Here is a 72,089-nt window from a genome sequence, read left to right as displayed (position 1 = left end):
CCACCCAAGATGGAGCCAAGATGGATCCGAGTCACCAGTTCTCACACTTGCATCACTTTGGCTCCATTTCCATCTTGGCTTCACTGTCCAATCCCAGCTCCAGCTCCTGCACTCCCATCCTCCCACATTCTCTCCTCCATTGCTGCTGCTTGCACTTTTTGGGGCTGAAGCTGCAGCTTCAGGTGTCCTTGGTTGTGGGGCTGGAAAAGGATTGTTTTGTGTGCCTGAGCTGGGAGGAGAACTTGTGACACTTTGTGTGGAGTTCAGAGTCACACACCAATGCACTGCAGAATCTGGAAAATATAAAAACTAAAACTTAAGGTATCAAGTGCTACTGTCACTTTTCTCTCCACGTGGTGCTGAGGGCATCACTAACATATTAAATCTGGCCTCTGTTCAAGACTAAACCCCAGCCCAGCACAGGTAGGTTCAGACATTGAGTTTGTTTCCTGCTCCAACAGACAAGCAGGGGAGAAAGTGGGCTCTGAGCTGAGGAGGAGCTTTGCCAGCTCTGCATGCTGCAGCAGCAGGCTCTGCCTTTGCTGCACCCCCTCCAAATCTGTGAGCTGATAAGAGAGAGGATAAAGGATAAGGGAAGGATAAAGGGAAATGAGCATGGAGGAAAGTGAGGAGAGGGAAAGCAGAGGTGCCCCAGGATGGATGCTCTCCTGTCCCTCTAACGGGGAGCGAGTGCCTTGGAACAGTGATTTGAGAAGGATGGGATTTCTGCACTCACCCTCTCTTCCCTTCTCTGAGGGTGTGTTGGGTGGGGTTTCAGTGCTGGGGGCATGGAGAGCACTGGGATGGCTCTCTGGAGGCACTGGCACTTGTCCTGCAAACCCCAGAGGTCCCAGGGCAGCAGGAGGGAGCTGCTGACACCTGATGGAGTTGGTGGCTCCTGGCTGGGCAGGGTCAAGCTGCCCTGCCAGGGGGAACATCTGCCACCCTCCTGCTGCTTAAACCCACCCCTGACCAGGATGGACTGCAGGAGGGAGGAGAGCAGTGTCAGCTCACATGGGAGAAACCAGATCTTTAGAGGCTGGAATAGGGACACCTGGTGCTGCACACAGGGCTTTGGGACTCTCCATCCCACAGCTCCTGGGCAGCCCAGGCAGGGCAACGTGGGTCACAGGAGTCCCTGCAGATCACCAGACACAGCACAGCAATGTCACTTCCAGGTGGCACTGAGCATCTGTGCACAGCCCCAGCCTGCTCACTCCAGTGTGCCCCATGCAGGAACAGCATTAACCTGGGCTGTTCAAGCATCCTCTGCCCCTGCCCAGCTTCCCAGTCCTCAAAAGCTGAATTTCTGCATGATAAAATCCTCAGACATCCAAGTTCTCAGCAGCAAACATAAGCCAAAGTGTGCAGGTTTGGAAGGCAAGGCCAGGTCAGGCCAACGCCCACCTGCACAGAATTTTCATGTGACAAATCCCCCCCAGAGAAAGCCCTGAAGGCAGTGACTGCCCTGTAAGCTCAGGGTGTCAGCCCTGCTCCAAGTCCCTCACTCCTGGTGCAAGGCACAGCAAGAGGAGCAGCCAAGGGGCAGGGAGAGCAGCACAGACACTGCATCATCCCAGCACACAGTACTCTGGGCTTACATCCCTTTGGGGACAGAGCAGAGGCTGTAGGGTTATGTGGAGCAGAACTGGAGCTTTTGCAACTCAGACTATCCCAGAATAAACCAGCAGGAACCAGCCAGGAATCTCCAACCACAGCAGGACTGCCTTTGTGAAACCAAGCATTAGCCCAGCAGTCATTTCTCAGCTGGTTCTTGCTTTGCAGAGCCTTTTACAACAGAAGCAAGAAATTCAGAGCCACAGGTAGGGTGTGAATCCACCCAGGCACGAGGACAGCAGTGGTGCTCACTTAGAGCTGGAAGCCCACAGCAAAAGATCTAGTCCCTGGCAATACCTTCTAGAAACCCATCTCTCATCATCATGGTGTTAAGCAGCCACAGTCAATAACATCCTGGCATCTTGGAGAATATTCATCTGCACCTGGCTTTCTAGTGAGTTAGAAAATTTCTGCCTCACAGGACCCTGGCCATTTTTTGTGCCAGTTCTCCCTTCAATTTCACACTTAATTAAGTCCCCAGATCAAGTCTCAGGATGGATTGCTCTCTAGACCAGCAGCCAGAATTGATGTCATGTCTAACTGATGGGACCTGAGGACCAGAAAAAAAAAAAAAAAAAAAAAGAGAGAGCAGGAGTGATAATAAGAGAGGGAGAACAAGAAAGCTGATTTTATTCCAGGGTTAAAAGCTTAATCTTCTACTAAAATGGCATCACATGAGAGGAAAAGAGTCTCTTATCCATGTGATGCTGCTGACCCAGGCTTGGTTTAGAAGCTGTAATATCACTCCAAGAGAAAATTATGTCGGCAAGTAAGTATTCTTCAGAGACAGCTAAAAGGAAGCAGCAGTGAGAGAGAAGACAGCCTGGGATGGGAAAGGGGGCTGAGCAGTGCTCCTCTGTGGAGGAGACATGCTGAAGCTCTGATGAGGAGCAGTGAAAAACCAGACAGAGGTAATGGGAAAGCCTACAAGGGCTCAGTGTGATGAAGTGCTCAAAAGCTTGGGTGTTTCCTCTGAACTTTCTCCAAACTCCCCAATTTAGGCTGAAAACCTCATCAGCCAAACCCTTCTCAGGAGATTTCTGGAAGTTCCTGTTCTTTTTGGAAGCATCACAAGATTTTTATTGCTGCACTTGGCATTGCAGCTTGCAGTATGGTCAAACCCAGGGAGGCTGAAGCAATGGAGAAGCAGAGCTGGCACTTTTGGGTGCTGTGAAGGACTGAACCCAGGCCATCAGCCCAGGTCAGTCTTATTCTGGGCACACACAAGCAGCTCTTCATGACAAGCAGACTGCATCCTCTCTTTAGAGGGATTCAAACAAACATGAGGCACATTGCAGTGTATCTCAGAGACCCTGGCAGGCTGCTGAGGAAACAAGAGAGGGCTGCAGGGGTTTCCACAGCTCTCTGTGGTCCTGTGTACAATGCTGTACCCATGCACTGCCTGTCTGGCACAATTAAAAACCAGGTCATTGACCATATTCAAGTTTGCTGAACAAATTACCACAGCAGCTGACTGAACAACTCACAACCCCTTTCTCCAATTCATTATTGACTCAACTCCCCACCAGCACACCAGATAACCTGTGATAACACATGCTAGGTGCTGCAGACCCTACTCACCATCCCTCACACATCACCTGCTTTTCCTTCACATTTTCTTCATCTACTGAAATGTCACAAGAGGGAATTTAGAATTCTTTGGCCCAAACATTTTGCTGATTGAAGCACATTCCTGGCCTCAAAGTAAGGCTACAGACTCTGGTACTAACCACCTGTCCAGAAAAGTGAAAAAGTCTTATTCATTAAAAGTAATTAGGTGGATTTAAGCTGGCCACTTGCCCCACAGCAATAAAGGGGCTTTCAGTTTGGTATTTCTGAATTAACAAGCAGAGAAAGAGAGACCCATTAGAAACAGTTAATGATAAATGTGGTCCTTCCAACAGGTTTTGCTATCAAGCCTCTGCAGAGGCATCTTTACTACCTGGTCCCATTTTTAGCCACAGAGAGGTGATACCTCAGCATCCATGGAAGGTTAAGCCATGACCTTACCAAGGTGCCCACCATGAAATTCACCTTCCATCCTGAAACTCCCAGAAATCTGCAGGTGCCAGGCTGAGCAGATTTCCAATACAGGAACACTGCAAAGTGTTAACAGCAAAGTAACTAAATTCAACCCAGAAAAAATCACAGTATCTGGCAGGGCTGGGAAAAGCCATGAAAACTCACCCATAATTCCCTCAGGAATTACAGGTTTGTTTTCTTGGTTTTGAAACAGCTACAGTGACAAATTTAATGCCTCAAGCATGTTTGTCATAATCCACTTGTTCAATGCAAATTCTGTTAATTCCAGGGAATTTTATTCCATTCTTCCCCAAACCAAGGTGAAGGATGGGATGGACTGAAGTGGCCAGAATGGTGTGGCTGGTCAGGGTTATCCAGATCTGCCTGCTCCTAGAGGAAGGGGGAAGCTGCCCTGCAAGCCATCACCTTTTTCCTGCCATTTACATTTTGTGGGAGCAATTTTGGATTGAGCCTTGAGCAATGATTCTCTCCATTCTGCTCACTCTTTTGTCTCCTTGGACACACTGGCAGATTTGCTTCAAGCTAAAGCAGGAATCTAGCAGGGTATGGAGCAGCAGTTAGTGCAGGGGGATGGAAATCAGCAGTGTGTCACTGTTTTTAATTGTTCCTGCTGTCAGAAAACAGAGTATAGTAGCTCATGTTATTTCCTGCACAAAATCCTATTCATTGCCTGCATGGGACCCATCCCCTGGCAAAGCAAAGACTTTCCAAAATTCTATGTTAGATTGAAATAAGCATCCACTAGACTCTGCCTTGTGCCTCCTGCCTGCATGGAAAGGTTTCACTCAGCCTCTGTGCCCTGTGCTCCTATCAGGGGTTCACACCTCATATCAACCTGCACACAGAAAAAGAACATCTTTAAGACCCCAAATATGGTTTTTTATTGTTTTTAGACTGTAAAACTTTGCACTGCCATAACAATGCTGACCACAAGAGCAGCTACTTCACACTCCAATTTGTACATCACATTTTCAATGTAAATCACTGCAAGGACACCAACCTACATCCTTGGGTACCTCATCCCCCCCTCTCCTTACAAACCTAAATTTAAGAACAGATAAATAAGTCTTTTGACATTTTCTGCAAAACTTGGACTCAGTGCAGGAACCTAAACTCTGTAGTGACAGAATTGCCCCAGCTATGACAAGATGGGCTTTAATCCTCCCTGGTGCAGAAATGGACAGAACAGACCTCCCCAAACTCCACAGACACAGGGGGAGAGGAAATGTGCCTCAACAGGCAGCACTGGAGGCAGAAATCTCTGCTGAACCTAAACCTGAGCAGATTACAGGGGTCACATTGGGTATATTATTCCAGTTGGTATTTTGAGAACTGAAAATCTGAGAAGAACAAAGTATACCCACCAGAATCAATCACAGCCATAAATCCAAGTATTTGAACTTATAACTTTATTGTGTGTTCATAAATCAAGCAGGGAGAAGTAAAATCTTTGAAGATTTTCAGAGAAAATGTTATTATGAGTTTAGAAAAAAAAAATAGAGAGCAAATTTCGTGGCTAGAGTTGCACTTTTTGAACATAGACTGAATGTGAATGATGGCAGCAATTTTTTAGTCTTTATTATTTTTCACAGAAAATAGTCATTTCACAGAACACAGAAGGAGAACACAGAAGATGAATTCTGAGCCCTGAGGAATGAAGAACCATGGAATGGTTAGAAGGAGGATTCTCCTTAGCACAGTCTGGGAAATGGTCACATCCAGCCTGACACCCACAGGGAGATGCTTGTCCTTGAATTTCTGGGGAGGCACCTCCTGTTCTCCACCCAGAGCCTCATTCCCTGCAGATGGCAACAAAGCTAACATGGAAATTGATTCCATATTTCAAAATACATTCACTTCTCTCCAGCAAGAAAAGACAACATCCTGAGGTTTGCTCCAACACCTTGAGAGAAGTGATTCAATTCCCTATATTTTCATGCTAATAGACTTTTTTTGCTTCAAAAACGTCAATCTATTTAAAAGGTCACTTTCATTTTAAAAAATTCTTCATGAAGGGTTTCAGAGTACCTTTGACACTGGATTACATCATGCTTCCTCTGACACCTGAGTCACAAAATGCTCAGAGCAGGATTTCCAAGGCTTCCTTTTATTTTGTGTTCCCATGAATTCTGCTCCCAGCACAATCAACAGGATTGCTGCCACAGGATTGAACAGGAGAGGGGCTGGCAAATTCTGAACATATTTGAAGGGCCAGATCTCAAAGTTAACATTTTCCAGTCCAGAAAACAGCACTTTGGTTATCAATATGTCAAATATGAGGCTCATTATGAACGAAACAGAATGGTAACAGGCCAAAAGAAAACAATAGTAGTAGTAGTAGTAGTAGTAGTAGTAGTAGTAGTAATAATAATAATAATAATAATACATACATACATACATACATACATACATACAGTCTATGGCAGCTCACTGTGATGGATTTGAGGTGGTTTAAGTGCCAGTTTAGTGAATCAAGAATTAAAGAAGTGTCACTGAGTATCTCCATAATAATAATAATAATAATAATAATAATAATAATAATAATAATAATAGTGCCAGCCTACAGCCTATGGCAGCTCACTGTGATGGATTTGAGGTGGTTTAAGGTGCCAGTTTAGTGAATCAAGAATCAAAGCAGTGTCACTGAGTATCTCCAGGAGGGTGGAAAGGATGCCATGAGGCTCTTACTGTCCTTCCTGCACCCCAAAGCAGGACCAGCCCTGCCCATGTCCCTGCTCCACCTTTCCCAAGCAGCTCTAAACCAATTTCAGCTGCTCCAAACCCCTCCAGAGCTCTGCTGCCTCCATGGCTGCACACTCCTCTCCTCCCAGCCACAGCCCCTCCTGTAATGCAAACCTGGGGCAGCACAGTCCAGAAGTTCCCCCAATCCTCTTCCCAGCAGCTTTTGCACTCACAAAGCCTCCTTCTCCTGTCCCCTCACCCCAAATTAAAACACCAGAATTTCTCCTCTTTACAGGTCACACTTTCCCAGTCTGTAAGTACTCACCTGCAGACTCTCCTGGAGGATTCTGAATCCTTGACTCCATCCCTCCAGTGTCCAAAGCCAACAAACTCCTCATCTCCCCTGATTTTCAGAGTCCAGCCCAACCTCTCAGCTCAAATCTCAGCACAACCATTCTCACAGCAAGCCCACAGCTTTCTCCTCCAGCTTTGATCACAACATCACATCTACCCTTCGACCTGTTTCAAGGAAGGGATTGCTTAGAGCAGTGCCTGCAGTTTCACAATTGTCACCTCTACAATAGCAGGGACATTTCTGATGCAGTCTAGACATGGTTCCATAAAAGTTGTGGCCAGCACAAAACCAGCCTGGGTCAGTGCTCCTGCAGCCTAAAGCCCAGTGCTGCTCCTGGAGTGGGAGATTCTTTCAGAGCAGTGTTAAGGTTTAGGACTCATAACTGAAGTGCTCTAATCCTTCCCAGTGGAGGCCAATGGTGCATGTAAGAGTGTTAAGCTTGAGATATGTTAAATCCTAAACATTTCCAAGCTGCAAGCAGAAATAGATCACAATCAAAGCCTGCAATTCAAAGATGCTTAAGAGAATGAGCTCAAACCCAGGCTCTGATTTTGGGAGAGCTCTTCTCCAGACACTGTGTGTGCCAGATCTGGGTGAAGATATTAAAAAGCTGTTTCAGTCCTTATCTTTAGCCCATCTGAAGATCAAAGAGAATTGGAAACAAAAGCATTCCAAGGCATTTGTAATGAGTTTCTCCTATTATTCCACACGCTTGAGATTCTTTTTTTTTTTTTTTTTTTTTTTTGGGGAGGGGGGAAGGAAGGCAATTTTGGCAGCCTGTTAAGAAGCGAGGATGGAAACACATCTTAACACATTTTACTACTAATTTTCTTCCCTCTTCTCCTATTTTTCCTCAATAAAACCACTGAAGAGATCCATGAAATTACAGGAGATACAAATCCTTTATCCACAGTTTGCAGGTGTTGACATGCAAGACCCTTAATATGTAAATAAATTGGGCTTTTTTTTTTTTCTCTTGCCAAACCAGCATTGGTCAGCAGATAAACAGCAACAATGCAGCCTGTGGGATGGCCCAAATAATTAATTCCTATAACCAGGAATCCTCTTGAAGCATTTCTTCAAGTCTAACTCTGATGGGGAGAGTGCTCCAAGTGAAACAGTGACAGGACTGAGAAGGAAATTCAGCTCTAAATCAGCTGCTGCTTTGAAATTCATACCTCTTGCCCATGAATTAGTGTTGAGGCAGATGATGAGGGATGAAGTAAGGAATGAATGAGTGAAAGAGAGCAGAAAGAGAGAGAAAGAAGCACAGAGATTCTCCAGAGGCTTTTGAGAATCGTGCACAGAAACCATCTCCTTCTGAAAGGAGGCGTTTTGCCAAAAAAATAAAAAAAGACCCTGATCCCTAGAAATGTTCCTGTCTGCTGGCTCCTAGAGATAAGGCAGTGATATTTCACAGTCTGACACTAATCATATTTGGGCATACTAAGTAAGGATGGTCCAGGGGCTTTCTTTGCAGCATGCATATTCCAAGTTCAAAGCAAAAGCTCGTTACTGTGCCTAAAAAATCCTCTTAACTCAGAAACACGAGGAAAAAAGGGAAGAGAAAAAAGAAAGTGAGGGAGGTGCTTGGAGGGGGGGAGGAGAAGTGTCCTTATCTTTGTATTGTTGTCTCTAGCCAGCCCCATCAGTGATGTCTGCTGCAATATTTGATCATGGGGGGAGGATGCTCCCCTCTTTCCGCCCCTCCATCCATGAAAATGTAGCAGGGGGCTTAGTAATGAAATATTTCATGGCTGAGATTTACACATCCCAGTCTTCACTCCATCTCAAGGCAGAACAGCAACAGCACCATGGAGCCAGTTCCTGGGGTGAAATCAGTGGAATTTTCCCCACTGGAGACCCAGCTGGCCCTGTTTGCTCCTGCAGCAGGAAATTGCTCACCTGGCTCAGCTGCTCCCTGTGAGCAGAGGTCACTGTCTGCCTCCCTGCTCTGGGCTCCTCATTCCAGCCAAACCCACCAGAAAACAACAAATCCTTCACTAAAGCTGTGCTATGAGCTGGAGCCCACAGCACAGCTAACCACAGGAAGAGAAGAGAGAAGAGAGAAGAGAGAAGAGAGAAGAGAGAAGAGAGAAGAGAGAAGAGAGAAGAGAGAAGAGAGAAGAGAAGAGAAGAGAAGAGAAGAGAAGAGATTTGTTCCACAATTGACAATTTCCAGTATTTTTTATTCTTCCCTGAAAGCCAAAATAAAACCCAGACTGCTGCTCATAGCATGAGCATGGAGCTATCACAAGACAGTGGCTTGCCAGAAGTATTTCTCATCCCTCCCAAGCTCTTGTGAACACCTCAGACTAAGTCCTGCAGACTGATCCAATTGTGAAATATCTCTGGTCAACCTGGAATCGTTCAAAGAACCTCTTGGTTTCACTGAGACTAAACAGCTACAACTGACCTTTTCAGGAGCAGCATCCCTGCTCTGGAGTTGCCAAACAGGGGATTATTAAAGAGAAGAAAACTGATTAAGATTTAGCCAAGCACAAACCCCACTGGTCCCTGAGGAGCTGTACAGGGGAATGGTGGGAGATGGATTAATTTTTTTATTTCAATTACTATCTTGGAGGCATTCACATGACAGCACTATTGCAGTGTCTGCAGAAGAAGCAGAGTTTGTTTCCACATGCTAAACTTCGTGGGGGTTTCTCCTGAGCTGGCTCTGCTCACCAGGGCACATTTGTGCCTCAGCCTCCACCCCACTCCTCAGTGAAATGACTTGGACACGAGCAAACAAACATCAGGATTTGAAATATTCCCTGCTCACACCGAGGCTAATCCAGCAGCACAACATCCTCCCTGGAGCCCACACTGCCCATTCCATAAATCTGGGTGTGACTGAAGCACTCTGAAAGGTACAACTTACATTTTTTTCCCAATGGGGAGCACACCCCTCCCTCCAGGCTAATTAAATTGTGCCTTGCCACTCACATGCTGATCCCTCTCATTCCAAAGGTCAGCGTTGCTTACACCAGCTCCCCCCACTCCAAAGACCTCAGGAGCTGGAAATGTTCAGGTTAGGGATGAACACAGTTTTGTGTGTTTGCTTCCCAGAGAAAAAGCCCTGTGCTTAACCATCCTGAAATAAAATCACCTTCTAGAGTCCTGTTCCTCTACACAATTCCTGCCCTCAGCTGCCTGCTGGCCAGTCCAGAGGCTGTAGGGGCAACAGGAGCATTCCTAAACCCAGTGGGGAATTTCACATGGCCACATCCCAGGGGCTACCAGTGGCCCCTCAGAAAACACTGCTGCTGTTTCTTCCTGTTTAAAACAGCAGGAGGTTAACTCCCTAGCAAGGCAAGGCTGGACACAGCCACTGCTGAGCCCTGGGGCTGCACCACAGCTGGCCCTGGGCTGTCCCTGCTCCTTGTCTCCTCCTGTCCATGCAGAGAACGTGCCCTGCCCCACAGTGAGCTGGGAGCACTCCCCAGCTCCCTTAGAACTCTGACCATCAGCTGGAAAACCAGTTTGAGTGGAGCCCAGCCTTCCAGGCACACGGAATGCAAGGAATGGTGTTCAGAGGGATTCCGTGCTCCTGGCAAGCAGTGAGGTTTGATAGCTCAGACAGGCATTGCCTTCACACACCCTGCACTTTGTTTGGGCAGGCAGCACCCCCAGCCCCTGCAGTGGGAAGGTTTCAGGGATAAGCCATGTGCCACACAATTAGGATTCCATTTCTGCTTATTGTTCCTGCAATTTGGAATGGTCTTTTGGAAGTTTGCAGGATTTCTCTGTCTCTCCAGGCAAGACTGGATGTTCAGTAGTAAACATCCCAGAGGGGAGAAGAAAGCCTTAAATCTGAGTAGAATGGATACAAGCTTCCCTCTAGTTTAAGCAGGGAAATTTTAGAATTAAGCTATCCATTACTGTAACAGAGTTCCACACAAAGGCAATTCACAGGGCTCAGATCCTCTCAAAAATGGGACACAGGCTTTTTGTTCAGACTCTCTGGTCATTTTGGATTGAGTGTTTCTCTCTAATGCAACAGGACCCATGTGGTTAGTAAATATAACCAGTTGTACCAATACAGTGCATGTATTTTATGGGATGTCAGAGGAACAGGTCTTTTTCAGAAAGCTGTTCCAGTGACTCTTATTTGAGCAGAGACTTCAGGAACCCACAGCCAGCATCCCCTGACACCACCAAGGCACCTGCATGACTGACTGCTCCACACCAGTGAAACTTCCTGAAACACAGGCAAATACACGAGCCCTGAGTGGACCTGATCCCAACACTGCTCTGCAGCTGATCTTCCTCTTAATCCAGGGGTCTAGCTGGAACCAATGCCTCTGCTCTCCAGCTGGGGATGCACCAGTTTCCCACCTCACTGCTGAAAACTGTGTCTCATTTCCTGGAGACACATGGCCAACATGTATATTCTGTGCCCCAAAAGGGGAAATGTCCCTTTTTAAAGGGATGTCTGCAGTAGCAGAAGCAGCAGCCTGGAAGTGTCACCTCCTCAAAAAGGGTATCTGTGCATCCCAAGCATCCCACATCCCCCTTCTGGAGTTATCCCCACCACACTGAGACATCCAATCCATCCCCACCTCTTCTTCCTCCCCTTCAGCAGCCAAAGGCTGGAAAGGTACAAATCTTGCAATGGATGGATTGACACAATCAGAAATAATTTAATTCATGATTAATCTGCAGCTAATGACTGCAGGTTCTCTCCAGCTCTTGGTCCCCTTCCAATTTTTCCCCAGTAAATCGCCAGTTTGCAGTTGGAGCTCTTCACAGTAGATTAGTTAACATTGTGTTTTTATTAAAGCTGAAGTTAATATCCTTGTTCTCTGAAGGAGACCACTGGGCTTGTTGGAATTATTTTTTCCCCTTCAGATTTTTACTAAGAACCTTCTCTGCTGAGTTAAAAACTGAGCCTGCAGACCCCCAGCTGAAAGCTTAAGGGAGCCCCAAACAGTTACCTCTTAAATGATTATTTACATTGGAATATAAAAATCAGTCTGTTGGATCAGAGCAGGGGTTTGTCTACCCAGTATCCTGTCTCTGATGGTGCCCAGCTGCTCTACAGCAGGGCTGGTCATCAATTTTATGGCAAAGCTTTACTGATAGATATTTTTTTTTTAAGTATATAACATTTTTCACCCAAAAAAAGGAAGCTACTGCCTTCAGAAATTGTGATTTCACAACAACAAAAAAACAATAATAGAGCTCTTTAACATGAAGGATTCTGTAATTTGGACATTAAGTTTTCCATTTCCAAAGATAACTGCTTTTCAGTGAAGAGTCAGAATTTTCTGAAAAAAAGATGATCTATGAAATTATGCCCATATTCATCAGTATTTTCCATTGAAACAGCTCCATCTTATAAAATAATGAAAATTTTCTTTTCAAAATATTTTCAGCTCTGACCTAAAGAAATCCTTGCAAAGTGTCAGAGAGAAAGTTATAGTACAAGTTCCTCCATGGAACTAAATCCCACAAAGCCACCAAAGGCACCAAATAATAATGTTTTCTGAGTATTGATTTTTTTCTAAACTGGCTTAAAGATACCACAGGACCCAAATGGCCTTGGGACAGACAGACAGACAGACAAAGGGGGTTAACACCTTAACTTTCTCCTGGATGGACTCTGAATGGTGCCAGGAGCATCCTTCTGTCCTGGGAAACTGCCCAAGGAAAAGAATTCATGAACATTCAGAGTCCATCCAGGAGAAGCAGCAATTAGCCACACACATAGAAAAAGGAAAAGGATTCCTTGGAGCAAAGAGAGCAGAGCCATTATCATCTGGAGAGATTTAGGAGACAGCTCTAAATCCCTCAGGAACCATATATCCAAGTTCATCTCTTCAATCAGAAGAGACAGAAATTGCCTTTAAAACACCAATTAATGCTGAACTGTCCAATAAGCGTGAGATGAGGTTTGAAGGAAATGTCCCATTTCTCTGGACTCTGTGAAAGGCAGAGAAGCTGCCCCAGCACACCAGAATATTTCTGAGTGTGCAGAATCACAGGTGTGCAGGGAGCAGGGTTTGCCAAAAGGTGGTAAAAAATCTCTCACTGAGACAGGCTGTACAAGAGAAAATAGCTTTTTCCACTCTTGAGTCCATTTTCACAGAACTTCTTCCAGCTTAATGAAAATAACTGAGGGAAATGGATGAGTTCTACAAATTCTTAAATATTTGTGGGATTTTCTTTTCCTCTGGTATTGACTCTGTGAGACACTGGAACCTGAAATATATTTGTTCAGCAGCTAAAATTGCAGAAATTGCAGTTTCACAGAATTTACACACAAGAAAAGTGTACAGCGACAACCACAACCACAGCCAGAATCCAGAGAATCCAGAATCCCAGAGCAGCTGTGGCTGCCCCTGGATCCCTGGCAGTGCCCAGGGCCAGGCTGGACACTGGGGCTGGAGCAGCTGGGACAGGGAAAGGTGTCCCTGCCATGGAGGGGTGGGACAAGAAGGGCTTTAAGAGCCCTCCCAGCCCAGCCCAGCCCAGCCCAGCCCAGCCTAGCCCAACCAAACCCAGCTCAGCCCAACCAAGCCCAACCCAGTCCAGTCCAGCCCAGCCCAACCCAGCCCAGCCCAGCCCAACCCAGCCCAACCCAGCCCAGCCCAGCCCAACCCAGCCCAGCCCAACCCATCCCAACCCAGTCCAGCCCAGCCCAACCAAGCCCAGCCCAGCCCAGCCCAACCAAGCCCAACCCAACCCAGCCCAGCCCAGCCCAACCCAGCCCAACCCAGCCCAGCCCAACCCAGCCCAGCCCAGCCCAGCCCAGCCCAGCTCAGCCCAGCCCAACCCAGCCCAGCCCAACACAACCCAACCCAGCCCAACCCAGCCCAACCAACCCAGCCCAGCCCATTCCATGATTCCTTGGCTCTGTTTCCAGACCAGGCTGGCCTCAGCTCCCAGACTTGCTCTCTCCTGAGCTGCCCACAGCCCCAGGATGCAGGAGCAACCCCAGGAATTGGGGTTTGTGCTGCTGTTTCCTCCTCTGAGCCATGGAGGAAATGACCCACAGCACTCACCCAGCCCCAGGATCTGCCTCTCTCCCACTTGCCTCCTGTGCACTGTGGTTTTTAATTAACCTTGGGACAGCAAAGGCTCTCCTTTTCTTCCATTTTGCCAAACACAGCCATATTTTACAGGGATGGTGACAAGCTAATTAACTTAATTCTTATGACACCTCTCCAAGATGAGGCTAGGGTTGGCTAGCTCTGCAATGCAGTGTTGGGCTAATTAAAAAATAATTACTACTTCACCAAGGACAAGAACAAGAAGTTAATTAAAAGAATGAGGTGTAGCCTTAATGAAACTCATCAGATTGTATTCATTCAGATGTCCCACAGCCAAATCCCTCCCATTAGAAAATAAATCCACTCTGCCTCCTTCACAAGTGTTTGCAAATGGGCTCCTCTCTCCCCCTCCTCCCGTGCACCTTACCCTGGCAGAAAGAATATGAATTATTTCAGCAAGAGTAAACTCAGGCTGAGATTACACACACCCTTGAGGGCTCTAAATACTATCTGGGGTTGTTTGCACTACCTCAAAAACCACGTGCTGCAGAGGGACTGGACCACTCATTACCAAAAATCCTGGGGGTGATAAGGGAACCCCTCACTGCCACAGCCAGGGCTTGCAGCCACCACCTTCAGACACTGGGAGAAGGAGGCAGAAGGGATCTCCAGGGAAAAATGAGTTTTTCCCTGAGTAAAATCGACCCATGCTGTGATTCACTGCTCATGCCCCATCCCTGGGCAGGCTGGTGCAGTAACCAAGCAGCATTAGCTGGGGTGGAACCTGCTCAGGAGCTGTTTGCTGATTCACATGGACTTAAGCCCTTCACAAGTTTAGCTCAAATGAACCTCTAATGTTTCTATCAAGGGAAAACCTGAAATTAATCTTCTAACAGTAATTCACTTCTACATGAGAGGCAGCTGTCCCCAAGCTGAACTAAATTTTTCAGAAGCAACATCATTCTCCTAGATATATTTTTAAAACCATAATATTTAGTCAGGAGTTGGCAAGATTTTTATTTTTTAGTCATTATTTTTTAAAATAAAAAACAGTGAGAATCAAACCAAAACAAAAAAGGGCTTCCTTGTATTTTGGTGCCATTACTAACACAGAAATAAATTTTGCAAATCACAAGCCACATCCCTGTTTGTACACAAAGGCAGTGTCCCTTCATGCATTCCTTGTCTTAGACAAACACCAGCTTATCTCCTTTCTGGCAAGGAAACTACAGAGCCATCTCCTCCAGCATGGGAATGGTCCAAGGGATGCTCAGATTTCCCAGCACCTGGCACACCCACCTAGAAAAGGACTGGTCAAGGCTGGGGACACACAGTTTTGTGAGGGATCCCAAGATTTGCTGGACACAGCAGCAGGTCTGCTCAAACAGCATTTTAAGAGTTTTCTGGGCTGAGAAAATTCAGAGTTTGGAAGTGATGGGAGTGTAACATAACATTCTTTGGCTGATCCTTGTGATGGCATGGGAGGTGGCAGCACAAGTGGCCTTACACATCTGAAAGAAAATCCAAGGGAAAAAATGGAGAGAGAAATAAAAAGTGCAAACAAGTCAATATTTCCTGGTCCTGACATTACACACCAATTAACAGCAGCAGCACTGGACTGTGAGCAGACCCACAACCCTGAGCAGGTGTCACCTGAACCAGGCCTTTTCCAGAATGGATCCAGTAGTCCTCCAGTAAAAAAGAGAAGAAGACAAACACCAGAGCTGCCATGCTCCTTATTGAGGAAACAGCAGGACCTTTGTCCTGGTTTCAAGAACAGGTGTCTGCTAAGAAAGGCAGAAGCTTCTCTTTGAAATGGGAAATGTAAACCCCTCCCTCTGAATTACTATTATAATTTTGAAATTAAGGGGCTCTCAGGCAAAGATATGGGAATTAGGAATAACAGTTCTTTACTAGGAAAATTAAAATAGAAATACAGTATTACAAAGAACAATCCCAAACCCTGCCAGAGTCAGAATCCAAGCTGACACCCGTCAGTCAGTCAGGGTGTTGGCACAGTCCCATTCAATGGTGGCTGCATCCTCCTGCAGGGGCAGATGTGGTTCAGCTGGAGCAGTGCTCCTGGAGAAGGTGCAGTTTCCTCTGAAGCTCCAGGGATGATGTGCAAAGGTCTGGTTTTCCTCTGGAATCCAGTGGAAAGAAGGTTCCTTGGTGTCCCAAATCTCAGTTTTTATCTGGGTAGGAAAGGCTTGGCTCCTCCCCTGGCTGGAGCATCTCCCATGGGATGATGGAATTTTATCAGTCATGCCCTGGGACTCACTGGCCATTAACAGGAGATATCTCCTGGAGGGAGGATGGGCTGTGGGAAGATAAAGATGATTGCCCAGCTGGTTTAAAGATGCCCATGAGCAGATAATGTGTGCCAGGAGATCAGGGTCACTGCCCCACCCGGCTGCAGCAGGTGGGACAGAATTCACATTGCTGGTATTGGAACCCAAGACATGATGGCATCACTCCTGCACACCAGATCCCCCAGCTGCAGCAGACCCAGCCTGCCCATGTCCAACCTTTCCCACTTTCAGGTTTAGCAAACACCCCAAGCACTGAAGCCCTCAGCAGGAGCAGGGGTAGCCTGACCCAGAGCCCAGCAGGTTCCTTCACCACCATCACTGTACCACCCTCAAACACTGAGGGCAAGGTTCCCATGGGCCCAACAAATCAGTGAGGCAGAAACCACCTGCTCAGAAACACAAGAGGCCACACCAGGGAAGCAGCAGCTTTGCAGGGAGCTGGAAATGCCAGGTCACTGCTGATAGACCAGTTACAGCAGGGTGGTGCAGAAACAGTAAAGGATCAGCTCCTCCAGGAAAGGGCTCACCCCAGCAGCCACCACACCTCATAGATCAGCTCAGAACCTACAGAAACAGATAATGAATTTTGCTCTGTGGCAGGATCACAGGCCTTTAAGTGTCAGCTCCATCTTCAGTGCCTGGCTTGGAGCAAACGTGGCAATGCTTAGAAGTGTGCTCAGGAGACAGCAGGGAGTTAATTTTCAGAGACACAGAAGGAAGGCAAAAAAGAGAAGTGATAGATACACAGGAAGTCAGTATGATAAAGCAAGTTTTACAACACTGTCTTTACATTATCCAGTGTGTATACATGAGAATGTAAAGTCTACATCACTAGTTAATAAATTTCTTTGCCTGGGACTCTTGTTGGCCTCTTTTGCTGACAGTGCCAAGGCTGGCAGCACATGGGAAAACAAACTCCTCTTCCATCAAGCTGCTCTGCTTGTGCTATCTTAGAGGTTCCCTGGTGCTGGGAAAAAGCTGATATTACACTCAGGTGTCCTGCATTACACCTGGGCAGCACAAACCTCAAAGGCATGGAAAAATGTTTTGCCCAATGCATAAAAAAAGTCTCCAGAATACTTCCCCCTCGGCAGTGGACATACTAGATGAGGGAAAATTCAGAGTTTCATGTTTAAAACTGACAACAAAAAATAAAAATCAGCAAGGAGTTTGTGTCAGTCTGGCTTGTGGAAGTTTAGCAGCCTGTTCTTTCAGTGCTTGTGACTGGCATTTCAGCAGGATGCATCTCCATCTATTTTTGATGCTTGGATCAAAGGGCTCCTGAAACTGCAACTGTCAAAGAAGATTTTATAAAAGACTTTTAAAATCCCTGGTCAGTGTCCTTCCCCAGCTGGGGCTGGTTATCAGGTAATACTGTTCAGAAAGCTTGTTGCACTTGTGCCTTTTATTGGTTTTTGCAGTGATTAATTCTCAACAGGCCAATTAGAGGCAGCCTTCATTTCCTGGCATATAGAGGTTATTCTTCTAAGTAGGCTGGACTGCACCTCAGTGAAGCTGGAATTGCCACCCTGCAGGGACATCAAGGCCCTAAAAGGCACCTCTCAGTCACAGAATTAGAAATTTAAAGTGGCAAGAAGAAAACCAGTGATGCTCTTGCCGAGGAAATCTTTCACACTCTGTGTTTCAGTGGTGTTTAACATCTCCTGAAATGCCTCCACTGGACTTGTATGACCTTCTACAGCAAATCTGAGATCCTGAAGGCTATTCAGGGTCTTTCCTCTAAGTCTTTTCTGTCTTTCATTCTTTCCTCTAAGGCTGTCTTTCCTCTAAATCTTTCCTTCTTTATTTCCCCACAGAATTTTTTTCTCACCAGTCAGCTGCTTGAATGCCTGATGCTTTTTTACATCTTCCAGCTTCCTTTTATTTTTGATCACCAGCATCCACATCCTTGTTGTGACATCTTCTGCCACGAGCTCTGCATGTTGATCAAGTGTCCCAAAACATAATGTTGCCCTTCATACTTAATTATTATGACCCACTGGAACATTTGTGTGAAATGCTTTGAAGCTGTATTGTTAAAATTCATAGTAAAAAATTTTGTGAATGGTTCAAATTCTTGTGAAAGTCGAGTGCTGTCACCTTGAAGGTGGTTCTGAGAAGGGAAAAGAGGTGAAGGAGGATTTTCTCCATGGTCCAAGTGGGTTTTGCCTCAGAGTATCAGATGTTTTTAACTGTACTGTGAGAGAAATTCTAAAGCAACACAGTGCAACCAACAGTCCCATCACACAGGCACCTCACAGTCCTTAAGCTTCAGAAAATAAGGAGGCTCCAAGCTGAGATTCTTTTTAAAAAATTGTTAGGAAGTTAGGCATTTAAATTTTCTTTGCAACCTTCAGTAACATCAGTACTTTCCTACCAATTTAAATGGAAATGTGCCTGTAACTAATTAAAGGTGGATTATACATTCTGCTAGACAGAAAGACTTAGCTTTGTGCAAAAGTAGATTTGCAGTTATGTGGCATTGCCAAATTTCCTGCCCTTGTGCAGAGTCTTCTCTGACTTTTTCAGTATTTTCCATCAGGAAAGGTGTTTTCCCAGAGCACCAGCCACATCTTCTTCCTTCTCCCACTACATTTTTGCTCCTTGTTCACTTACACTTACACAGTTTATTTATGTGCATGGTTTTGTACAGTCTTATAGAAAATAAAGACATAACACTAGAAATCAGCAGAGATTTTCTCTTTTCTCTCTCTCTCTTTTTCCTTTTCTAGCATGCCTTTGCACTTTTCACGTTTCCTCTCTCCCATTCTTCCTCCTCCCTTGTGATCTCCCCAAATCCCTTAATTCAGAGTAGAGGAAACACAGTTCAATGGAGCCCTCTCTCGGCCTCATGTGGCAACTTAGCTCTGCAAAAATCAGATTTTTTTATGAATGAATTCAAGATCAGTTGCATAACTTGAATTTGCTGGGGAGCACAGCTCCTGTGGTGTTGCTAATGTTGCTGCTGTTCTGTGGGTGTGATTTAAACAGCTCTATTTTATGTGTTTGTGTCTGCAAGCTGGAGCCTGGGTGCAGAGAGATGTGCATGGACCAGCTTGAATCCAAGAAATTAATGACAGCAAAACTCTGTGAATTTCCTCTTCAAAAGACAGCAAAATTTAAATATCTATCCTAACCATCTTTTACTGCAACAAAAGGGTGGTCTGAGGACAAGTAGGTCAGCAAAACTGAGAAAACAGCTGAGAAGATAATTCATGTCTCTGCCTTCACCTTTTTAGCTCAAAACTGTGAGTAATCCAAGGCTGCTGTCATCACTTGGCTGCTCCAGAATGAGAGGGACAGGCTGTGGATGTGTGTGCCTGGAGCTGAGCACAGCCTTTCCCCCAGCACTCCTGGAGAGCCTGGCTGCTCTGGGGTGGATGGCTCTAAACTGGGGAAAATCTGCCTGGCCAGCCCCAGAGGGTGGGGTGAGGGCACTTAGATCCAGTTGGTGGCTGGTTTGAAGAAACTGTGGTCTTCAGAGTCCAGAGGGACACCATGTGCAACTTCCTGCTGAAATCACTGAGCAACAGATGAACAATCTCACTGATTTATTTCATTACAGAAGGGAATCTACTCAGATGTAATATAATATTGATATTATCCCATCAGTGCCCAGCCTAGGCTTTCTGGACCTGCAGTGGAATCGTGCTCTGTGGCAATCCTGCTTCCTTCCTGCCTGTCCAGAGCTTTCCCTGAAGGATAAAATTACATATTCAAGCCACCTGACTTCCATACAAACACTGTCTGCTTCTTACCACTTCTGTATTCCCCAACAAATGGCTTCTCCCTGGAAGGGAGCAGATCTGTAAAAGCAGATTTGCAGCTGTCTGTGCACACACCCTCACAGGCACATCCTTTAGATCCACCCCTGAAGCATTCTAGGCCAGGCTGGATGGAGCTCTGGATGGTTTTTATGTCCCTTCCTACTCAGACCATTCCACAGCTGTGTGTGGCATGTGAACATGTGTCCAGGGGCACAGACGTGCATGTGCCTGTAGCAAGGTGCACATCACACCCTGTACCAAAGCAGCTCAGCTCAGCCCACCCTCTTCTCCACACGTCCCTCTGAGAAGGTTTTTTGCTAGAGGAAGCACCAGTCTTTGTCACTACTGTTCATTTTGGGCTCCTGCTGATCATTTCTGTTTCTCTGAAAGAGCTTTCACTTCAATAGCTCCAGAAACCAAGGGAAGATGAAACAATGACCTTCATCAAGGTCATTCAGCAGCATCCTCCCAGCTGCTGGCCTGCTGGAACCCAGTTTAGGATGCTGTCAAAGAGCTGGGACCCACAGGGGTCCTAGACTTTCTGAAAGGTTTATCCTCAGATCTTTCTCCATTTCAGGCTGTTCCAGCAGATTTACTGGCTTTGGCAGATCTACCAGAGCTAAATTAGCACAAGCAGAGGTGAAATTATTTACACCCCTGTACCCCACAGACCTGCAGTTTGAGCTGTGTGGCCCTGTGGATAGGGGATTAGGATGTGGGAGTCTCTTCCCCACCCTAAATAAAGATCCCCTCTTGGTCTCATGATGCCTCTACCAAGCACTTGTGGACAGAGCCAACAGCATTTCAGTTTGAGCTCTGTAGGGAAAATCTGCCCCCAGGTATCACTCCCAGAGCAAGGCAAACTCCAGCTTTGCCCTTCTCTTGCCTTTGGGGTGAAGTTCAGAACTGCTCAAGCCTACAAATTACAGAGCCCAAGTGAAGTCACAGCTTCAGATGAGGAATAAAAAGCTCGAGTGCAGACCTCAGTGCAGTTCAAGAAATGAATGTTTTGCTGCTCTTCAAACAGAGTGGCAATGAAGTGAGAAGTCAGCCAAACCTCCTTGGGAAAGCCCAGTGGTGATTATGTGAGGGTGGGAAGGTTGCACATCCCAGTCTGCTGCAGTATTGGGTGGGAAAACTCCCAATTAAACCCAAAATACAGTACCTGAAATCATCAGGGGAGAGAAAATATAGCCAAGAATGCAAGTAGAGGAAATTGATTCTTGTTGCAATCAAGTGTCATCCTTTCTCAACTTCCCTGCTCAAACATGAGTTACAATTTTTAATTCAAGTTCCTAGCAGCCTATAAAATCTCATGGCTCTCATGGCTGGGTTTGTACTGTCCCTTTTGGATTGTCACCAGCAAGAAAAGTCAGTTCAGAGAAGGAAAAGAAAGAATCAAACCTTTCATCCTAAAAAGGAGCATCAAAGCAATTCAACATCAGAACACCAGAGTCTGAGCACCAGCTGTGAGGGGAAGAGATTTCTACCCCATTTTACTCCCTGGCAGCACAAAGGGGATGCTGCATTTGAGGCTATAGGAGAGCCCCAAAAAGGATAATGCAACACAGTTCCTCGTGTAATGGAGAAGAAAGAACTTTATTTAAAGAAACACCGCACTTATAGAGGGTAGTTTGTGCAAAACAGAACAGAAAATGCTCATAGGTCCAAGAAGGCAACACCTCTTTGAAAACATGCTCTGTGCAAATATCACATCTCTCACATCTCCAGCAGGTGTTTGATCATTGTTGTAATTTCTTGTCCCTGAGCAGCCTGAGAAAGAGCTGCTTTCTTGGCTCCCAGCAGGTCCTGACAACAAAGGGGAAAGCTGCTGCTGCTGCTGCTGCCCTGGCCAAGGTCTGTGTCCCTGCCCTGCCCACGAGCAGGGAGCTCTGGGGCTCTGCTCCCAGCAGAACAAACCCTCTGCAGATGGAGCAGCTCTCCACTCTGGCTGGCCATGGGGATTCAGGGTGCAAGGAGGCCTGTACCTCCTTCCTAATCCTCATCAACCTGCGGCTCCTTCACACCCTGAAGAACCATTTGTGCCATTTATAACTGCTGGGGATGGAAATACTTTTATTATCCACCCAGATGTGAAAACTACTGAAGCCCCACTCAGCCTCCTATTAGGTACCAGGCAGGGTCAGGGGACACAGAGCTTTAAGGGGTTAATCCCAAGGTAAATACAAGGGCTTCAGATGAGGGAGTCAACCAAAATCATATTATACATAAAAAAATAATCCCTAAAAAGCTGCTGCAAAGAGGTGAAGCCTCTGCATCCAATTTCAAGGACAAACCCTGCAGACATCACTCCTGTCCCAGTCACTGACCAAAGCCAGGGAGCAATACTGGGGAATAATATTGTGGGTTTTATAATAATTAGCCAGAGAAATAAAAGATTGAGATTGAAGCTTCAGTAGTAGAAATGGGACCCACCTTTGTTGCCTCAGCTCAAGGGTTGATTGTTCCTTCCAAGAAAATGGGGTTGGACCAAAAGCAGCCAAAAATTAAATTCAAATTGCTCTCAAAACTGTTTTCATGTCAATATATTGTAAGCTGCACAACTTCATCTTCCCCCAGAATTTCTTTTTCAAATTTACATTAAAAACATCAAAAATATTTAGAGGATTAAAGCCTGATTTACAGGTTACATGACAGGTGACAAGTAATCTCAGTATTGCTTGGATGGTTCAGGTACAACTTGATTTATTTTAATAGGCATTACAAATGAAAATACCTTTGTAAGCAGTGATTTCCATTCAAATAAAAAGCCATTCATCAACAGCCTGAAAGGTTATTTGGTTCCTTGCCCTGTACATACCTCAAAACACTAATTGGTATTATAGTTGGAGGCAAGATTCAAAACTGAGCAGAGGCAGAAGCTGGGGTTATACAAACTTGGACACAGCCTGCACTTCCCAGGACATCAGAAAAACACCACAAAAATCCTGGAAATTTCATACAATGGGGACCACTTGGCATTTTTCCACTGCAAGGAACATTAAAGGATGTGCCTGGATTTATGGAGCCCTGACAGATGCCCTGAGCTGGAGCCACAGCCATACCCCTGGCTATCACCCCCAATTATTCTCACAGCCCCCTTCTCCCCAGTGTGTTTCAGACCTCCCAACCCTCCCTGGCTCTCCCTGAATTTGGCTTTCCCTGGTCCCTGCTGCTCCTCCACCACCTTTCCAAACCCCTTCTCCCAGGGCTTTCCCCCTGCACCCCAAAGGTTTCCTTGCAGGCTCCCACTAAATGCCAAGTCTTTTCTAAAGTGAAGCTTTTAAGCAATCAGAGGAGCCAATTCACAAGTCCTCACATCCTTCAGTTGTCATTTGTGTCCCTCCCCAGCTGCTGCAGCAAGCAGCCCTTGCTGGTTGTGTTTTATTTTGGCAGTGCTCCTTTAGCAGCCACATTCAGTATCTCTCCACAAAATTGCACTCATTTAATTTCCCATGTGAATCTGTTGACTGTTTGCAGGAGTTCAGAACAGCAGCACTTCTGTGCTCATGAGCACTTGAGAGCATCTGCTGGGAAAGCTGCATCTGAACCCCAGGCCCTTCACTCTTCTAGAGAGCTCAGCTCATACAGAGAGCTCACTTTTTGTTGAAATCTGCCCTAAAAATCTGGAGAAAAGGAGCAGGATTCACCATTGCCAGGGTGCCTGACATGTTACTGCCAGCCCAAGCTAATCCAGAGTCAAGCAGAGCTCGTTCTGTTCCTGACACAATCCCTGATGGGCTCCCTCTGTTTGGGCCATGAAACAGCCCCAGCTCCTCACAGCACAGCTGGGCTCACATCCAGCCCGGGTTTCCAAGCCCCACAGAAATATTTGCATGATCCTGGGTTTTATTATTTTAGCTTAGGCTGCACAGACTGTTCAGTCAGCACCACACATCCCATTTTCAGATCCTATTCAGCAGCACCTGAAACTGGCTCTAGATCAAAACACAAGCCAAGCCCAGGTCTCACTTTCACACTGCCTTTCCCAGCACACAGCCAATATTCCCCCCTTCAAAAGCCTTTTAATCCTTCTGCAGTTCTAAGCTTAACCCAAGATTTCTTCACTTAAAAAAATTAAATGAGTGCAAAACTCCCCTTTGCTGAAGAAGGACGTGCCTACCCCAGAAGTGTTCAGGCACCCAGCCTGAGCAAGCCTGGCAGTGCTGTCACAGGAAATCCTCTGTTAAAACATACATCAGGGTGTATACTTTGAGAAAAGGTATTTTGTTAATTTGTCTGAACAGTTTTTGTCTTCAGGCCAACAGGCAGAGTTCTTAAGGACAGATGAGGTGGTACTTTTATTCTGTAACTGAAAAGAATAAATTCAGTACTTTATTTCCACAACTGCTTTTGAAATATATATTTAATTCTTGAAACAGGGATAAATACCTTCAGATATGTTGTCTAGAGAGGGACAAAAACAGGTCAGCACCCCACAGTGCCTGCTGAATGGCAGTTATGTCCTGTGAAAGCACAGGGGACCTGCTCTAACACAGACACAGAAGGGAATGGTGTCTCTGCTGGAAGGAGAAAGGGATAATTCATTTAGCCTCCATCCATTTACAGACACACACTGTTTGACTAGCTCCCAGAGCTTAATCCAAGAGCTGAGTGACCAGAAAATTGCTCCAGCTCTGCCTCCAGCCCAGGCAGACACCCCAGAGGGACCCAGGGCTGACAGGGCAGAGCTGCAAGGAGCAGCCTGGCTGAGATGTGCTGAACCAGGCAGCAAAGCCAAGGCACACAACAGCAATAACTGCTTGTGAAAATCCAGCCTTCAGTGCTGCAAACACTGAAACACTGAATAATCCTGTGAATAATCCTGTCCTCCTGTGGGCTTCGTGGTTGGCCTTGCCTGCCCATGCTGGGGTGAGGGAGTGCTGCTAATAATGATAATATTGAGATCTCACACGGCCTGGGGCACATGGGAGCTGGGTAATTATAGAGGAAGGTGAGTCAGGAGAAAACAACAACCTCCCTCTCTCATAAAAAGCAAATTTCAGCCTGGCAAATACAGTGCACTGAAAAAAAAGCTGAAGTAAACAAGTGCTGAAAGAATTCTGTATATCAGGAAAAAAAATGCAGGCATTGTGGGCAGCTATGGAAAAAAAATAAATCACTGCCCAGTGGTCAAAATGAGCAAAGTAAAGGTAAATGCTATGAAATCCAAGTGAAAACACAAGATGCACTCAGTGTACACCCTGCCCTGGAGTGCCCTGCCTGTACTATTTCAGCCAGGACAGGAAGGGAAAGGCAGATTCACACTCAGCTCCCAGCCAAGAGCATGAATGATTTTAATTCTGGTTAATAATTCTGGAGATAATCACATGGAGTGATTGCAAAAATCATGATCTTTTCACTCAAATTCCTACAGTTATGAAACAGCTGAAAAGCAGAATTATGTATAGCAAAGGTGAATCCCATTTCCTCAGAGCACAAAAATGAATCTTTGAGATGAACTGAGCCCTGACATCTATGAGAGCAGCTCTGAAACCAAACTCACCTCTGCTCACCCCAGCAGCACAGCCAGGCTTGGATTAGGGATTAAAAAATAAAATACCAAGGAAATGCCTTTAAAAACCTCTCCTGAGCAGGGCAGATGGACCAGACACAAAAAGGGCATTTCCCACTCTGCAAAACTTTCATGAGAAAGAGCTGCTGTGTGACCATTTTCACTGCCCTCATAAATGAGAGACAACTTCCCAACTGCCTTGAAGCCATCAGATATGCCCCAAATTATAGAGGACAGATGTTATGTGAGAAACAAAAACTTAAACCTCCCAGTAAGATGAAGTTCTGTGGAGGTGCCAAAACCTTTCAGGATGCTGTGACTGCAGTGCCACCCTCAGGAAAAGGTCACTGGGATCCCTCCTGCCTTAACTGAGGCACTTGTGTTGGACAACACTAATGTTTTCTCTAACCAAACCATTAACAAGCTTTAATAAATTTAAGAATGGGGTGAATTATCTCCTGTGTGTCTCTCCACTGAAAAAGAAGGCTGCAGGAGCAGGCAGCAGTTCCCACAAGCTGAGGTCAGGTGTACTGAAGTCCCTCCTACATGCTGCACATTATCAAAATTCAGTGTTCTCTGCAGACATCACACAAACACTCCTGCACTAACAACAATTTTCGGTCCTTTCTCTGGCTCTGGCCACCACAAGCAGCAAAGAACCAGGCTCTGAAAATCAGATTTGACTAAGCATGGGAATTCTTGGGTACCAAAAAGTTGTCCTTTGATTCGTGGCATATTTCAGATTAAAGTTCCAAAGAGCTACAAGAGAGGCAATTCTCCATTTCAGTCCTGATTTATTATTTCTGCCACCACATAATGCATTGTTTGGTTGAGATTGGCTGCTAAAATCCCTACTTATGAAATATAATATTCCTCTGGAAATGTCCCATTCTGGTTCTTTTTTAAATGGTATTTTTATAGTGAGGAAGGGAATGAGCCTAGTAATGATGTTCTAAACCATTTCATCTGGGAAAGTCAGGTAGACTAATATTTTATTTCCATTTGTCCTCTTATTTCTTTAACCAAAACTAAGATGAGACCCTTGTGAGAATTCTGGCAGAATAATTAAGGATATGGCTGTGTATCTTCCAAAAAAAATAAATACAAAAATGCCAAAGAATTGGAGAATGGCTCCATCCTTACTATCTGCTCACACTGGCATTGCTCAATATATATAAATAATAAAGTAAATAATAGAGAATATGGATCCAGTAATGCAAGTGAGCCTGACAGGGGTTCACAACCACAGACCTCTCCAGTGGACAGACAATCCAGAGCCCTCCCCTGGCTCAGGAGAGACCTTGGCAGGTGGCACAGGGCCAGTAAAAACCAACTGCAGAGGCTGACAGGAAAGTGTAAAGGAAGCGTTTTCCCAAGCTCTGTGCCATACCTCCTCAGCTGATCACCTGTAAATCTCACTCTGTCAGGTTATTAATAACTCCTGGATTTAACTCACAGAGGCCAGACCTGCAGCTCGTGCCAGTCAGGGTCACTTGACCACAGGTGACAAACTTGTGAGATCCCAGCCACAAGGGAAAGCAAGGCAGCACACTGCAGTATGGGGAAAATGGGATTTTAGGAATGGGCCTCCTTTCTCCTTGGGGGGATTTACCCTTTGTTTCCACAGAGAGAACAGAGGGCTCCACCCTCTCGTTGTATGGAGCAGCCACAGGGGGAAAGGAGCCAAGGATAACACCTGGAATTGTTCCAGGCCAGGCTGGACAGGGCTTGGAGCAGCTGGGATGGTGGGAGGTGTCCCTGCCGTGGCAGGGGGTGGGAATGGGATGGGCTTTGGGATCCTCCAGCCCAAACCCTTCTGTGGTTCCATGCCAAGCAGGCTCATCACAGAGCCCAGCCTTGGCAGAGAGCAGAGACCTGCATCCCTGCAAGCAGCACTGGGAACATGCCCCACGTTCCCTGTGTCCCCTGCCCTGGCTGTGGGGGGCTCAGGAGCCCTGGCACTGCCACCAAGCCTCATCCAGCCTCAGACAAGGTGATGTTCTGCTGGTGCCAGCTGCCCAGAGCCTGGCACAGGCAGCTCCTCACCCCTGGCACCATCAGCACACCACTGAGCCTGCTGTGCTTCAGCTCTGCAGGGTCACACTAAGTACCTTCTTTGGGCTTATAGCACCACTAATGTTAAAAATCACAGCTCCACCAAAATAAACTTTGCTTTTGATTTTTGCAGGGGCTGGAATGCTCCTTTTCCTTGTCTCTCTTACATGATCCTCTGGGTGTAAATACTTAATGGAAATGTTCCTGGAAACACATTACCATTAAATAATAAAAAAAAAAAAGTGTTATCCCAGCAACGTTTGCATGAGACAATAGTCTGTAGCTTTGCATCATCTAAATCCAGATGTTTCTGGTGAGAAAGAAATAGATGACCTGAGAATTAAACCCAGGCCCCTTGGCTACCCTCCAGATGTTCTACCAGCTGCTCACACCAAATCCCCTCTGGTCAATTACTTTACTTGATGCTTCTAATCAACAATATTATATATGTGATGCTATAAACTTTTGTATTTAATATTAGCTCATAACTCAGCATCCAAAACCAGATGTTTTTGGTGAGAAAGAAATTGATGACTTATCAGAGGACTGAACCCAGGCCCCCTGGCTCCCTTCCAGGCTCTCTACCAGCTGAGCTGCAAAGCAAACCAGTCACCTCCTGCTCCCCCCAGCCCACTGCCTTTCATGAAAGGAAAAGGGTTTCACATCTCCCAGTGCAGGAATATGTGAGAGATGTTTTAATAACAGCTTTTAAAGCAGTGCAACACAGGCTTGCTTTGAGCCAGGAGAACACTTCTTCCCAGAGGAAGGGTTTGCAGACAAGCCCCTCTCTTTGCTAACAGGGCCCATGCACAGCTCCTGCAGGAGCAGCACACTGGATGGTGAATTTAAATCTGAGCCTCAGCTTCTGCATGCCCTGCTGAAGATTATTGAGACACTCCCTGCAAGCACTCAGGACAGCTCACTGGATCAGAGGGTGCTGCAGAATATGAATGTTACAGGACTGAGAGCAGGCTCCTGCAGGGCTGGAGGGTGGAACAGGGGCATTTCTGATTTATGGGAATTTAATATGTTCCAACCAGGCAAAGCAGTTCAGCAAGTGCTTTACTTCAAGCCTGCATGGATGCATTGAGCTGAGTGCAATTCCTGCTCTGTTTGAAGCTGAGCACAGACCCCAGTGCTGCCCTGTCCAAGCCATGCTTTGGCAATCCACAGTAACTGCTCTGCTCTTAACTGCCCAAAATCCTAAATCAAGTATTTATTAAAGGAAGAGCATCAGTTTTATAACTATGAATTCACAGTGTTTTAAGTTATAGCTACATAAGACATGATGAAAAACAACTTCCATGAAACCCCAAAGCCCACAGACCTAAGAGCTTTGTTTAGGATTAGAGACAACATCCATTACAGATCTACAAACTGTAAGGAACAGAACTGTAAGGAACAACTGTGAAAATATTATTGCAACCAAAATGAATCTGAAAGCAGAACCAGCACACTAGGAAAATGTATTAGAGATAATTTTCCAGAGAGGCAATTCCAGCTTCCTAAACTGACCAAGACAGTGTGCCTTTTCCTAGGAAAAACTACTTTTTAAGAAAAGAAAAATGGCTGTGAACATACAGAGAGCTGACAGTGGTGTTCAGAGTTCATTTGACTAGATCTTAAGACCAAGGTTTTACCTTAACTTAATTATAACAATGTGGTTTTGCAATCTTCAGTAAGATTCAGTGTTCACTTGTAGGGCAATGAAATTAGACAAAAGTTTGGATAGATCCTCCAGCTGCTGGAAAAACAAACCTCATCCTCAGTGAAACAGATTTCTAAATTTGGCTCTGCTCTACTCTGAGGACTCAGCATTATCTGCCAACATTTCTAGTACAATCAAAGTAGCTGAAATCAAAGCTCATATAAAATATTCTGGTTAAACTGCAATGGCATAAAAAACTTTCCATTCAAGGACTAAGATCTGAAACAGTATAAAACTCACTGAGTCATCTTTTACCAAAAATTTCACGTCTCTGATCAAATTACCTTCCCAGATAGCTTCAAGCTGTTTGGGAGGATATATTGCACCAAGGCTCTTTAGCACAAAGAGAAGACAAATATGAAACAAAGATGGAAAAAAACAGGTTGAGAGAGCTTAAAGGTGAGTAGAGACAGACACAGGGGCAGGAGCAGCAGGTCAGGGAGAAGTCCAGGGAGATCACACTGCTGGAACCAGCAGCTGGGGCTGGGCACAGCACATGACAGAGCGCTGAGAGCTGCAGAATATCAGCAACTTTCATCTCTAGAGTTGGCACAAACCATGCTGGGCTTGACCCCAGTGCTGCAGCAAAACCTGCAGAAGCTGAGGAGAGACAAGGAATGCAGAATGTCCATTCTTGCTGTGCATTTAGCAGGATGGGCCCCACACAGGAGCTCTAGCCAAATAACTCAAACAAGAACATCATTAATACATTTGCCTTGGTGTCCTCTTGCATCTGTTTCAAGGTACAGGTGTGACTGATTCTGACAGACTCAGTCCTAAGCAACATCAAAAAATTACACCACCATTTCAGAGTTTCCAACCTTTCCTTTTAACAGATTAATGAAGACATTTATATCGATATATTTGTTTAAAAGGACAATTACCTCAATGGAATATGACAGTTCTGGCCATCCTGGTTGAATATCTACAGCAAAGGAGAGGAGGCTTTAGACACTAGGCCCTAACCTGATGGTCTGAGTGCTGCAGTATCCACCCCCTGTGGGAGCTGGGACCTACAGAGCTGCAAGAAGCCCTTTGGGAGCCCTGAAACACCCAAGGGTATCTCCATGAAAAGCAACCAAACTGGTGCCTTGTAAATGCTGTTTTCCATTGGGTGCTCCTCTAAGTCTCTGTCTGGGGTTGCAATCCAGGATGTGCCCAGCAATGTGAATTCTGTCCCATCTGCTGCAGCCGGGTGGGGCAGTGCCCCTGATCTCCTGGCACACATTATCTGCTCATGGGCCAGCTTTAAACCAGCTGGGCAATCATCTTTATCTTCCCACAGCCCATCCTCCCTCCAGGAGATATCTCCTGTTCATGGCCACTGAGTCCCAGGGCATGACTGATAAAATTCCATCATCCCACTGGGAGATGCTCCAGCCAGGGGAGGAGCCAAGCCTTTCCTACCTAGATAAAAACTGAGATTTGGGACACCAAGGGACCTTCTTTCCACTGCATTCCAGAGGAAAGCCAGACCTTTGCACATCATCCCTGGAGCTTCAGAGGAAACTGCACCTTCTCCAGGAGCACTGCTCCAGCTGAACCACATCTGCCCCTGCAGGAGGATGCAGCCACCATTGAATGGGACTGTGCCAACACCCTGACTGACTGACGGGTGTCAGCTTGGATTCTGACTCTGGCAGGGTTGGGATTGTTCTGTGTAACACTGCATTTCTATTTTAATTTTCCTAGTAAAGAACTGTTATTCCTAATTCCCATATCTTTGCTTGAGAGCCCCTTAATTTCATAATTATAATAATTCAGAGGGAGGGGTTTACATTCTTCATTTCAAAGAGAAGCTCCTGCCTTTCTTGGCAGACACAGGTGAGAGCCTGCCTCCTGTGACAGCCCAAAGACAAGCAAACCAACATGACCAGACATCATCCACTCTAGGGATGCTGGCTTCCAAGTCCAGAAAAAATTCCAAGACCAAATGGCAAGAAATACTGCTCCTTCTTCAAATCAAACTTCAAGCTGTGTGGAGGAAGGGCTAATGAAGTGTAAACCCAGCACAGTAATCAACAGGCTGGGAGAGAATGGTGTTCCCTATTTCCTTTTTAGGTGACTGCATTTCCAGCACCAGCTCAGGCTGTCTCTAATTAACCCTGATTGCACTGAGTCCTAATTTGCACATTGTCAGTACCAACATAAATTCAGAGAAAAACAGCACTATCCCCTCAGTTCTTTCCCAAGCTTTGATTCCCAGATATCCAAGGGCTTCAGAGAGCAAATTCCAGATCTTGAACCAGATCTGAAAACAAAATAAAAATGTCTGGTTGTAAAAACTACATGTTTCCAAGGGTTTGGGTTTGGGATTGTTTTTGCATAATTAACTGATACACAATATTTAAGAGCAGTGAACCATGCTCTAAAACACTTCCTTAAAGCCTCCTCTCCTCCTCCCAGTCTGTTGTCTGTAGATATGACATGGACACCAAGTGATTAAATCTGCTTGTTGCTTCATATATTTTTCTAATCATAAACAGGATACTGTCCAGGAAAGAGCAGCTGGAATCACAGCTGCAAAGCTCTCACTAATGTGACACCACACAATCACACTTGATAGCAGAAGAGTTCTCTGGAGGAGGAAATCACTCCAGGAGATGGGCTGTAATTGAGCAGGACTCTGCTGCTGGCACTGGAAGATTTCTGTGCTTGTTGAGCTTTTGTTAACAATATAGAAGATCTTATATCCTAACAAGTACACTGAACTGACAAAAAATTAAAAAAAAAAATATAATACCTACATATATATAGAGATATACCTATAGATATAAACCTGAAAGGCAAAAGCAAATCCAGGAAAATAAATTGCTTCTTGTCTGCACTCTTTGAGGTATGGTCCTGGCTGGAATAGCCCAAATTCTGGGTGTTAAATCTGCAAGGGGCAGTGGAGGAGGAAGGGAGGAGACAGAAGGCTGGCTGTGGTTACCTGTGACCTGCCCTGATGGAGGAGAGGGAGCACTGGAACCAGGGGATGCCTGGGGGCTCCTCCCAGCCTAACAGGACCTATAAAAATGTAGGAAACTGCAAAACGTGGAGCCAAGGACACAGGGAGGGCCCAGGCAGTCAGATGGAGTTTTTATAACATTCCATAGGAATGGAGAGGAACCTCTGGAGCAGCTGGGTGTCAGTGAGAGTGTCACACCCACAGCCTGGGGACACCACGAGTGGCACCTGTGGGGTGTCAGCCAGAGCCAGAGGGTCACAGTGTCCCTGAACACGGGGTGGGCAGACCAGGGAAGTGACAAGGAGACAAAGCAGCACCAAAGTGGTGCCTGAAGGCTCTGTACTGAGCCAGGCAGGAGTTCCCAGGGCCTTTGGGGAAGGGAAATCTGGGGGTGCCCTGTGGAGGGAAGGCAGGCAGGAAACACACACATTTTGTGGTGGCAGGACAGACTTACCCCTCTGTGTCTGGCTCCTTTCAGTACTTTGGAGGTGCCTGGTGAGGATGCTCGTGGGATGGGCTGTCTGGAGAAGGCTGCTGCTCCCTCCCTGGATGAGCCCAAGCTGCAGGAAGAGCACCTGGAATTTTCCTGGGACACTGGCAGGAGCTGGAGCAATCAGCTCACTCACCTAATCCACAGCCACACTGCAGCCTAATCCCTGACAGCCAGAGTAGAAAACTGCAGATTAATTAGGGCAAGATAAGAGGGATATACTCCACTCACTGTTCCCCAAATCTAAAGAGGAACACTGCTGAGATTCACTGGCTTTGCTTATCAGCAGAGCAAGGGAAAGCAAGGTAAATTTTGTACATCTGGGAATGAAACCCTCCTGGGGCAGCTTGTACTGACTTTATGGAGCATAGGAATGGAGAGGGGAGTGCAAGCCTGAAAGGAGGTTTTGTCCCTCGTGTTTCAAAGGACTCTGGCTAGCACAGTTCCTGAGAGACTGTGGCCTTTTTCTGCTACCTCAGTGAGTTAGGACTTCATTTTCCAGTTACCCCACACCCCAACAGGGATGATGTTGTCCTTCTCAGCAAAGATTTGTGCACAGAAAATGCCTGTAGGCAGTGAGACAAGACAGCTTCTTTCCCATTAATTCTTCTTCCAGCCTGGGCTGAGAAGCTGAGCTGGAGACAAAGCTCAGAGCAAAGCAGGAGTGGATGGAGGAGAAGAATTGCTGCCTGTGCAGCAAAAAGGTTGAAGCATCTTGCTCCGTGATCCTTGACCTCAGCACAAAAACTTCAGCCTGCAGACATGGGAAACATGCAGGGCAGAGCCCCATGGCCAGAGGGGGAGATTCCTCTGGCTGCAGCACTGCTGTGCTCACCCTGTCATTCTGTGTGCCACTGAGACAGCCCCTGGGCTCTGCCACCACCCAGCCTTTAAGTGGTTTAAAAGCACATTTATTTCTTGGAAGCCTATGAAGATCAGATGGAGCTAATTAAAACCAGGAGGGCTCAGGGGAGCCAGGAGGGAGACAGTGCAATTTGGTTTCCACTTCAAAGTGGTTTAGCAAAATAAAAGCACTCAGCTCTCTAATGCAAGTGCATGTCCATGGGGAGGGAGAGGAGAGGCCACTCAGTGCTCTCCAGTGGCCACTGTGCCCCCAGCTTTGCTCCCCAGGCTCAGTGGAGCTGTGTTTGGATGCTCTGCCAGCTGATTAGTCAGGGCACCCGAGGTTAATTGCAGTGATTGCTCCTGTGCCCTCCCATCAGTTCTGCAGGGCAGGTGGTGCTGCACAGGGAGGAGGGTGAGGAGCACCCAGCCACACAATCCATAGGAGCTGGGACCATCCTCAGACCAGACAGCAGCTCCACTGAGCCCTTTCTGGGCAGTGTGAGGCACCTCAGGCAGTGACAGGCAGGGTCACTGCCCAGCCTGGCTGCTCCAGGCACAGCTCCCACCATGGACAGACTCCTTGCAGGACCCCAGTGCCCCCCAGCTCCTGCCTTCCACCAGCTCTGCCCCACTGGGGTGCCCAGGGTGGGGTCCCCAAATGTTTCCCATGGGGAAGGCTCCCTGCCCAGCCCCAGACCCCACAGACCCCTGAAAATGGGTTAGCTGCACCCCTTCATTGGTGGCTTGTCTTCATTTTCTTCTGTCTTCACTCAGAGTCAGGGTTAAAAACACAAAGGAGATTAATTTCTCATGTTCAGACTTGGTTGTTTATTAAACCTTATCTGAAGTACAGAGTTCTGTAGCACTTCTAGCTACCAGCAAAAAGTGAGCAAAATGGAGGTGAACTGAGCTAGTCACAAGGTATTTTAAAGCTAAACAGTCCAACAAAGAGCTGACACTCCATTATTTGTAGTTTTGACCCAATAGCCAAACATCTGTGACCCTCAGTGCAGCTCTAACTATCCAACCAAAAACTACTGCCTGAAGCCATGAAGAAGAAGGAAGAAGACAGAAAGAGACAATGCCCAAGAACCTCCATCTCGTCCCATGCCTGTATTCTAAAAACCTCAAATTCCAAACCCTTCACCATGTGAAAGCACACGCTTCCATTCTAACTACACACCCATGGCTTTAACTCCACCACTCAGATTTGGAAGCTTCTCCAGGGGGTCAGTGCCAGACAGCACAGGAAGCTCTGTGCTTCCTCAGGTTTCTGGGTTCCAGCAGACCCCTCAGGAGGGCCCTGTCCCCTGTGCCATCCCTGTCCCCCAACCCACACCATGCTTTGGGTCCTGCACCCCACAGGGCTGGGGGTATCAGCATGGAAAATCTGCTCACCAGCACTGCCCCCTGTGCCTGCTCCATCCCAGGCTTTTTTTTGTTACTTCTTTAAAAAACGTGTTTTCATTCTAATCTGGCATTTTACAGCACGCTCTAAAGCCTGTGTTAAAAGGGGGGCTGGACTGGCTGGCAGCTGTGGGGCTGCAGGATCACCCACACCCAAACTCCTTCTGTCCCTGTTAATCCCTTATTTATCCAACCCCCATCCTCACTGATGGCATCCCAGGGAATGGGTTCCACAGCACCCAGAGCCACAGCCAGGGCCAGCAGTGTCCCACAGGTACCAGTGCCCAGCACCCCTCAGTGACACAGGGGGGCAAGTGGAGTCTGACTGGTGGCCCACCCTCCTGCACCCACTTTTGTTTGCTCTTCCCTCGTTCTCCATGGCTGGGGAAAAGCAAGGGGAAGAAATCAATAAAAATTAACTCTGGAAATAAAAAAGGAACAGATCAGCAACTCGCAAGTGGCAGCAGATAAAGTGGCCTGTGATGGCCCCATAAAGCATCTCTCAACACACCATTTATCACCAGCATCAGGCTTCATTTACTCAGCACTGAAAGACATAAACCTGGCCTTGCAAATTTAGGGAAAGGAGTTGCAATGACAATTCAGATGTGAAGGTGGCTGCTGCCTGTGCTTGGGGTTCTCTGCTGCTGGGGGTGTGCAGGGGCCAGCTGGGATGGTCACTGCAGGGTTTCAGCTCCCTGCACTAAACATCTGGATGCAAAAGGTGAGAGCTGTGCAGACCTAAGCATGTGTCATGGATTGCAATCCAGGATGTGCCCAGCAATGTGAATTCTGTCCCATCTGCTGCAGCCGGGTGGGGCAGTGCCCCTGATCTCCTGCACACATTATCTGCTCATGGGCCAGCTTTAAACCAGCTGGGCAATCATCTTTATCTTCCCACAGCCCATCCTCCCTCCAGGAGATATCTCCTGTTCATGGCCACTGAGTCCCAGGCCATGACTGATAAAATTCCATCATCCCACTGGGAGATGCTCCAGCCAGGGGAGGAGCCAAGCCTTTCCTACCCAGATAAAAACTGAGATTTGGACACCAAGGAACCTTCTTTCCACTGGATTCCAGAGGAAAGCCAGACCTTTCTACATCATCCCTGGAGCTTCAGAGGAAACTGCACCTTCTCCAGGAGCACTGCTCCAGCTGAACCACATCTGCCCCTGCAGGAGGATGCAGCCACCATTGAATGGGACTGTGCCAACACCCTGACTGACTGACGGGTGTCAGCTTGGATTCTGACTCTGGCAGAGTTGGGATTGTTCTGTGTAATACTGCATTTCTATTTTAATTTTCCTAGTAAAGAACTGTTATTCCTAATTCCCACATCTCTGCCTGAGAGTTCATTAATTTCAAAATTATAATAATTCAGAGGGAGGAGTTTACATTCTCCATTTCAAAGAGAAGCTCCTGCTTTTATTGACAGACACCTGTCCTTCCAACCAGGACAACATGTCCCAGCTGTGGGGCTGGGATGGAGTGATCAGACTCTGCATCCAACACCCTGGGCAGCACCCAGCTGCTGCAGCCCCAGGATGCTCTTGCCCAGCACCCAGGCTCGCTGTGGCTGTGCCACTGCTGGCACTCCCTGTGAAGGGAAGCTTTCTCCATCCCCTGTCTGACACAGAGAGCTCTGTGAGCAGCCCCACAGCCCCAGCAGAGCCTCCTTGGCTGCAGCACAAGAGGAAGGGATGCTGGCTGGCCCTTGGGTAAAGCTGACTGCATTTTGTTCAGTGGCTTTTTCTTTGAAGAATTTTGTAATACACTGCCCAGGACACAGTGCAAGCTCTGTGTGAGACATGAATAACTAACATTCCCTCCTGTGGGTGTTTGTACAGCTCAGGGCACTGCAGGTCAGGCTGAGGAGTGCTGTAAGGATGATGCAAGGCCCCAGCCCCTACAGACAGACAGCATGGCAAGAGAAAGAGGCATTCACAGGCCTGTGTGGGTCCAGCACACAGTAGCTGAAGGCCCAGGAGGTCACAATTTAATGCATGTCCTTGGGCTACCCCTGGGGAAATGTGGCTCTTTTCTGACTGCACAAAATGTCATTATCAAACTCTCCTTTGAAAGCCAGAGGGAGACCCCCCATCAGCCCTGGAGAGACAAATTGTGGTATGGGGAGAAGAAAAGAAGTTATGTGATCCACATGGATGCACAGAGAGAACAGGTGACCCTTCCTGGAAATTCCAGCTGGCCACAGACACGTGCTGTGCTGTCTGTGCCATGTCCCCTCATCCCCACCTCACAGCCCCACCACAGCTGCCCTGGGCACCCTGACTCCATCCCTGCCTGCATCTGCAGGTCCTCACTGCCCCAGATCCTCCTCATGGCCTCTTCCCTTGCCAGGAGCAGTGAGAAAAGGCCAGGGAGATGGATGGAAGGATGGGTTTATTCCAGCTTTCATCCACGAGCCACTTGTTTGGCTTGGAACTGTAGAGTAAAGAAAGCAGCTTTTCCCTCCCTCTTCTGTAGCATTTCAGGAGGATTTTGGACATAGCCTCTCAAATAAAAAGGCCAACAGTAATTCACACAGTGCTGTCTTCCTTTAGTGCCCATTCCTGAGAGCACTGCTGCTGCCTTGACTCACATTTTGGGGTTTAGCTCCCCAACCCAGACTCCTGGAAATGATACAACTTCTAAAAATGTTTGACTAACTTTGGGATTTTTTCTTCTTTGCCTGAACATGAACTTGCAATCTGCAGAGTTTGACTGTTTATGACACTCTTGACCACAAATTTTGGCACATGCCAACCAGTACCCTCCTGCTCCAAAGCAGTGGCACAGCCAATATTTTACTGGGAGAACAGACACAACCAGCTGAGCCCCTGGGGTGAGAGAGCCCAAAATCAAGGAGCTCACAGTCCTTTGTGAGCTCTGTATCTCTGGCAGCCCTCAGACAGGTTTGACCATCAGGACTGAAGGGGATCAGTGTGCACAGCTTGGAAATTCGTCCTTGGCTCCCAAGGTGCTGCTGCACGTGAGTCCTGCCAGTCTGGTGTGACCACACACTCCTTCCTCATGTCATTCCTGACATGCAAACTGCATGGCCCAGCAGAGAGAGGCACAAACGAGGTGAAAAAGAAACCAGAACCCAGCCCTGGATTCTTGCAGCCTGCTGCTAATGAGGTGAGACAGGGTAAGAGGAGCCCCTGCTATCAGCCAAGCCAAGGCAATGTAAATATTTGCAAGTCTGGGTCACCAGGTCCATTATTTACTGTTCTGTCCTATGACATAAGGTTTGACATAAGACTTGATGTTTTTAGATGTTTGTTGTGTTTTGGTTGGGTTTTTTTTCTTCTTTCTGCTTTGGGTGTCCTTTGATTTCTTGCCAGTTAGGTAACTGAGGAAGGGAGGGCTGCCTTCAGCATCCCACCCCCACAGAACAATGTGCTACTGTGAGCTTCTCCCATTAATCCCAGTTTGCTGGGTGGCACCAGGTGCTGGGTGCTGTGAGCCAGAAAGGAAGGGAGGCAGAGCTCTGGGCTCCTGTGCTGCAGACAGGCACCAGTGCATGGCCAGCACTGCTTCCAGTGGGGAGAACAGCCCAGCAAGGGGGCTGAGCTGCAAAACCAGGCTCAGCCATGAGAGACACAAACTCTCCCTTTGTTTCAGCAAGAGCCTTCAGTTTGCACATGGACACTGGACCTGGACCACGGGCTCCCATTTCCAATTTCTTTGCCAAAAAGTGGGGAAGGAAAATGATTTTTTTTTTTTTTTTTTTAATTCAAAGGCAATATTTCACATTCAAGGCAAAATCTGCATTCATCTACCCATATTACCCAAAAGCTCCTGCCTGTCAGCATCAGGCTGCTGCCATCTCATCTTTCCACATTTACAGATTAGATACAAGGATTTCAAAGGTTTCTTTTTCCTTCTCCCCAGTAAGTTGGTTTTGCCCATTGTGGGGGAATCACATTCATCTCACCCCCATTCCCCACTGCTGCTCACAGTTCAGGCTTCCCCAGGCTGCAAAGGAACTAATATTGTTATAGTTACTATTAAATAAATAATATTTTGTCAGTTATGCTGGAGCCTGGAATAAACAAGACCTCTGGAGCTGGGATTTTGCAGAGAAAAGCCACATCCCTCTAAGCCAGGTTCTGCAGCCTTCCAGGAGCTTTGTGCAGCACCCAGACCAGGTAAAGAAAAACAAAGCAGGTCTCTCTTCTTTGAGACAAGCTCTGAAATGACCAACTATTTTCCTTTTTCACTGGATTTTTAATTTTTACTTTACTTCCAGAATGCAAAATATAGAGCAGACATTTCCTATGGGACATTTGTTTCCAGAGACGTTGTTTGCCCCTAAAAATCCCTTCAATTTATAATTTTCCACAGGGGAAATTTCCCCCAGGGTCTGCAACTGGCTTGATGTGAATGGGTTGAGATCTCCCCCCTCCAGGAACAGGGAGGCAGTGGGGAAGGAGGAGCAGCCACGTGGAAGGGATGGAGCAGGAAACAAAACAATTTCTTTGGGTTTATATGTTCAAAAGAGCCACAGCAGTTCTTGGTTGCTGTAAAGTTGGTTATTGTAAAGGCACATTAGTCTCAAAAGACAAAGAGTCACAAGTGTTAAAGTTCAAGCTAAAAACTTCCTGTCCCAAGTAGAAGCAGAAGAGTCCTGAGCAGGGGCAGATGCTCCCTGGTCTTTCTTCTTCTGTTCTTTCCTTCTTTCATGTGGTGCTAGTGATGATGATGATGATGGTGGAGGGAGAGAGAGCAAGAGAACTCTCACTCCAATACACAGATTTTTATTTACAAATTACCCAATGAGCTAAAAGCAAAAACTTGAAGCATTTCTTCTAAACCTATTAGAATTCCAGTTTTTATAATATGAAAATTTATGCATAATTTGTGTATGTAACCTATCTGTTCTATCTGAAAAATGTAAGCAATATTCTTACAATATTCTTACTTCCTGTTATGTCTAGAACTGTGTTTTTGAGCTCTCACTGAAGTTTGTTTTTCACACTAGATTCTAAGGCTTTTCCTTTTTAAGGCACTTAAAACATATTCTTACTTACTTGAAACTTAAGCTTACACCTCTATTTCATGTCTGTGTGGCTTAATATATTTTAATTTTTCTAAAGGCTTTTATTCAACCCCTGGGGCCAGGGGAGTCACCCCAAACTGGACACAGCTCAAACCAAGCTGCCACAAACACACAAAGCTGGAGGAGCACAGCAGGCAAAGGAGAGGAGATGGGAAATTTAGTTTTATATGGCTTGTAAGAAAGGAGATTAAATGGGGAGGGTGATAATGCTATAAATACCTCCAGGGAAATACCATCAAAGGAGAAAGGGGGATTATTCAAATGATCTGGAAACAGTAAAACAAGGAGAGCTGGGGCCAGGAGCTACAAATGGAAATATTTCAGGCAAGGCACTAAGAAAAACTGAGGAGTGGGAGTGGTTAGGTGCAGGAATTGGCCACCCCAGCAGTCAGGGCTCATCAGAGTGTTTGAGGTGGTGTAAGCACACGTTGGGAGGGCATGCAGGTGAGACCTGGGGAAGGAGAGGGGTCAGACCTCCTAAAGGTGCTTCAAAGCCCCCTCACCAAGATGCTCCTGGGCCTGACAGCTCAGCATCAGCCCTGGAGCAGACACAGAGCCCTGCAGCCCCAAAGACACCCGAGGGCCAGAGCTGCTCATCCCTGACTGAGGCACTAGAGCATCCCCAGGCACTCACCTTCCTCTTCCTTCCCAGCCTTTCTCCATTCTTCTGCATTCATTCCCCTGTCCTGTGGCTGAAGAAAATAAAGGCTGATGGAGCCATATGCTGGCTTTTCTGGTCCAGGATAAAATATGAAATAAAATATTCCAGCCAGCTCACCACTGTGTAACTTGGCAGAGTAGCATGAGTAGCTAATGAGTAAAGCTGAAGTTGGCTGTGCAATTAAAAGTGATATATTTTTATATATAAATGATGAGTTTTCCATCCTCAAAGCTGATAAATTTCTCAGGCTAAGTTCCTTGAGCTAAGAGCCTTTTGTGGCCACATTTTTACACGCAGCACTAGTTGTTTTTTTTCCTCTGCTCTCCTCCAAAAAAAATGACCAGTTTTCCCATCTACTTAATGGGCTGTAAATACTTTTCTGCTAAGATGAAAAGTCCATTCGATTTGCATTAAATCTTCATCATTACAAGCTCTTGAGAGACTGCAGCTAGGCTGGGTACTGACACAGAATTCTGCTTCTTTTTCTGGAAACCTTCCCTTAAAAATCCCATAGGGGAAGAAGAAACAAAAAAGGGGCAGTCAAGGGGTGAATCAAGCCCCTTGGTTTGGTATTGGGACACATCTACTTGCTGGAAAGGGAATTGTGAGTGCTGGGGTCTCCTTGGTGTGTTAGGGGTGATCTGCCCTGTCTCAGAGCATCTCTGGTGCAGCAGTTTCCCTGGAACCAGGCAGGATGGAGCCAGCATGGCTGGAGCTGCAGGACACCCTGGCAAGGCTTCAGTCCTTGGGAGCAGAGAGAGCCAAGGGAAAGGATCTGTCCTCCCAAAATATCCCAGCAGGGATATCCAGGGAGCTGTGTTCCTCCACCTGACATGCTCTGCTTTACACCAAACACCCAACATGCCACTTCTTGGTCCTCATTTCTTCCTCCTGTCAGACTTCTGCACAGAAACAGGCTCATTGCTGGGTTAAGAATTTAGGCTTTCCTGGTACTTTTTTTCTGACTCAGCTGTAACACCTGAAGTGGAACTGGACACATTTGTTCATCACTTCCAACCTTCCTGAGCCATTACAATTCACTTTTTTCATGCAAGATTGGGTTTTTTTCAAAAGACAGGGGGTCTTGAGCTGCCCTTTCAGCTTCAGGCACAGCTATCATCTCTTCAGCCCCTGATCCTGCCAGCTCACTGCTCAAAAGCTGCCTGCTTTGCCTTTCTTCTTGGCAAAATACAGATGATTTAGAACATTTTGATGATTTTTGACAATGATGAAGAGTAAGGTCTCCATCTGGAGCACTGTGCTCAGCACGGGGCTGTGCTCCAGCCAGAAAGCTGCTCTGATTGTCAGCTCTTCCCTTGCAATGGCATTCAGGAATTCTGTTCTTTGCCTGATAGAGCCTTCCACAACTTGTTCAGCTGTAAACAAACACACTGCAGCTGTGAACAACACAATCCCAATGAACAAGTGTAATGGTTTGAAAGTAAAACCAGTGAGAGACTCTGAGTCAGAAACACAACTTAATAGGAAAAAAAGAGAAAAATTAAATACATGCAATAGTACAAAAGAAAAACAACTGACAGGGTCAGAATAGAACCTGACACCCCATAGGGTGGTGGTAGCAGTGCAGATGAAGTTGTTGAAGCAGTGATCCCATAAAAAGGTCTGGTAGCTCTTGTCCTCTGGAATCCAGTGGGTAAGGGCTGCTTTGATGTTCCAAATCTCAGTTTTTATCTGGGTAGGAAAGGCTTGGCTCCTCCCCTGGCTGGAGCATCTCCCAGTGGGATGATGGAATTTTATCAGTCATGCCCTGGGACTCAGTGGCCATGAACAGGAGATATCTCCTGGAGGGAGGATGGGCTGTGGGAAGGATAAAGAACATTGCCTCACCTGGTTTTTAACAGCTGGCCCATGAGCAGAGGATATCTCCACAGAGATAAGGATCACTGCCCCACCTGGTTTCAAGAGTTCATGAAGATGGTGACAGAATTCATACTTATGGGCACATCTTTACATTGTAAACTAGGACAACAAGTAACTCATGTGATGAACAGTGCTACCTGTTTCTTGGTGCAGGCTGTGATCACAGTGCTGCAGAGCAAGCACAGAACATGTGGTGCTGCAGACCAGAGCCCAGTGAGCTCAGTTCCCCTGAGTTCCTGTGCTGGGGACCCACCAGCAGCACAAGCTTTAGGGCCTCAGCACCTCAAAACCCATCACAGGGGTGCAAAAGGCTTCCACCCAGGACCTTCCAGTCTGAATTTACTGCTCAAAGACAAAACAACATGGGAAGGAAGGTGAGGTGGGCACAGAAATCCCCTCCAGAGGCAGCTGATGCTCACCTGGGAAGGGCTGCCAGGCACAGCATCCCCTCCCAGGCACGGCTGCACAAACACTCCCATCGAGGCTGTTTATTGTCTCTGCCATAAAAGGGTTTCAATCAAGCTGGGACAGTAAACTCCAGTTTAAATTAAACTGCCCCATTTAGCCAGATGAAGGCTGTTTGCATCTGAAACCCCATCTTGGACAAACAGTGCTGCAGAGCACAGATTTGGCGTCTAGCGTTTAAAGCAGCTGTCTTCATAAAAGCTAATAAAATACCGCTGGATAATTAAAAGCTTTAATTAAAAATGCAAAGTCCAAATAGTTTCATATTAACAAGGAAACTTGTTTTGACATCTGAAATCGCTGCACAAGCTGAATTCCCATGTATTCTCTCCAGGCTATTTAGAGTTTGCTGCGTAGCTGGAAATGTCTCCTAACTCACTGCAGTCACCATGTGTTGCTGGGGACGTGCACCAAAAATTGATGGTGCTTGTTTTACAACTTCACTTTTAATTATCACAGTCTCAGGCAGCAGTGGGCTTATTTGCATGGCAATCCCTGAACGAAGCCTGGGGATGGAGCAGCCTGGCATGCAGGATAAAATATGGAACTTCCAGGCACGGGCTGCCAAGCTGGAGAGCTGAGCCAGCCTTGGGTGGAGTTTTCAGCAGCTCTGCCCGTGGCTGTGGGCCTGGGACATGGGCTACACACTGTGTCACCACCTTCATCCCTTCCTGAGCCTGCAGCACCACACACAGGTGCTGGGAAATGGAATTTGGTGTGACCTTGCTGGGGATGGAGAGCCTGAGCCTGGGTACAGGAGCTGGTTTTGCAGCTGAATGTGGGATTTGAGTCCCTGGATGGTCCCATGTCTGTAACAGCTCAAATGCACGAGTTGTGTGTCTGTTCCTCCTTCTGTCCACGTCAGGGTGAACTGGAGCACATCTCACCTGTGTGAAATCTTATTTCTTGCTGGACAAGGACAAGGCTGGAGACAGCTGGGGAGAGGAGAGGAGAGGAGAGGAGAGGAGAGGAGAGGAGAGGAGAGGAGAGGAGAGGAGAGGAGAGGAGAGGAGAGGAGAGGAGAGGAGAGGAGAGGAGAGGAGAGGAGAGGAGAGGAGAGGAGAGGAGAGGAGAGGAGAGGAGAGGAGAGGAGAGGAGAGGAGAGGAGAGGAGAGGAGAGGAGAGGAGAGGAGAGGAGAGGAGAGGAGAGGAGAGGAGAGGAGAGGAGAGGAGAGAGGAGAGGAGTCTCCTCTGCTGGGGCTGATGGAGGTGCAATTTTCAGCCCCTCCTCTCCAGCATATTGGAACAAAACACTCTTGTAATGAGCACTGGTGAGATAGCAGTAAATCCATCAGTTCACCCTCGGGAATGCAGATCCATAAGGCTTAAAACCAGCAGGGACTGATTTAATTGTGTAATTTGGCATTTCTCAGAGCACAGACCAAGCAGCTCTCCAAGCAGCAGCTGCTGCACACCCAGCTCCACTGCAGCTTTCCCTGGAGCTGCACAGCCCCTCGCTGCCTGGCCTGGGGCAGTGGGGAGCCCATCCTGGAGCTGCTGAGGGGATTTGGTTGTTACTGCCATTACTTTGGAAATGGGCCCCTCCTGTCCAGTTTCACCTCCAAGACACTGGATCCTGCTGAACCATTTAATGACTTGATGAATTTGGAGGTTTTTTCCAACCTTAATGATTCATGACTTATTGGATCATAAGAAAGCAGATTTATTTTTCCATTTCACATGCTTCTATAGGAGTTTAATGGGAATAAACTTAAAACATTTGGATTTCAACAGCCAGTGGCTTTGTTTTGGCCTTTCTTTGGCATTTTATTGGTATTTTTCTCTCCAGGAAAACCACCAAAAATTAAAATCTGGCTTTTGTCCAAGTCTTTTAAAACCATGAGCAGATTCCCATGCCTTGGTGCTTTTTCTTTCCCTCTGCCCCATCTTGGCACTTCTGTTTTTGTTTAGTACAGAGAGCACAATAAGCATTTATCCACCACAGCCCCAAGGCTGGAAGTACCTGGGATAAAAGCAGTGGCTTGGCACTCACTGCACTGGGCCCAGTGCTGAGCTGGCTCCTGGATGCATTTCTCTGCCAGGTAACCACTGGCAAATGGTTTCTTTAACTCCTGCCTCATTTTCCCCACCTGCAGGATGAAGAGATCAAGGACTCACCTACTCTGCAAAGTGCTTTGTAAAAGCCTCTTTTTCTTATGGCTCTGCTGACTTCTTGGGGGTGGAAATTTTGAATTTCTCAGCAGCCTGTGGCAGCTCCACCAATTTCTGCTCTCAGCTTGATCCACCCTGCTGAAGACCATGGTGTGTGCAGGGATTTTCTCATCTTCCCACCCATTTCTGTCCTGGCCCTGGGTGTAAGGGGCTGCAAAGGTGACTTTGGGTCCCCAGAGCACTCTCACAGCAGTCCCCTCTGCTGTATCAGTTCCCCTGCAGTGATGGTCACTTTTTTGTTGTCTCCAGCTATGTGCCACATGCTGGAAGAAACAGAAAAACAAAAAAGAGTAAGTTTGAAACATCAGAGAAAACTTTTTTCCTACTGTTAGGGTTGCCAGATGGGGATTACTAGGGGGGATATTTTGCCCAAAGGGGTTTTGGACTCTCCATCCTTGCAGATATTCAAACCCAACTGGGCATTGCACTGAGCAGTTTGTTCCAGCTGACCCTTCTCTAAGCAGAGAGGCTGGATCTGAACCTTCCAGAGGTACCTTCTGACCACAGTGGTCCTGCAGATTTTTCATGGGACCTGCACAGGATCATCCTCCATCCTGGAGCTTTGCATTCCCACTCTGCACACAGCCACAGGAGTTTTCTGGGACTGAGGGAAGCTGTGGTCATGCTAGGTTTCAGTCAGCCACAAGAAAACTAATTAACATGAAAAATCAAAGGCAAGCTATGCAAGACACTCAAGAAAATTAAACTGAATTGATTTTTCAAGTGGATTAAGATAAGTCACATTTTGCTTCTTTGTAGTGTGTTTAGCAGAATTAAAATGACCGTGACTCAGTTTAGTTCTCCTTAAATGAATGAAAGTAAACTGAATCCCTTGTAAGAGCCTCCTACCAAGGAGTTTAATCTATAAACATTTGTTTAATTTTGATTTTCTTTCCTGAGTGTCTTTATGAGCCTAAGCCAATACCTGAGGCTCTCTTTGCAGTGAGGAGAGGGATGCCCCTGGTAGTGCTGCAGTGCTGCTGACAGAGCTGAGTGCCCAAGGCAGGGGAGAGACATTTCACCCAGAGAGACATTTCCTCTCCAGGCATCCCTTACCAACCTCCCCATAAATACAGGGCAGCAAAAAAACACCCAACCCAGGACCTACACTTGAGGAAATCCCTCCCTGTGTTTGCTTGGGGGGCAGAGGTGTGATGGGTGGATGGGTGATGGATGGATGATGGATGGATGATGGATGGATGATGGATGGATGGATGGATGGATGATGGATGGATGGATGGATGGATGATGGATGGATGATGGATGATGGATGGATGATGGATGGATGATGGATGGATGATGGATGGATGGATGGATGGATGGATGGATGGATGGATGATGGATGATGGATGGATGGATGATGGATGATGGATGGATGGATGGGTGGATGGATGGATGGATGACGGATGAATGGATGGATGATGGATGGATGGATGGATGGATGGATGGATGGATGGATGGATGGATGGATGATGGATGGATGGATGATGGATGATGGATGATGGATGGATGGATCCATGGATGGATGGATGGATGGATGGATGGATGGATGGATGATGGATGGATGGAAGGATGGATGGATGATGGATGATGGATGGATGGATGGATGGATGGATGGATGGATGGATGCATGGATGGATGGATCCATGGATGGATGGATGGATGGATGGATGGATGATGGATGGGATGGGCAAACACCCTCATTTTGATCCCACAGGTCTCTTCAGGAATAAAAGGAAAGGGAGCAATGATTGCAGCCCCAGCACTACCAGGGCCCTGCCAGGGGTAGGTGGCACTCTCAGTGTGGGGACTGGGACAATGGGCCCTGGCTGTGCACGAACAGCTCCTTGTGTTGTCCAGAGGGTGAGAATTTCCTGGCCAGCGCTGCAGAGGTTCCATGCAAAGGGAGGATTTGCTGAGCAGCTGCAGACGTGGGGCCTGATTCCAGCTGGGCAGCCCCACATCAGCCTCACAGCTCTCTGGGGAGCAGCCTGGGCTCGGGGTGCTCTGCCCTGCACCCCTGCATCCCCCGAGCCACAGCCACTCTCAGGGGTGGGGGAGAGAGACCAGCAGGGTCTCTGTGATGCCAGGATCTGCAGGATCTGTTTTCTGCTGCAGAGCTGCTCACAGCTCAGGGCTGTTTGTCCAGCCGGGATCACACACGCTCTCGTGCCGCCTACAGGCATCAGGGCTGCTCTGCACGGCTGCCTCAGCTCTCAGTGAATGAGAGATTGCTCCTGCCTGAAACTGCGAGAGTCAGGGTGCTTCAGCATCCTAAATACACCACAAGATTAGTGCTTGAGTCCCATCTCTGCTGACATTTGGGGTGCAAGGCGCTTCCCAACACTGATCCCAGGCAGCACAAGCCTTTCTCTTCATTACTGCTGCTATAATTTTGTTTTGCTGAGGAAAACGGGGTGATATTCATACACTGCTGGGATTTATGAGGCTCAGCCACGTTACCCTGTGTGGATACAAACTCAGACAGTTTTTATCTTGCTGAGATTTCTACTGGAGACTTGAAAGGAGCCGGGCCAGGGACACTGATAAGGCTCAGGCTTTCCACGTACTAAATCACCATGGGCTGACTGCTGCTGTTTATCACTGGGAAGAAACACCAGCACAAAGTCAAAGTGGGGAACCATAAAACCTCAGTCTTTCTTGCCCTCTGCTCTAAGGTGGCACTGGAGGGAGACCCAGCATCCCTCTTGGTGCAGGGAATTCCTCCCCTCTGCCTTTGATCATCCCACAACCTGCTAACGCCTCATCACAGCCTGCCACTAAAGCAGGGCCAGAAACAGCACTGAAAGCATCCTGTAATCACCACGGTTTTCCCATTCCCTGTCAGGATGAGACCTGGAATTATTCAGCAGGAGATAAAGCAGAGGTAGCTCCCAGCCTGACCCTGGTCTTGGGGGACTCACCAGGATGCTGAGTTCATGCATCTTGTCTTGGTCTTTGTTGCTCACACTGTGGGTTCATGCCCTTTTTATCTGGCTGTTTCTCATTTTCTCTGAGCTGACAAAAAACTCCCTGCAGGATTTGAAACGTGTTCTCCAGGGAAGTTTTATCAGGGCTTCTGGAAAGTTCCATTTTTAGCAAATCAAAATTTAAAAAAATCCATTAATTTACTGGCCTGTTGTGCTTGCTGTCACAGCAGCCAGGGTGATGGTGCAAATCCAAACTGATGACCCTACCATGCAGAAAGGTAATGCTGTATTGGTGGGCTGTGGTGAGTTCCAGCCTGGCTCACGTGCAATTTTCTGGGATTTGCTTTTTCCACTTGGTGACAGCACTGAGCTGTTTATAAGCAAGATAAGCCCTCAGATGCAACTTTGCAAAAAATAAGTAAAAACAGATATCAGACTGCACAGCTGAGCTAGTTAGAGACAGTTTGTCCTTCAGGCCAATGTAAACTCTGGGAACAACATCTGGAGGAATTCCTGAGTTCACAGCACTCCTGGCCAATAAAAAACAGAAATAAACAGAAAGGTCCCCCTGGTTTTGGCTACAATGCTTGTGTCAGAGGCATCCTGCAGGCAGGTATGGCCCACTGCAGCTGCAGCAGCAGGGAAAAAACTTGTGTTAATAAGTAAACTCAGGCAATGCACCTTGTAAGAATGCAAATCCTGCCATCCATTACTTTAAAAACTGCTGGAAGAGGAGTATAAAGTATCCATCCCACCCAAGCTCTTACCTGGGTGAAGAGATTCACACCTCAGATCTGCAGAGAGGTGGAAGACCTGGCAGGCAGCCAGTGCCCAGCCCCAGAGAGCTGCTGCATGCTGCAGCCTGCCAGCTGCTCCAGAGCATCCCAGGTGGGGAACAGCAGGCACAGAGATCCTGCAGGGGATGGCATGGGGGTCTCTGCAGACCTGGGCTCTCACCTGGCCCATCTGGCAGATGTTTTCCAGGCAGCCAGCAAGGTGCAGGGCAGGATATCCATTGCACAGCAGCACAAAGTTTTCCCTTTTTACCATAAGTTTTATTATTTCTTAGGATAATGCAACATAGTTCCTGGTGTAATGGAGAAGCAGGAGAGAGAGAGCTTTGTTTAAAGAAACACTACACATATGTAGGGTAGTTCATGCAAAACAGAACAGAAAAGGCTCATTGTTCCAAGAAGGCAACACCTCTTTGAAAACATGCTTTCTGCAAAGCATCCCATCTCTCATATCTCCAGCAGGTGTTTGATCATTGTTATAATTCCTTGTCCTTGAGCAGCCTGAGGAACCCAAGGCTCCAAGGCTGCTCTTTCCCTGGTTCCCAGCAGTATCCATGACAAGGAACCAGCCTGCTCAGTCCAATCTTCCCCCAAGCCATCCCAGCCTTCCCCCTTTCACCTCTCTGTGTGTACAGTGGGGGCATTTTCTCCTTTCTAACCTCACACATGTAGTGGCAATTACCAGGGAATAGTGGATGGAAATAACCAAATTAGGAAGAAATAACTGCCTTTTCCTATTATTTTTGCTGGCATTGTGTTTGGCAAAAGCTCCTTTTGGCAGAAGTTTGGTTTTTAAGCAGTTTTAATGCAGAGTTTGTTCCAACTTTGCAAAACTGATTTTACCAGAGCTGGTTTTCACCCACTGCTCAGAGCAAAGCTGAGACCTGGGCTGGTGGAATGCCCTGGTGTGCTCTGCCTCCAGACAGCCTGTGCCTCAGCAGAATCTGAGGGAGACTGTGAGATTTGGCTTAATAACCACCCTTAACACCTCTTCTTTATTTTATAAACCTGGGCTGCTTGTGGCTGAGAGCAAGAAGCAGATGGTTTTAACTGCAGAAGAAAGTTACACTCCATTCAGAGGTCACTTTTCTGAATAAACTGTTGGGATCTCTCCTTTTCAAGATCCAAGTCCTGCCATTGCCCAGGGCACATCAATTTGTTCCCATCCCAAGCCATCAGCCCATCCTAAGCAGGGATGTGTTACCCAAGGAATTTCTCCAGCAGTTGTTTCTTCTTTCAGAAAGCCAAAGCCAAGCAAAACCAGTTTTTCTGCAAGCTCATGCAGCTAGAGAAGGGAGAAGAACATGCTGATAAATATCTTGGATGGCTTCAGGATAAATTTATGTCTGATCTATTCCCTAATGCAAAATATTTTGGTTGTTTTCTCTCCTCCACAATTGTACATGAAAATCAAAGTTAATGAGACCAGGATTAAATACCCTCAGGGTGGGGAAATAAACCTTGACTTCTGGCAAGATTTGAGAGGTTTTGTACAAAATAAAGTCATGTGAACAGCAGTGTAAACTCTTCAGCATGAGATTTCCCACAGCACTTTGTACCTTAGAGCACATTTTACAGGTGAGGACTGGGGAGCACTTGCTTGGCTCCATCCTGTGATGGGACATGACAGAGCCCTGAAGCCACCAGATGTCCCATAAGAGTGTCAGGAGGATTGGCCAGGCTGGAAGGAGGGAGCAGCACTCTCCTGTGGGGCAGGAGCCCCACTGTGTGCCCAGTGCCACAGGGACAGGACAGTCAGGACACAGCAGGTCCACTCCACCCGTGGTGAGACTTTGGGATGTGCAAAGCTTTCCATATCAAACCTGAGTTTGGGTCATTCCGGGGGCTCCAGCCCAAAAAGCTGAATGCTGGAGGGTGATAAAGGGTGATAGAGCTGGGCTCCTGTCACAGCACAGGAGAAACACAAGGAAATGAAAAATCAACAGCAGGGAGGGAAATGTGCTGGGGCAGTGCTAAGGGCAGGTCCTGTCCCCTCCACAGCTTACACTGTGCCCCTCAGGTACAGCACCAGGAGAGGGATCCAAGCTCCCAGCCCCATCTCCAGGGCACCATCAGCAACCTGCAGATCCCAAAATTCTGTGCATTGAGTCACATGGCAGGAATACCAAGCCAGGATATTTGCTGACATTAATAAGCCTCATTCACCACCAATTAAAAGGGATTTATTTTAACAGGAGAACTCAATGTCCTGAGATAACTTTTTGGAAACCAGGCCAGAAGCAGAATAAGGGACAGAAAGCCAAACCCAAGGAGTCCCTTTCCTTTCCTTTCCTTTCCTTTCCTTTCCTTTCCTTTCCTTTCCTTTCCTTTCCTTTCCTTTCCTTTCCTTTCCTTTCCTTTCCTTTCCTTTCCTTTCCTTTCCTTTCCTTTCCTTTCCTTTCCTTTCCTTTCCTTTCCTTTCCTTTCCTTTCCTTTCCTTTCCTTTCCTTTCCTTTCCTTTCCTTTCCTTTCCTTTCCTTTCCTTTCCTTTCCTTTCCTTTCCTTTCCTTTCCTTTCCTTTCCTTTCCTTTCCTTTCCTTTCCTTTCCTTTCCTCTTTCCCCATATCCAGATTTCCCAACCCACTGAGTACACTGTGCTGCAGGTTTTCACACACTAGATGTCAGCAGAAGAATAAAAATCACTCTGGTGCTCCAGCTAAAACCTGGTGGGGATTTCCATTGGGCCACTAAACCTCACAACCTGACACCAATTAATCAGCAGCAATAACCAGATTGGGCAAAGGGTGGCAGGGAAAACCCCCAAGGGGAGACCTGGTGTCTCTGTAAGTGCTGGATGGAGAAAGCCACAACCCTGGACTGACTCATCTGTGTCAGCAGAGTCCTGAGACACTCAGGGACACCAAAACAGCATTTATTTTGCACACACATTCTCAGTGGTGGGGGATCTGCATCTCTAGCAGAGCTGATTTAATCACCCACTGCTCCCCAGCTTCTCCTGCAGACACCTTTGGAGCTGGGGATTAGGAAGGAGCCCTGCAGGTATGACCTGCCCCTTGCTCCACCAGCAGAACAACAAGCCACAGCACAAAACACCTTTCTACACCAGGAGAGAGAGTCCTGTGCTTTCAGCTTTTGTACTGTATGGTTCATGCAGCAATGCCCTGAGTGCAGCCCTTGCAGCAGAGGGGTCTCAGTCAGTGTAAGCCACCCCAGGGCTGTGCCTGCTTGTCCTGGGCTGGGCTCTCACCTCCCCAGCAGCTTTTACCCACTTTTGGACAGGACTGAGAATGGGAGAATTGAGATCTCTTTGTGCAAGAGCAGGAGAATGGATCACTGAACCCCACAAATGTGCCCCCACAGGCTCAGCTGTACCTTCACTGCACTCCTGGCTTGGGGCCACCTGCCTGTGTGAGCAGAGAGCATCTTAGAGCACATCCCAGAACATCCACGTGGGATTGCCCAGCCCAGAGCTGAGCTGCAGCCCAGGGGTCCCCTCCAAGTCACCCCAGGGTGTGGAGGTGCCCAAGGCTTTGGGGCACTCAGAGTTTTCCTTCCAAACCACACTCTTACCCAGAGCACCTGAGCCAGCCAAAGTGGCATTGCACCCAGGGTAGATAGATGCAGCTTTTGGAATAAATCATGGGTCACTACTTGCCCCCAAATTCTTCTTCCTGGCTAATGCCCTGGAGATGGATGGGCTCTCAGGGCTCTCCCAGGCAAATTGGTCTCCCCTTTCCCAGGGTCTAGGATTTCAGACCCTCCCCATCCCAGCCCAAGGTGTCTCCCCATGCACTGACCCTGCAGGACACAGTTCAAAGCCTCCAACAGGAAAAACAGGAAAATCCTCCCTGGCTGTCTGTGCTGACAGAGTTTCGGTCTGGCTGGTGCTGTCAAAGGAGGCATTCAGCTCCACCTCAGCCCCTGGGTGCTGCTGGGCCCTCAGCAGATGCCAGGAGGCCCCTGAGGGAGGACACTGGTGCCATGAATCCCTGCCAGAGCAGGTTTGGGGGTACCAACCCTCTGCCCTGCTCTGGGAAGCAAATCCCACGTTTAACTGAGGCAGGAAGGGGGAAATCTCTCTCCCCTCTGTGGCAGATCAGCGAGGCACCTTGAGCAGCAGGAAACAGGGAGAGGCTGAGAGGTGAGAGCCAAAACCTCCTGCTGGGGCTGCAGCCAGGAGATGGCGGCTGACCCTCGCAGGGCACGGATATTTGGGAATCTCAGGCACTCAGAGGCTGCACTGTTGTGGGGTGATGGCAGAAAGGGGGGCACAGGCCCCTGGCACACACAGGGAGAGCTCAGTCCCAGTGCCAGCAGCTCCTGGGGAGGGATAAGGAGGGGCTCAAATGCAGGAAACTCCTCCTGAGAGAGGTTTGTCCCCTCCAGAGCAGCAGGCTGTCCTGACTCCCCCACTTGCCTCTGTTTCTCCCCCAGGCCAGCAGGTTTCTGTGCCATCAGGAGGCTGCATTTCCTGCTGAGCAGGTTATGGCTCTGCTTCAGCTCCAGCTTGGAGCAGGGCAGTGCCCAGGGAGGGGACCCAGCCTGTGTGTCACCACATGGAGGGGTGGCACACTGGCCAAGGCAGGAGCTGGCAGCAGCCCCAGAGGGCACAGGTCTGAGCACCCCTGATAATGCCTTCAGTGTGAGCTTTCATATCTCCAGACTCTGCAGTGCATTAGTATATAACTCTGAACTCCATACACAGTGTCACAAGTTCTCCTCTGTGATTCTGTGGGTCAGCAGAGCTGCCATGGCAGGTGTGTGTCCCCCTGGCCATGCTCAGTTCCCATCTGCTGCTGCCAGTGCCTGCTCTGTTCTCCAGCTCAGGAGCCCCAGATCTCCCTGTGATGCCTTCAGTTTTACCTTTCATATTCCCAGGCTCTGCAGTGCATTGGTGTGTGACTCTGAACTCCACACAAAGTGTCACAAGTTCTCCTCCCAGCTCAGGCACACAAAACAATCCTTTTCCAGCCCCACAACCAAGGACACCTGAAGCTGCAGCTTCAGCCCCAAAAAGTGCAAGCAGCAGCAATGGAGGAGAGAATGTGGGAGGATGGGAGTGCAGGAGCTGGAGCTGGGATTGGACAGTGAAGCCAAGATGGAAATGGAGCCAAAGTGATGCAAGTGTGAGAACTGGTGACTCGGATCCATCTTGGCTCCATCTTGGGTGGAGCCACGGCCGGGCTCTGGCACTGCCCAAGGTGAATCCTTTGGAGCCTTGGGATAAATCCCTGCTTGATTCCTGGGGCACTGCCCAGCCTCTGCTCCAGGAGCCTCTCCAGGCAGCACAGTGAGGCTGCAGTGCTGCCATCCCACTAAAAGGTGCCCCAGTGACAAACCCTTGCAGATCAGGGGCTGTGCCACCCCCACCAGGGACACAGGGATGAGCAACACCCCTGGGAACCCTGCTGGGGCTCCCCAGACCAAAGCCTCATCCTCCACAGCCTGCACAAATCCCATATAAACACCCTCACAGAGATCCCAGCTCCACTTCCAGCCCTTCACCTACAGATTTCCTGCAGCTGTTTCACACATGCCTGCAGGAGGCAGCTCAGATCTGAGCAGCTCCAGCCTGGCCTGTGCTCAGCACAGGGAGATGCTTGGGAGGGGGAGGCAGCCCATCTGCAGAGCAGGGCCTGCCTTTGAAGAACCACCCTCTGACTTTTGGCTTCTCAGAAATGCAACCACAGAAAAGAATTTTTCTCTCCAGGCCTCATCTGGCGGGGTCCTTGCTCTGAGGTCTCAGCTTAAAAGCAAGAAATTCTTCCAGATCTAATGCTGTAACTGCCAGGGGTAGATGTAGCATAGAGAAAAGTCCCCTCTGGGTCTGTCTGACATCCCCCATCTCCCCAGATGGCACCAGTCCCACCTCCAGACATTATCCTGACTGCAGTTGCAGACGATGCTCCAGCTCCCTGATGCCTTTTGCATCCATCAGCTCTTTCCCACATCTTCTTCCCACTCCTTACCCTGCTCTTTACTGTCACCAAATTCATCAGCATCACACATGGATGGAGATTTCCTGTGGGTCACACACATCCCATTGCTGACCTCCTGCTCAGTCTCCCTGTCCCAGCACTCCCCAGCATCTGCCCTTCACAAACCACATTCCCAGAGTGTCTCCACCTGGGACCTGCTGGAATTCACCAGCACATCCACAGGCCAGTGGATCTGTTGAATTCATGACCAGACTAAGAGTGCCCAAGCCAGGCCCAGGCCAACAAGGTGAACAACATCCCTGTCCTTACAAGCATCTGGGGCAGCATTCCCCTCCCAGATGGATGAGGCAGCACAGCACATGCACTGGAGCTTTTCTCAGGTGCATCTCCCAAGCCTCAGCCAGAGCAATGCCACCATAAAAGTGCTGCTTTGGAGCACTTCAAACAGCCTCTTGCACATCAAGCCCTGGGGAAGGCAAGGACACACTGACCCCACTATTGAGACATGCAGGGGAAGTCAGAAGAGGGTCCTGCAGCCTCTTCACCCCCTGCCCTGCTGAGAGCTGCTGTCAGCAGCTGTTGGGGTGACAGTGTTGTTGAAACAACCCTTTCCCATTCCTCCCCCCAGCCATGGGGTGCTGCAGCACCAGCTTCATGGCTTAATGTGAACCAGCTTTGGTAAATATAATGAAATCATAAAAAGAGGGGAAATTTCAGCACAAAAGAACTGAAGTCTCTCATGCAACTGTACTTTCCCTTTGGTTAAATTGCTGTGAATGGTGGATAGATCCTGATTCTCATGGGAGCCCATCCACTTGCTGTTTATCTACAATGCAATAAAAATAATATTAAAAATAGTCTGTGGAGTAGAAAGAGAAGGAAAAAAAATTGACACCTGATGCTGTTCTTCTCCCTTGCCTGAAATCCAATAGCTGAGCTCTGGGAACAGGCATGTCCATGCAATTACAGCTCAGACACTCCCAGACCTTGTCTTGAACAGAAACTGGGATGAAATTATCCTTCTTGAGGACTGAAATGTTTTTATGAGGTTATTGAAGCAGGTATGGGGCTGTTATCTCACCCTGGGACCACAGCCCACAGCTCTGTTCCACCCTCCTGTAGAGGGGAGAACAGATGAAAATATCAAAGCTACACGGCATTAAGGCATTGTGTTAAAAGGCAGCATTATAAAAACCTAAATGCTGCAGGAAAGCCTAATTTTGTAACATTCAAACCTCTCCAAACTACATAAAAGGGGGAAAGATCCATAAAATGCTGAACCCAAGTGCCAAGGGACAGGGCAGTGCTGGAGCTCCAGCCATGCCCCCAGACAGGCTGTGCTCTTCAACACAGACATGTTTGGGGTGGTTTGCTGAGGAAGTTTTGAATGAATACTGCTGGGGAGCAAAGCAGCAGGCTTGGGAATCTGCAAATCAGAGATTGAGAGGAAGAGAGGTGCTGGTTCCTCCTTGCACTGAGCCTTGGGGTCAGGTCTGGACTACCCTGGGCACTGCCTGGCTGGGCAGCACCTTTGCTGTTCCAAAGTGAAGCTTTTTCAGTCATCATTCACTTTTACTCCTTTTTACTAGTTTTAGTAACACTCCCATAAACAGGTTTTTAATGCAATCCTTTTTCTCTGACACACTGCATGTTAAAGATTAGCAGAGGCTTTTTATTGCAGGTAATAAAGAACCCTGATGTCAAATATTTTAACAAGCCAAGTGCTCCATGGGAAAAGCCCAAGGGGCTCCAAATGCATTTCTGCTCTGCAGCCTCTGTCAGGGAGAGGGCGAAGACACAGAGAGATTTCTGGGAAAATATCTTAGATTTTATCAAATTTTTGGAAAAGTACAAAGTGGCTCCAACCACAGTACTGGACTCAAGAGCTTCCCAGCCAGGTATTCCCTGCAATCCATGCAGAGCTAGATGTCCCCTCCTCAGCATCTTCATAGATTTGTTCAGGGGAAACTCTACGTTGTCTTTTGTGAGCTGCAGTATCTCCTCTCCAATCCACCCAGAGCTGCCTGAGCAGCATCCCCAGAGCTGAGCATCATCCCCAGAGCTGAGCATGATCCCCAGAGCTGAGCATCATCCCCAGAGCTGAGCATCATCCCCAGGGCTGAGCATCATCCCCAGAGCTGAGCATCATCCCCAGAGCTGAGCATCATCCCCAGAGCTGAGCATCATCCCCAGAGCTGAGTATCATCCCCCAGAGCTGAGCAGCATCCCCAGTGCTGAGCATCATCCCCAGAGCTGAGCATCATCCCCAGAGCTGAGCATCATCCCCCAGAGCTGAGCATCATCCCCCAGTGCTGAGCATCATCCTTAGAGCTGAGCATCATCCCCAGAGCTGAGCATCATCCCCCAGAGCTGAGCATCATCCCCAGTGCTGAGCAGCATCCCCAGTGCTGAGCATCATCCCCAGAGCTGAGCATCATCCCCAGTGCTGAGCATCATCCCCAGAGCTGAGCATCATCCCCAGAGCTGAGCATCATCCCCAGGGCTGAGCATCATCCCCAGAGCTGAGCATCATCCCCAGAGCTGAGCATCATCCCCAGAGCTGAGCATCATCCCCAGAGCTGAGCATCATCCCCAGAGCTGAGCATCATCCCCAGTGCTGAGCATCATCCCCAGAGCTGAGTATCATCCCCCAGAGCTGAGCATCATCCCCAGAGCTGAGCATCATCCCCAGAGCTGAGCATCATCCCCCAGAGCTGAGCATCATCCCCCAGTGCTGAGCATCATCCCCAGAGCTGAGCAGCATCCCCAGTGCTGAGCATCATCCCCAGAGCTGAGCATCATCCCCAGTGCTGAGCATCATCCCCCAGAGCTGAGCATCATCCCCAGAGCTGAGCATCATCCCCCAGAGCTGAGCATCATCCCCAGTGCTGCGCATCATCCCCAGAGCTGAGTATCATCCCCCAGAGCTGAGCATCATCCCCAGTGCTGAGCAGCATCCCCAGTGCTGAGCATCATCCCCAGAGCTGAGCATCATCCCCAGAGCTGAGCATCATCCCCAGTGCTGAGCATCATCCCCAGAGCTGAGCATCATCCCCAGAGCTGAGCATCATCCCCCAGAGCTGAGCATCATCCCCCAGTGCTGAGCATCATCCTTAGAGCTGAGCATCATCCCCAGAGCTGAGCATCATCCCCCAGAGCTGAGCATCATCCCCAGTGCTGAGCAGCATCCCCAGTGCTGAGCATCATCCCCAGAGCTGAGCATCATCCCCAGTGCTGAGCATCATCCCCAGAGCTGAGCATCATCCCCAGAGCTGAGCATCATCCCCAGTGCTGAGCATCATCCCCAGAGCTGAGCATCATCCCCAGAGCTGAGCATCATCCCCCAGAGCTGAGCATCATCCCCCAGAGCTGAGCATCATCCCCAGTGCTGAGCATCATCCCCAGGGCTGAGCAGCATCCCCAGTGCTGAGCATCATCCCCAGAGCTGAGCATCATCCCCAGTGCTGAGCATCATCCCCAGGGCTGAGCAGCATCCCCAGTGCTGAGCATCATCCCCAGTGCTGAGCATCATCCCCAGAGCTGAGCATCATCCCCCAGAGCTGAGCATCATCCCCCAGAGCTGAGCATCATCCCCAGTGCTGAGCATGATCCCCAGAGCTGAGCATCATCCCCCAGAGCTGAGCATCATCCCCAGTGCTGCGCATCATCCCCAGAGCTGAGTATCATCCCCCAGAGCTGAGCATCATCCCCAGTGCTGAGCATCATCCCCAGAGCTGAACATCATCCCCAGGGCTGAGCATCATCCCCAGTGCTGAGCATGATCCCCAGTGCTGAGCATCATCCCCCAGAGCTGAGCATCATCCCCCAGAGCTGAGCATCATCCCCAGTGCTGAGCATCATCCCCAGTGCTGAGCATGATCCCCAGAGCTGAGCATCATCCCCCAGAGCTGAGCATCATCCCCAGTGCTGAGCATGATCCCCAGTGCTGAGCATCATCCCCCAGAGCTGAGCATCATCCCCCAGAGCTGAGCATCATCCCCAGTGCTGAGCATCATCCCCAGAGCTGAGCATCATCCCCCAGAGCTGAGCATCATCCCCAGAGCTGAGCATCATCCCCAGTGCTGAGCATCATCCCCAGAGCTGAGCATCATCCCCCAGAGCTGAGCATCATCCCCAGAGCTGAGCATCATCCCCAGAGCTGAGCATCATCCCCAGAGCTGAGCATCATCCCCAGGGCTGAGCATCATCCCCCAGAGCTGAGCATCATCCCCAGAGCTGAGCATCATCCCCAGTGCTGAGCATCATCCCCAGAGCTGAGCATCATCCCCAGAGCTGAGCATCATCCCCCAGAGCTGAGCATCATCCCCAGTGCTGAGCATCATCCCCAGTGCTGAGCATCATCCCCAGAGCTGAGCATCATCCCCCAGAGCTGAGCATCATCCCCAGTGCTGAGCATCATCCCCAGTGCTGAGCATCATCCCCAGAGCTGAGCATCATCCCCAGAGCTAAGCATCATCCCCCAGAGCTGAGCACCATCCCCAGAGCTGAGCATCATCCCCAGTGCTGAGCATCATCCTCAGAGCTGAGCATCATCCCCAGTGCTGAGCATCATCCCCAGAGCTGAGCATCATCCCCAGAGCTGAGCAGCATCCCCAGTGCTGAGCATCATCCCCCAGAGCTGAGCATCATCCTCAGAGCTGAGCATCATCCCCAGAGCTGAGCATCATCCCCAGAGCTGAGCATCATCCCCAGTGCTGAGCATCATCCCCCAGAGCTGAGCATCATCCCCCAGAGCTGAGCATCATCCCCAGTGCTGAGCATCATCCCCAGAGCTGAGCATCATCCCCAGTGCTGAGCATCATCCCCAGAGCTGAGCATCATCCCCAGTGCTGAGCATCATCCCCAGAGCTGAGCATCATCCCCAGAGCTGAGCATCATCCCCAGTGCTGAGCATGATCCCCAGTGCTGAGCATCATCCCCCAGAGCTGAGCATCATCCCCAGTGCTGAGCATCATCCCCAGTGCTGAGCAGCATCCCCAGTGCTGAGCATCATCCCCAGAGCTGAGCATCATCCCCCAGAGCTGAGCATCATCCCCAGAGCTGAGCATCATCCCCAGTGCTGAGCATCATCCCCAGAGCTGAGCATCATCCCCAGGGCTGAGCATCATCCCCCAGAGCTGAGCATCATCCCCAGAGCTGAGCATCATCCCCAGAGCTGAGCATCATCCCCAGGGCTGAGCATCATCCCCCAGAGCTGAGCATCATCCCCAGAGCTGAGCATCATCCCCAGTGCTGAGCATCATCCTCAGAGCTGAGCATCATCCCCCAGAGCTAAGCATCATCCCCAGGGCTGAGCATCATCCCCAGTGCTGAGCATCATCCCCAGTGCTGAGCATCATCCCCAGAGCTAAGCATCATCCCCCAGAGCTGAGCATCATCCCCAGTGCTGAGCATCATCCCCAGAGCTGAGCATCATCCCCAGTGCTGAGCATCATCCCCAGAGCTGAGCATCATCCCCCAGAGCTGAGCATCATCCCCAGTGCTGAGCATCATCCCCCAGAGCTGAGCATCATCCTCAGAGCTGAGCATCATCCCCAGAGCTGAGCATCATCCCCAGAGCTGAGCATCATCCCCAGTGCTGAGCATCATCCCCCAGAGCTGAGCATCATCCCCAGAGCTGAGCATCATCCCCAGTGCTGAGCATCATCCCCCAGAGCTGAGCATCATCCCCAGTGCTGAGCATCATCCCCCAGAGCTGAGCATCATCCCCCAGAGCTGAGCATCATCCCCAGAGCTGAGCATCATCCCCAGTGCTGAGCATCATCCCCCAGAGCTGAGCATCATCCCCAGGGCTGAGCATCATCCCCCAGAGCTGAGCATCATCCTCAGAGCTGAGCATCATCCCCAGAGCTGAGCATCATCCCCAGAGCTGAGCATCATCCCCAGTGCTGAGCATCATCCCCCAGTGCTGAGCATCATCCCCAGTGCTGAGCATCATCCCCCAGAGCTGAGCATCATCCCCAGAGCTGAGCATCATCCCCAGAGCTGAGCATCATCCCCAGTGCTGAGCATCATCCCCCAGAGCTGAGCATCATCCCCAGGGCTGAGCATCATCCCCAGAGCTGAGCATCATCCCCCAGAGCTGAGCATCATCCCCAGGGCTGAGCATCATCCCCAGAGTTCAGCACCATCCCCAGTGCTGAGCATCATCCCCAGAGCTGAGCATCATCCCCAGAGCTGAGCATCATCCCCAGAGTTCAGCACCATCCCCAGAGCTGAGCATCATCCCCAGAGCTGAGCATCATCCCCCACTGCCGGGCATCTGTCCGGGTTTACTGATGAAGAAGGCGGCCAGCGCCATCCCAAAGCTCTCGGGATGGGCTCCCCGCCCACACTCAGGATTAGGTTTCCACCCCTCCGCTCACTTTCAGAGGGGCCGCAGCCTGAGAAACCGAGCAGGGTCGCGCACACACGGCATCAGCCCACGCAGTCAGTGCGGCAGCTGCCAGATTTATCACTGCCCACGGACCGGGGAGGGAGGAGGCTCGTGCCGGTCTCCAGGAGCCCAAACTCTGTTTCCCGTTGCCTTTGCCCTCCCTTCCCAGCCATCCCCCCTGGCCGATGCTGAGCGCTGCCGGCAGGAGCAGGGGGCTCGCAGCGCTGCTCACCAGGCAGGAGATGTGTTTGCCAGCCAGACACGCTCCTGGCATCGCCTGCAAGGCCATGGGATCATAGATCAGTGAGGATGGAAAGGCCTCCAAGGTGATCAAGTCCAAGCAGGCTACCCAGGGCTGCAGGCAGCAGGAGCCCCACAACACCCCAGTGCCCTCCCTCCTCCTTCCAGCCCTGCTGAAATGAGCAGAGCTGTTTCTTCACTTTCCCATGACTGGATTCCCCTGAAAACAGCAGAAAACACTCCTGCTGATGGTAATTAATCTGACAAGAAGTCAGGAGACACAGATTAAATGTCTGGTATCACTGGGGATCACAGATAATTGTAAAGATAGGCTCTGTTGCAGAGCTGGCACAGCCTCAGTGTGCATTTACAGATCAAGGGATAGACAGCCAGCCTGCACCTTGGGATTCACCACAGGCTCAGTGATTCCCCAGCACTGCTGGAGCTCACACAAACACACCCTCGCCCCAGGTTTGGCATGCAGGGCTCCATCCTTCTGGGGTGGCAGCCAGGACCCAACACATCTTGGGCAGCTGCTGGGGGGGATTTGGGGACATGGGCACACTCCTGGCAAGGGGAAAGGCATTTCTGAAAGCTTTGAGCTCTGGCCCATCGCTGGTGCCAGCAAGGTGAATGACCAGAGAGAGACAGAGTTATTCAGGTGCTGACCTACAGCAGTGGTGCCCCCTGGCCCAGCCCCTCCTGCTGAGACCCCGAGGGTCTCCCCACTCAGCAGATGGAAGCACCTTCCTGAGCCTCTGGGAGCATCACAGACAAATCCAGGCACTTCCACAACTGCCATGCTCACACATATTCTGTAAAAATGCAGCCACAGCCCCACACTGCTGCAGCCAACTCTCTCTGGGAGCAAATCAGCAGCCACAACTTTCTCTGCCATCCCAGTCCCACACCACAGGACTCTACAGATAGTTCTGATAAGATGATTTCTCCCAGCACCTAAACAATCCTGAAAATATTTCAAAGCTGTATTGGGTTTTGTTAAGCCTTCAGCACCTGCTTCAAGCCAGTCTGAGGGAGCTGGGGCAGTGATTGCACAGGTAGGTGATGCCAGGTAGGTGCTCTGAAGGTGGGCACTGAAGACTTGGGCTGTTTGAGCTCCTGTTGAGAGCAGCACAGGCTCAGAAATGGAAGAAATTTCCTTGAAGAAGAGCAGAGTGCAGGTGATGCAGCATTTGCATAATGAAGAGGAGCAGAATGTGAGAATGTGCCCTCAAAGGAGCAGAAATCATCTCTGATCACTTTTTCTAAGGGCAGATAGATGAAGTAGATGCTTGGTAACCCATCTGCAGCTGCACATCATCCTTTTAGGATAATCCATGCAAGCTTTGCAGCCAGCATCCACAACCACACAACCCACCCCTGTGTCCTGCATCACTGCTGCTCTGCCTGTGTCCTTCAGAGGACTTTCCTTTTTTTCTCTGAAACAGGGAAAGCTGAACTTGGATCTGAGATCAGAGTGGCTGTGGATTCACTGGAGTTTACTGAGGCCAAGCAGGCCCTGGCAGCACAGATGTGTCTCTGAACAATCCAGCCTGGGCTGAGGCTCTGTCTTGGAGCACAGGGCAGGCTGTGGCTGCTTTGGCCTTTGGGGTGGCTCCTCTCACCACAGCTCCTGCTTCCTGGCAGTCAGCATGGGGACAAGCTGACCTCACTGCAAATGCAGTCAGTGGCCTCTGGGTCTCAGAATTGCTCAGGGCATCTGCTGGTTGGTACCAGCTGGAGCAACCTATCCCTTTTCTTTCCTCAGAGCTGCCAGGCTTTCTCTGCCTTTCTTATCTGTCTGCAAAAGCCAGAAGTTTTCTGTCCCTGAGTTCTGAGATGGAGAGATCAACCAAACTGAAAAAACAACTAAAACCAGAGGTCAGTACTGTGCTCTGGGGAGCCAAGTCCTTCAAGGGAGGGCTGGCTTCAGCCTCTGAAGGCAGGAACCTGCAGAGCCTGATGGTGGCATTGCCCCAGGACATCTCCAAGAAGATTTCTCTTCAGAAAGAACCTAGGCAGCTGCTGGCCCTCCTTCATCACCCTGACTCAACTTTTCTGCCTGCAGGGACCCTCCACCACCACACTGCCAGTCTGCAATCCCTGCCCAGTGCCCACAGCACCCCTGCCCCATCCCCACTCTGGGAACAACTAGGAAAACACCCTCACAGCATTGCTGCCATCAGCTTGCACAACTTTGATTCCAGCTGGGACAAACCAGGAGACCAGACAACAAGACTGAACCAGCCTCAATCACATGTTCCCAGCAGCCTCTCAGTGAGGCAGGAAGGTTTCCTACTCTGTTTAAAAAACAAACAAACAAACAAACAAAACAAAACAAAACAAAAAAAAAAAACCAACAGAGAAAGCAGAGAACTTGACCAAGGATGTGTGGAGTTCCCAATGAGCCAGAGCAGTGGAGATGCTGTCCCACTCCTGGCCCTCCAGCATTACTTTCTCCTCTAAAACTCAGCACAGGAAAGAGGACAAGAAACTCCCAGAGAGAGTTAGAGACCCAACACTGATGGGAGCTGAGAGCTGAGCACAAAGCAGTTTCCCTCTCTGCATACAGACTTCACAGGGTCTTGCAAGATCCCACCAAAAATCAGAGAGAACAGCTTTCTCCTCATAGCCAAATCCACCACGGGTCCCACATCCTGGCCAGGGCCAAGCAGGGATGGCACAGGGATCACAGAGCCCAGGCACAAGCTGAGCAGCCTCCTGGGATTTCCCCAGGAAGATTTTTCCAGGCTGGCCAGCAGATGGGGATGGAAGAGCAGCCAAGCTCTGGTCCATGGGCAGCCCTGCTCCTCCTGGCTGTGTCCTGGTGGCTGTCAGGGCTCAGGGGCACTGCTGCTGTGCTGGCCACGAGCAGGGCTCAGCTCCCCTGCCTTGGAAGAAGAGGAAACACCCCAGAGTTTAAATGTCCTCCCTGGGGCAGCAAGAGTAGGGACAAACCATAAAATAACTCCACCAGGTGTCCCTGGGGTCTGCCTGTCCCTGATGATCCAGGCTGCAGAGGTCCCTCCTCACCATGGGTGTCCCCAGTGATGACAGGGAGGCTGCAGGACATGCAGGTGCTGCAGCACCACTGCAGTGAAGCTGTGGCCAGGTGCAGCTCCTGGCAGGAGTCCCTGAGAGCCCATCAGTGCCCCAGCTTGTCTGTACCTGCACCCTGTGAGCTCCTGAGAGCCCCCAACACCCACACCCACACCTGTGCCCAGCCAAGACACTGCATGGAGGGAAAGTCTGGAAACCCCAGGAGGAGCCCAGAAGCACAAACTCCCTCGGCTCAGACAGCTCTGCCACGTTCTGCTGTGTCCCAGTGGGTGCCAGCTGAGCTGGATCCCCCTCTTTGGCCTGTTCAGGGTTTTCCCAGTGGAGGATGATGAGCTGACACTGGCCAGCACAGAAAGGAAGGTGTGGGTTTCTGAGGGGTGCTGGCCTTTGGACACAGCACTGCTGCAGAAGCTTCCCCCACGGAGCTGGGCTGCCAGAGCCCAGAGCTGCCTGCTTTCACCTCCAAAATAAAGAAACAGGAGCAAACAATGAGCGACACTCAGTGCCCTGCCCCGAGCGCTGCCGTGTCAGGAGCCCTCATTATGTCAATGTGTAATTATACCATTAATTACTGACCATAAAGCTCTAAAGAAAACAGACCTGAAATGAATCTAGTGCTGGAGCAAAGTCCTGAGAGATAACTCTGTGGCTGCTAAGGTGATGGAGACTGAGCTTCAATTTCTAACCAAAATTGAATTTGCAATTAGCTCCCCTTGTTGCCTAAATCCAACAAAAGACCTTCCTGCATTTAATACCAAGAAGGGATGGCTCAGAACTGCCATCAAACCACAGAGCCTTACAAAAGCCAACTGGGGCAGAGCAGAGGGAGCAGAATCCCAAATGTCTACTAGGGCTGAGCAAGGCTCTTGTTTGATTTTGGATTTGCTGCACACTCAATGTACATCTCCGAGCAAGCCACTTAATCTGACCCTGGCCCAAAGTTTAGCTGTCTGTCAAATGTTAGAAAAGGGCTTTGTCTCCCTCACAAGGACTTGGAGGTTTAATTACTGGCTGTGCCAAGATGCCCTTAGGTGGAAGCTGCAATGCAAATGTAAAGTATCATTACTAGAGCTTAGCAAATAACTCAAATGTTTTTCTGCAGCAACTCCCTCAAAAAGAAATTAGATTCCTTTCTGGTGTGCTTGGGCACCTTTCCAGGCTCTCTTGTTGTGACACTCATGAGCAAGTGGAGAACTAAGAATATGAAGGTAATTCACCAAAAGTCAATGCCCAGCTCCTAAACCTGAGCCTCTGCACGGAGCCACAGCCCCTGTGTGTGCCCAACCCAGCCCAGGGGGGCAGGGATGGGGCTGCAGGCAGCCAGGGGAGCCCATCCCTGCCACCAAAGGGACCCTTGGGGACCTGCAGGCACAGCCACTCCTCCTGTGCTGCTCCCTGGGGTGGCTCCCAGCCTGGCCATCATCCCTGGACATGAGAGGTAAGGACAGAGGCCACACATCCCTGTCAGCTCATGCCATGCAAATCCCAGTGCTCTGAGCCATTTCATGCTGGTCTCTGACAAGACTGGGACGGAGATTTGCGCCATAAATTCTTTGGGATGGTGGTTCTCTGGGGCTGGGCAGTTGCTGTAAAGCTCCAGGAGTTCATGAGGATCTGACAAAACCTGCTGGAATCACTCAGCACCTTCCTCAGCACCGTGTGCTGGACTGTGGCCACTGAGCCCCAGGCCAGGGGAGCACAGGAACATCCCCACAGCCCTGACCTCCCCAACAGCCTCCTGTGAGTGGGAGCAGCACAGAGGAGCATTTTCAATTAGCTTTACAGAAAACATTTGCCTGAAACTGGATGCTGTGTGAAACTCCTGAACTCTCCTTTTTCTTTCAGAGCTGGGGGTGAGGAAAGGGAGGGATGGGGGGGAACTGGAAGAGCTTTTTATTTATTCAGGTCAGAGTTGCACTGCTTTGGAGCATGTGTGGTTTGGCCAGGCAGAGCCAGGGCAGGATAAAGGAGCTCCTGCTGTGCTCCACACCCAGGCTGCTCCATGGGACCTGAGCAGGACACAAAGCAGAGTTCCCAGTGCCCGTGAGGAGCCAGCCTGCAGCAGCCTTGGGCTCAGCCACACAGTGCCTGCGTGGCACAGGGTCAGGGAATGCTGTGGGCTGGAAGGGACCCTAAAGATCTGGGGCAGGGACACCTTCCACTAGCCCAGGCTGCTCCAAGCCCATCCAGCCTGGTCTTGAGCACTCCAGGGATGGGGCAGCCACAGCTTCTCTGGGAAACCTGTGCCAGGGCCTCCCCACCCTGTGGGGAAGAATTTCTTCCCAATATCCCATTAACCCTGCCCTCTGTCAGTTTGAATCATTCCCTTTGTCCTGTCACTCCAAAGTCCCTCTCCAGCCTGCTGGAGCTCCTTTAGCACCTCAGCTCTCCCTGGAGCCACCTCTCCTGCAGGCTGGGTACCTCAGCTCCTGTCTCTGGAGCAGAGGGTGCAGTGCCCCATGCCATGCCCAGGGCCACCAGCCTGTCACACATCCCCTGCTGGGGCTGCTGCTGCTCTGGACACAAGCAGAAGAAGGAGAAGGGGAGCTGGACCTGCCCAATGTCAAACATCACAACGTTTTCCTCTCACCTGGGAGCTGCACCTGCACTGCCTGAAGCCTCCTGCTGGTTCTGGTGAGCATGGCCCTGGTGCCAGGGAGTCAGATCACCCTCAGTCCCAATTTTGGGATGGTGTGGCCAGACAGGGATGCCCTGCCTGCTGAGTTGCCCCTGCCCTCAGCTCCCACAGCTTTCCTGGGCCCTGATTCCAGCACACACTGACATGATTTATTCCAGCTAATCAGCTTCTCCTTCCCTCTGTGGCTGATTTCTTCACAGCAGGCTCCACAGCCCCTCCAGCCCACTGAGCTGCCAGCACAGTGTTTTATTTCAGTTCCTGCCTCTCCCAACAGCCCCATCTGCTCCTGTTCCCCCAAAAGCACCAGCAGCAGCCCCAGTGCCCAGAGCAGCACCACTGGAGCCAGCCAGGGCTCAGCACAGCAAACTCAGCTCTGTCCCACCATGAACTCCTCTGAGGTTTCTCTGTTGGTGTTTTGATTTGAAACAGCAACAATTAGGAAAACAGCAAGAGCTTTTATTTAATGTGTTTTTCCTCCCCAGACCCCACCCTGCCAAGGTGCCTCAGCCTCTGCAGGGCTCTGCAGGTTCAAACATCCACAGAGCAGAAACTGCTGAGGAGAGACAAACATGGGTTTATCTGCAGCTCACAGCTGTGGCTGCATCACTGGGACTCCTTGGGGGTGATTTTTCAGCAGTACTGGGTTTCCATGCTCTTGCTGGGAGCTCTGCACCCCATTTTTCTCTTTGGTGCTCCCAGTGAGAGCCTGGTGCTCTGCCTGCAGATGTCCTGATGGCTGTGTGCCCCATGGCTGCACTCCCAGCTGAGCCACAGCTTCTGCAAATCCCTCATGGCTGGGACACATTTTAAAAATCTGTATCTGCCATGCAGACTGTGACAATATGAAAAATAAGAGCATTTGTAATTAAAGAAACCCACTGCAAATTACTTAACAGCACAAGCTCACGCCGAGGCCAAGGCTGTTAACAGTCTGAAGCCATTCAGCCAAGCCACACTCAAGCCATGACAAGTCAGAAAAATAAAGTTAATAAAATATCCTTGAAGTGAAATGTAGGTCATGGTACTTGATCTGCATATTTATAAAAGCTGAGCCTAATCCAGCCAAACTTTCCAGAATAAAGATCTTGCTGGTCTTTGATCCTGCCTGTGCCTCCTCAGGGAATATCAGTTTTCCTTCAGCAAGGTTAGGTGGGATTAAGTCACCTTAGAAGGAGCAAGAGCTGCACAGGGTGGGAGGTGATGGAGCTGAGGGGTGTTGGGCTGGCAGCAAGGGAAGCTCCTGGCACACTCTGGGCACACAGCAGCAGCACTTCAGGCAGCCAAGCTGTACACTGCACCTGCCAGTCCAGCACTAAATTCATCATCAGCTGGAGCAGGAGGATCTCCCTGCCCCCAGGGCCCAGCTCAATCTGCTGAGTCCAGCCTAGAGCCTCATGGCAAAACCTTCTCTTGGCAACTCATTTATCCAGCACTGCACAATGACACTCCAGCAGAAAACCTTAACCTTAAAGGATCCCACTCACACCACCAGCAGTAAGGGTGATGGTGAGGAGCACGGCCAGGACTTCACACCAGGATGGGGGCAACACCTCTGGGTCACATCATCCCCTGCTGCTGCTCCAGCTGTGCTCATGCAACACCACAGGGCTCCATTTCCACAGAAAACAGCAGGGGAAGGAGCCCCCAGGCAATGTGGCTTGTGCTCCTGAGCAGTGCACGAGGTGCAGAGCCCCTGTTCCACAGCCCCTGGGGGCTCTGAGCCCTGCAGGCTGTAGCCAAGCTGCCTCCAGCAGGGTGAGGGATTTGGCACAAGGGGTGTGAAGCTGTGTGTCTCAGGACAGAGATTAACAGCTTCACCCCAGCTGGAGGTTTGGGGGAAGGAAAAGCCTTTGGCACATCAGCTCTTGGAAGTGTAAGATGCTTCTCTTCCATACCAGAGGCTGAGAGTTTCTCTGTATGTTTGCAGATATAAATACTTGTGCAAATACAAGGGAAACCACAGATATTCTCCACCCCAAAATTGCCCAGGAAGTGGCTCCAGAGATTGTCATCTTAGCTACAGAGTAGCAGGAAAATACAGTTTCAGGCCAACAGGACCAGTGGTCTCAATGTGTTGAGGTCAAGAAATGGGAGTGAAAATTCTGAGAATCATTATGATAAAACCAGTGTTATAAAAACCTCTCACTTACACTCCTGCAGAGTCCTGAGAACCAAAGCAGTGGCACCAAGCCAGGCCCAGCTCCCCAGTTTGGCCAGTGCACATCCCCAGTCTGAGCTGGTGTGACACCACCACCCTCTTGCTGCTGCCACCAGCCCAGACTCATCCTGGCTCTGACCATCCTGCACGTCCTGCAGGAGCCAGGCCACATGTGGGTCATAACCCCTCCATCCCAGGTCACAAGGGGCATCCCAAAGTCTGTGCAGCCCTGCAGGTGAGGGCTGCCAGCAGGGTTCAGCCTCCTGAACTCCCTCCCTGATCACACAGTCCCTGTGTGAGTCACTGCCTCATGGTGATGGAAACATCCCTTCATCCCTCTGGCTGTGCTCTGCTCCCTGGAGACTGAGGGGTGCATGCTGTCACCACCAAAACATGTCATTCCTCTGTCTCTTGGCTGCAGAGAGAAGCAAGAGGACAAGAACCACTGGGGCTCAGAAAGCAGGAGCTGATGAGCACACAGAATCCAGCACAGCTGGGCTTGCAGCAAGAGGGTGTCCATGGCTTCCTGAATTTTTGTGCAGTGGTACAGCATCCAATCTGTCCTCTGCAGTCTGACCTCTTCCCTCCCCTTCTGTCTGCTGCCATTCTCCATTTTAACATATTATCTATTTAAATGCATTAAAGCAGGAGCTTTAACCTCCATGTGCATTCCAAGCCACATTCACCTCTTGGTCCCTGCTCAATCTGGGGCTGGTGCTTTGCAGAACAGAACATCAGCTCCAGCTCTGCTCACCACAGAGACAGGGGGCTGCAAAGAGGGGATCAGACTTCTCACCTCCCCACTCGTGGCCAGAGACTGTGGTGATCCACTGGGGCAGGAGGGAGTTTGGGGGGTGAAACCATCCACCCAAGGCCCAGGGCACTGAGCAGAACCTGGCTCCAGCCAGGGCTGTGTCCAGCCTGGGGACACTGCAGCCACCTCCTCCTCCTCAGAGATGCTGCTCAGGTGTTTGAGAGCATTGCAGGGGCAGGGAAGAGCAGCTGCAGGCTGCAGCTCAGCCCCACTGCCCCAGATTCTGCAGGGATAAGCTGAGGCACACATGGAGCTTCTCCACACAGAACAGGACTTCCAGCAGGCTCCAGCCCTGGGTTTAGAGCCAGAAGGAGAGCAGGGGATTGTCTGTAGTTACACAAGAAGTTTGTGGAGAGGAAACAGCCCAGTTTGTCCAAGTCCTTGATTATCCCCCCAATAAGGGATGCTCAGCACTTCCTCTGCAAGCCACAGAGATTCTTGGAGGCAGGAGGTGCCAGGTCTGTCCCTCTGAGGTCAGGGAAATGCTGGAGGCAACCAGGGCCTCCCCCCTCCTTTCCCACTCTGCTCCCCTCCATTCCCACTCTGCTCCCCTCCTTTCCCACTGCTCCCCTCCATTCCCACCCTGCTCTCCTCCATTCCCACCCTCCTTTCCCACCTTCTGCTCCCCTCCATTCCCAGCTCTGCTCCTCTGCTCTTCCACCTCTGCTCCCCTCCTTTCCCACCTTGCTCCCCTCCATTCCCACCCTGCTCCCCTCCATTCCCACCCTGCTCCCCTGTTCTCCCCACCTCTGTTCCCCCTCCATTCCCACCTCTATTCCCCCTCCTTTCCCACCCTGCTCCCCTGCTCTCCCCATCTCTGTTCCCCCTCCATTCCCACCTCTATTCCCCCTCCTTTCCCACCCTGCTCCCCTGCTCTCCCCACCTCTGTTCCCCCTCCATTCCCACCTCTATTCCCCCTCCATTCCCACCCTGCTCCCCTGCCCTCCCAGCTCTCCCGGCAGCACAAGCACCCTTGGGCAGGGGCAGTCCCGCTGCCCCCGGCTCCCCGAGCCCCGTCCTGAGTCACGGAGCGCTCCAGCCCCGGCACATTGTATCGGGATGAATCACTCACTGACCTCTGCCTTCCACAGTGCTCGCTTTCTAATTTTATGGGCTGTATCAGCAGGGTTATTGAATCCAGATGTCTGCAAGATGCAACTGCAGCGCACAGAAAGCCACAAGGAAAGGCGTTGGTGGCAAGGACCAGGCGTGTGGTTCATTTTTCATAAGTGAGCCCTGGCTTAGGAGGGAGAGGAAGGCACCTCCTGTCCCCTGCCTGCTCAGGACTCTGCAGGAGCAGCTGGTTTCCACAGGCCATCTCTCATTTCCCTCACTAACTTTCCCTTGCACTCCCTTTTGCTGAAAGCATCTGTTCCCCCAGGCAGCGCTGCACAGTGTGTCAGGCTCAGGTGGGTCCCACCTGGGGGAGCTTTGGGAGATGCTGCAGAAACGTGGGTCCTGTGGGGCCTCTGAGCCTGGGCAAGGACGTGGTGCTGCCATGGGATGAGCACTGGAGTGGGGCAGAGCTTCAGATCCCCATGGCACAGGCCAGCAGCACCTGACAGCTGCCTGTGCTGGCATCTGGTTTGCATAGAGCACAGCTGGCTCCCAGACAGCACCACTGCCTTTGTCCCTCCATGGGGAGAAGTAAAGAGGAAAGAAATATCCAGACCTTGCCTCAGCATCAAAGGGAAGCCTGTGGAGTGACCTGCCTGCAGTGGGGCCACAGGAACCCCCAGCACTGCCCGTGCCACGTGGGTGGCTCCTGAGCATTGGCACAACGTGGGATCAGAGGCACCAGGGGGTGGAAAGGATTATTTATTTATTTATTTATTTATTTATTTATTTATTTATTTATTTATTTATTTATTTATTTGATGCTTTTAAAGGTATTCCTGCCCCTTGCCTTCCCTGCAGCTGTGGCATGGCAGATCCCCAGCAGCTGTGTGTGGATGCACATCCCCTAAGGGAGGGTGCCCAGCCCCTCCACCAGCAGCAGCTTCCTGCAGCACTGCAGCCCCTGATCTGTGCTGTGACAATGAGCAAGGCTGTGTCCAGGACCCAAACAAACAGCAACAGGTCATCACCCAAAAAAACTGCATTTTCTGCTTAGCTCCATTGGGCAGTGACTCCAAACAAACAACTCCCTCCCAGGTTTTAGCTCACCTGACACCG

The sequence above is a fragment of the Oenanthe melanoleuca genome, chromosome 18 (genome assembly GCF_029582105.1).
Source record: "Oenanthe melanoleuca isolate GR-GAL-2019-014 chromosome 18, OMel1.0, whole genome shotgun sequence".
Taxonomy (NCBI): domain Eukaryota; kingdom Metazoa; phylum Chordata; class Aves; order Passeriformes; family Muscicapidae; genus Oenanthe; species Oenanthe melanoleuca.
Note: the sequence above shows the minus strand (reverse complement) of the source record.